Source organism: Humulus lupulus, chromosome 9 (genome assembly GCF_963169125.1).
Source record: "Humulus lupulus chromosome 9, drHumLupu1.1, whole genome shotgun sequence".
Taxonomy (NCBI): domain Eukaryota; kingdom Viridiplantae; phylum Streptophyta; class Magnoliopsida; order Rosales; family Cannabaceae; genus Humulus; species Humulus lupulus.
In genome coordinates this window covers 163870157-163942245 of record NC_084801.1, presented here as the reverse complement: position 1 = coordinate 163942245, position 72089 = coordinate 163870157, and the positions used below count along the sequence as shown (strand labels likewise).

General features: G+C 40.2%; 3 protein-coding genes across 3 annotated transcripts; 2 read left to right on the top strand and 1 right to left on the bottom strand.

Annotated features, from left to right (window-relative positions):
- Positions 1–38065: 38065 nt before the first annotated feature.
- Positions 38066–43203, top strand: LOC133800909 (protein trichome birefringence-like 34). The gene is made up of 5 exons (XM_062239020.1): positions 38066–38569; positions 38865–39036; positions 41323–41519; positions 41682–41843; positions 42660–43203. The coding sequence occupies exons 1-5, from the start codon at positions 38133–38135 to the stop codon at positions 43006–43008; spliced, it is 1317 nt and encodes a 438-aa protein (XP_062095004.1). The 5' UTR covers positions 38066–38132; the 3' UTR covers positions 43009–43203.
- A 2113-nt stretch (positions 43204–45316) lies between these two features.
- LOC133800908 (protein trichome birefringence-like 35) lies at positions 45317–48281 on the top strand. Its single transcript, XM_062239019.1, has 6 exons — positions 45317–45642; positions 45784–46060; positions 46379–46550; positions 46833–47029; positions 47115–47267; positions 47862–48281. Exons 1-6 carry the CDS (start codon positions 45432–45434, stop codon positions 48190–48192), a joined length of 1341 nt encoding a protein of 446 aa, XP_062095003.1. The 5' UTR covers positions 45317–45431; the 3' UTR covers positions 48193–48281.
- A 3811-nt stretch (positions 48282–52092) lies between these two features.
- Positions 52093–59710, bottom strand: LOC133800907 (protein BREAST CANCER SUSCEPTIBILITY 2 homolog B). Its single transcript, XM_062239018.1, has 20 exons — positions 59420–59710; positions 59192–59338; positions 57858–58904; positions 57650–57771; positions 57404–57558; positions 56989–57111; positions 56718–56918; positions 56544–56625; positions 56393–56443; positions 56230–56305; positions 56009–56120; positions 55848–55919; positions 55361–55559; positions 55102–55284; positions 54762–54901; positions 54622–54684; positions 54311–54521; positions 53703–53870; positions 53544–53620; positions 52093–53281 (listed from the first exon to the last, which is right to left on the bottom strand). The coding sequence occupies exons 1-19, from the start codon at positions 59598–59600 to the stop codon at positions 53564–53566; spliced, it is 3390 nt and encodes a 1129-aa protein (XP_062095002.1). The 5' UTR covers positions 59601–59710; the 3' UTR covers positions 52093–53281; positions 53544–53563.
- Positions 59711–72089: the final 12379 nt, after the last annotated feature.

Sequence of the window (72089 nt, the reverse complement as noted above, 5' to 3'; positions counted from 1 at the left end):
CATCCACTACCAGCCACGTGTTTCCATAAAAGGTCAAGCTCTCGCGGACTTTATTGTGGAATGCTCAGGAATGAATGACCTCCCGGAAGATCCTGTCCCGGAACTTCCCACATGGAAGGTCTATGTAGACGGAGCCTCAAATGAAAAAGGAGCTGGAGCAGGGGTTATCCTAATTTCTCCCCAAGGACATCAGCTCCAGAGCGCCATCCGTTTCACGTTCCCAGCATCCAACAACGAGGCAGAACACGAAGCCATGCTAGCTGGATTACAACTGGCCAGGGAAGTCGGAGCCCAAAAAATCGAAGTATACAGCGACTCCCTACTTGTGGTAAACCAAATATCCGGAGAATACCAGACGAAAGGCGAAAAAATGGCTGCCTACGTGTCTCTCTCCCGCGGCCTCCTGCAGCATTTCAAAGGCTACCAAATCCGCCAGGTCCCCCGGGCCCAGAATTCACTCGCGGACACACTAGCCAAGCTTGCAACAGACCCGGAGATTGAACAATATGGCCTAGTGCCCATCGGGCACTTAGAAGCACCTAGTACTGAGACACAGAGGGTAAATGCCATCATCGACCATTCCCATTCCTGGATAGGACCCATCCTCAGATTTCTCACCACCGGAGAGCTCCCCACTGATAAAGCTGACGCAAGAAAGCTCCAATATCAAGCTCCCCGATACGTGGTTATGGATGGAAAGCTTTACCGCAGGGGGTTGTCCATACCCTTCCTTAGGTGTGTTGCCGGAACCGAAATCAGCACCATCATCCATGAGATTCACGGAGGCTTCTGTGGCGACCATACCTCCGGGCTGAGCCTCTCCAAGAAGATCCTTCGTCAAGGATACTTCTGGCCCACCATGAAGTAGGATTGTGTGGATTATGTCAGAAAATGTGAGCAGTGCCAGAGGTATGCCAAGGTTCCGCGAGCGCCGCCTACAGAAATTACCTTAATGACCAGCCCCTGGCCGTTCGCCGTTTGGGGCATTGACCTTGTAGGTTCCCTTCCAACTGGAAGGGGTGGAGTGAAGTATGCCATAGTCGCGGTAGACTACTTCACCAAATGGGCTGAAGCTGAACCTATGAACACGGTCACGTCTAAGAAAGCACTGGACTTTGTCATCAAGAATATAGTGTGTCGTTTCGGGCTTCCACGAAAAATTGTGTCCGACAACGGGAAGCAATTTGATAGTGAGCATTTCACGGACTTCTGTGCTTCGCATGGAATCATCAAAAGCTTTTCCGCAGTCGCCAGACCTCAAGCTAATGGGCAAGTGGAAGCAGTAAACAAAATCTTAAAGACCACGTTGAAGAAAAAACTCCAAGCATGCAAGGCTCACTGGCCAGAAGAGCTTCCGCGAGTACTTTGGGCTTATCGCACAACAGAGAGAACTTCGACGGGGCACACACCTTATTCCATGACCCGGAACCACGCCCTTCTCCAGGAGTCCCTGGACATGATTGAAGAGCTCCGGGAGCAGTCACAGGTCCAACTCAAAATGTACCAAGGCAAGATAGCCCGACACTTCAACACAAGAGTCAAGAGCCGTACATTCGAAGTTGGGGACCTTGTCCTACGGAGAGTATTTCCTGCTACGCAGGATCCGGGAGTGGGAGTCCTCGGACCCAACTGGGAAGGCCCCTATGAAGTCCAAGAAAAAGTGGGCCATGGGACGTATCACTTAAAGAGACTAGACGGATCTAAAGTCCCGCGTGCCTGGAACGCGGAGCACCTCCGCCGTTACTATCAGTAGGCCCCGGACTATCTAGTCGAAAGTCCTTGGTGGACGTAGCAAAAATATAAAATATGGAGATAATCCTCCCAGCTGTAAAACACATGCCTAACAGGCTAATTTAATAAAACACGGAGAGTTTCACTCCGCTTTTACTGCATTTTTTATCCCTTTGTTCCAAGCTGCGTTTTAACAAGTGACCACGCGGTCCGGAGACGTCCGGGCCCCACGCTCACTTGGGGGGGTATACATGGCTAAGGCATAGCCATACGCCCCTTGAACAAAACATAAAGAGAACACCACTTATGTGCTAGCATTGTGTTTGAAATTTTTAAATTGATTAAGCTTAGGTTGATTTGTTGCCATGAACATATTTGCATTACGTGTCATGTGTGCATTATGTGGTTATGTGAAAATTGCCATGAAAATATCTGTCATTATGCATCATGAAAATTATCTCCTGTGTAGCCCAGTGATGAACAGGACTGGAGGTTGGGGCACATTCAGAGAGCTACGCCGAAACACCCCCAACTTCCTGACAAGTCCTTCGCAGAATACTCCGCGACCGCTGAAAGCTTTGCTTCGCAAGCTTCAGCTCCGGGTCTCATAAAGTAATGCATGGCAAGATCCGCGACCGCTGAGAGCTTTGCCTCGCAAGCTCCAGCTCCGGGTCCCGCAAGGCGAAAGATGGCAAGATCCGCGACCGCTGTAAGCTTTGCTTCGCAGGCTTCAGCCCCGGGTCTCACAAAATAATGCATGGCGAGCTCCTCGGCCACTGCAAGCTTCGCTTCGCAAGCTTCAGCTCTGGGAGCAAATATAATCGATCCCCCAATTATAGCAGGCCTTGCTTCGCAAAGCCCCTGCTCCAGGATCGCACATGGTAGGCATGACGATTTCCTCGACCGCAACGAACTTTGCCTCGCAAGGCTTCATGCCAAGTCCCTGAAGTCGGCCACCGTGAGGTCTGCAACGACAGTTAGTTTTGCTTCGTAAAGATCTAGCCCTAAGTCTAGCGACGCTCACCAAAAGAACTCCCATTCCGGCACCATCCCGCAGAATCGTATTAAGTGTTGGCCTCGCAAGCTTTGTAAAGATCGCGATGGGAAGATGGAACGGGTCACCTTAGCCATCCCAGCGAACGGTATAACTACAAGTCCCGGGATTGGCTATTTACCTTAGGAAAGCTGGGTACGATGAAAGAGGGAGTCTGGCCGTTGGAACCAAGAACCCTCCGTAACCTAGAAACCATGTGGGAAAAGACATAAGCCGTTGGAGCTTCAAGTTAGAAATGCATAGGTTCTGGCCGTTGGAACCAAAACCTCATGCGCCCCTACAGCAGTTTCTATCGTATAAAAGTCTCTACCCTAAGCACAAAATTAAACAAGGAACTCAGCAGAAAAGGAAAGAATAAGTCTACAATTATTACAATGAAGGCCCTGCGGACCGGGCATCTGTAATGTTCCCGCAATTAAAAAAGAGTACAGGGAGCTTCGCCCCAAAGGAAAATAAAAAAAAAATAATTATATATACACAAAGGATAAGACCCCTTCAAGCACTGGGGGTGGCAGCGGCTTCCACGACCGGGGCCTCGGAGACAACGGTTTCAACTGGGGCTGGCGGAGTCGGCTCATTGGAAGGTGGAACTTCATCACTGGCAGGTTCAGAGGTCCCCGCCTCTTCGGGATCTTCTGCCTCAGGGGCTCCAGCAGGCTCGTCGATGTTATAAGTCTGGACGTACACCTCTGGGCTTTGATCCCACGCCTGTACCTTTTCCCTCATGGCGGCGGCGTCCTCTCCCAGGTAGCCTACTACCTCCGGGTTTATTTTCCAAAGTTGGTGCATGAGGACCACGTGGGATAGATTAATCGTTCTATTCAGCACCACCTCGGCATCTTCCTTCTCCTTCAAGCGCTCCGCCTCAGAGGTCTCCAGCTTTGCCTCCGCGACAGCCAATTGAGCCCTCAGTTTTTCCAGCTCGGCCTTGGATGCATCCCGCTCTCCCTTAAGGGAATCAATCTCCTTGCGCTGCACCTTATCTTGATCCAGCAAGGATCGCTTCTCGGTCACATGCCCCCTGACAGTGAATTGCAAGGCTCCAATCTGTTTATCCTTCTCAGCGAGCCCCAACTCCTGCATAGACGCGAGATCCTTGCTCCTCTTGTGATCTTGCTCCTCCTCGTGCAGCCTCTTCTGAAGAGTGGCATATTCCTCGTTCTGCTTAAGGAAGAGATTATTTTTCGATTGCAAGCGGGCATCCAGGGTATCCTTCTCCTCCCTAGTCTGGGATAGCTCTTCCTGGAGCTTGGAGTTCTTGGCCTTCAAGTCATCCAACCGCTGCTTGAACTCATCCTCCGCGCTGGCCCGGTACTCTTGATACTTGGCAAGATATTTCTTGTCTGCCTCTTCTTCAGCCTTGCGCCGGGCCTGGTTAATCTTCTCCACAGCCTCCCCCTTTATGCTCTCGACCTCCTGGGTCAGTTTCTGCTTCTCCGCCTCCAAGGCCTGGCGAGCCACCTGGCTCTCCTCCAGCTGAACCAGAACTGCACCTACCTCCCGGAACGAGCGTTCCGCGATGAGAGAGGCCTGCCAGGAAAGATAACATAATGAGTTAAGCAGAACCAAATGTACTAAGACAAATGATCCCAGAACACAACAACTGACAGCTTACCCCAGAAAGTTGCTGCTTTACGGCATGTGTCAGCAACAACGGGTCCTTACTGCTACTGATGGCCCATTTCTCAGAATTGAGCTCGCACAAGCTCAGGGCCATGTCCTCCATCATCTCCGCTCCGAACGGCACCAATGCACGTCCGAGCCTAGGCACCAGCCTCTTCTCCAAGGCTGGGCCATCCAAAACCGCTCCAGCCGGGTGAAGGGATCTCACCCCTTCTGCCAGCTCAGCTCTCTTCACGACAGACATGTTGTCTGCCCTTCCCTGAGTAATAGCCTTCTCGGCCTCCAACCGCCTCTTCCAAAAATTATCAGCCCGTCTTACACCCTCCAGGAGGGCAGCGGGGAAACGGGTTGGTTTCTGGGGGAAGTGGAACTTCAGGCCAGGCTGAGGAAGGCTTGTTTGTTGAGAAAGTGGAAGAGAAGGAGAAGAAGGAGACCCCGAAACGGTGGACTCCCTTTGGACTGGAGGAGGAGGTAGACGGGGTTTTAGGGACGGTAGCGAAGACACTACCGCCCCGGTTTGTTGTTGCTGCTGATGTTGCTGTTGTTTTTGCTGCTGCTGTGGCGGTGTTGGTTGTCTTTGTTGTTGTTGTTGTTGCTTTTGCTGTTGGGGTTGTGGTTGCCGCTGAGTGGGGGTAGTCTGGCGGGGACTGCGCGCAGCCCGGAGGTCTCCATCACCTCCGAGAGAAGAATGTCTAAGGCGTTTCTTCTTGTCGCCCTCAGCCTCTCCTCCGGGGCGCTTGCTCACCCCGGTCATCTTCGCGGGGAACACAAGACCTTCCCCCTCGCTGCTACTACTCGAGACCGCCATGGTCTCGGAAGGCCCCTTGACAAGAGGCCTCTCCACCACCGGAGACACTTGCGCCTCGCCACTTGTCTTCTTGGGTGTGGCAGCTTTACCTCCCCTACCAGCTCTGGCCTTTCGTCCTTTCCCCTTGGACAAGTCTTGGCTAGTGGCGACCTTCTTGATAAGTGAGGTAGCTCTCCCCAACATCTTTGCTTCGGGATGTTCTGCAAGAGATGTACGAAGGAAGGTTAACCAACCAGCAAGCGATGTGAAAAAAGATAAGCTGAAAACAAAACAAGCAACAACATAAAAGCACAAACAAGTCCACCAGCAGGGAACAAGAAACAAACAAGAGAAAAGTTTGAAAGGGACGACCATGCACGAGAAACGTGGATGGCCTTCCCCGAGCAAAACAAGACACCGCTTCCTGCTCTAGGAAGCTCCCGTACTCCTCGAAGTCCGGGAATAACATGCTGAGGGAAGAAGGGTCAACCATGGTGACACCTTCTGGCAGACTACCGTCACTCAAACACCCGAGGAGCTCATCTACCTTATCGCAATATCTGTCAAAGGGTATCCTACGCGGATCTAGCCTAAGGAAACGGGGATCGAACCCCATCTGAGAAGTCCGGGAACCCTCAGATAGGCTAGGGGTGTGGACTAATCGAAAGCTAGTCTTACCTTTCCCGGAGGTACCGGCTCCCGGAGTCCCTTCATTGGGGTAAGCTGCGGCGTGGCGAGCCTCGATTTCTTCTTCCTCCGACTGGGGGTCGGGGAACCTCTCCGCCCAACTGAGGGATAAATTATTCTCGTCCTGGGCCGCCTGGCAGATCACCTTGGACAGCTTCAGGGCAATCTGCTCCCGGACGTCAGCTGACACCTGACTTTGCCCCCTGCCACTCATTGGCTCAATATTTTGGAAAGAGGCGAGTAGCCCATACTCCCTCAAAGATTCAGTGGTCACAAGTCTTTCCACCTTCAGCCCTTCCTCCGAGAGCCCCTCGTAGAAGTTTGACCTCCTTATCATCTCCGCACAGCGAGGTGTCCGCGGGACGGCTTCTGCAAAATCCAAACACGAGTGTTAGAGATCCTCCCGGAAGGCAAACCAAACGTGAAGAAACAAAGTTAGAAAAGAAAGGAAGGAGCACTTACCAGGGACTTTGAAGTCCAAAGACAGAGCTGGCACCCTCTTCAATGGGAAGCCAGTCGTCAGGAACCAGTACTCCCGGAGATCTGGAACCCTCGCGGTATGACATGTGGGACACATCACGTCCGGATACCTCTCCAGCCTATAAAACCCCACCTTGTCTGCATGACCTCTCATGGGCTGAGACTTCAGCCCATAGAAGTATAGCACCTCCTCCGGGGTAGGGGCCTCCAGGTCCCGGGACTTGCAAAAGATATACCACCCCGCTAGAAGCTTGTAGCTGGGGGGAATCAACTGGAAGGGGGCAATCCCCGCCTTCACGCAGAAGTTGGCAAAATAACTTCTTAGGGGCAAGTTTTCCCCACACATTATGTGTGCCCAGCTCCAGGCACCAAAACCCTCGGGACTCTGGCTGGCAGACTCACCCAGCACCGACAGACGGTGCCACATCAGGCCTGGGATGTTCTTCAGGCCTGCCTCTGAGGAATACAGCTCCAGCATGCCGTAGTTCCTGAACAGGTTCGGCTTCTGGTCCATCTCCCAGATGGAACTGTTGATAGTCGGTGGGCTAGCCGCGGCCACCTTAGTTTTTGTTTTCTCCTTTGCGCCGGCAACAGGGGAACCTTGCTCCTGGGCAGATTCAGCCTCTACCGCAGCGATGATTTGTTCCTTTGAGGTGTTCGTCACTGAGAAAAAGAAACAAAGAAGAAAACACTCCAAGCAGTCAGCACCCTTGTCATACCCTAACGGTATTAAAGGCGTCGGGGAGACCCTCCCCGAAAACTGCTTGGAGAGGCTCCCACCGAGCTTGCCGAGGGGCTGGCACCATGCCACCCGGAGGACAGCAAGGAACCAGATTCAAACTTCGAGCCTAAGCCCGCCGAGAGAAGTGTTTTCCCAGGGGAAGACACCCTAAAGGCGTTCACGCTTATGCCCTAAAATAACAAACCAAAACAGCACAAGCAGACGAGAAACAACTTTCCAAAAGCAAATCGTCAAAGCATGCAAAGAAATGACTTATTGACTCACATCAGTCACATGCCTATCAAAGCCCTACTCACGCATGCATAAAGATGACACCGGCAGAAAACTCAACCCTAACAACTACCAACAATCTGAGGCGTAGAAGGAAAAAGCAAAGTAAAAATACTTACTGGTGTTCGGATAGTTGAAGATTGAGGGAGTAACCGGGTCACTGCACCGCACGAACACGTGAAGTAAAGGCTACAAAAACAAGCAACGATTCAAACCTAGAACTTCGGCAAGCAAACCTACTGCCAAATCGAAAGAAAAGTTTCTGGATTCCTTACCAAAAGAAGTGGCGAATTCGAAGGAAAGGAAGCTTGGAAGCTTGAGAGTTCGAAGATTTGGGAATCTGAGAATCTGAAAGCTCGAGAATTTGAAAGCGTAAAGAGGAAGAAGGGTCCGTTCCCTCGTTTTTATAACAGGAACGAAGTCATTTCGAATTCCACAAATGGACGGTCCCGATCTTCCCATACCGCATGCATCAGATCCAACGGCCGGGGTCGAAGCGCCGGTCCCATTTATGACTCCTCGGATGGGAATAAAGTATTTATTTCCCATCATTGTACCATCTCGGGCCCGGTGTACCATTAAATACCGTCAAATCACTACTCAGACGCCTGACGCACGCATACTCAGCCAGTCACCTCACGCACACGTCTTGGTCACAGAGCCATTCCCTGCATGACGCGTGGCCCTTGCCACACTTGAGTACTTGAGTTCAAACAGAAGAAATTTCCTTCTTTTTTTTCGTACTAACACTCAGACGGGAAAAAGGAACCCTTCCAGGAACACACGAGGTGACCCCACGCCTAATCTAGAAACCAGAATACCCGGAGGACTGTACAAGCTCCCGGACCTCTCAAGCTCCGTGACCTTGGGGGGTAAATGTTATCCAGATTTCCGGATAGCGTTTAGATGGATAACCTCGGGGAAGCAGAATTATCAAAATCTTTCACGAAGGGTGACCAGGGCTCGCGGATGAACAGAAAGGCTTCGCCTCTCCCGTTTAGTGTCTAGCACACTCTTTCAAGCAACCGCGACCCGGAAGCTCGTCAATTCTCCCGGACTCCCGAAGGGATATCCTTCGGGGAAGGTCATTCCAGGAGAAGCACTTCAGGTTACCTTCGCGGATACAGTTCCGTGCCTCGCACGGAAGAAGACCAAGCGGTCGAGTCACGGAGGAGGCATAGTTGAAATGATACTCACCTGACACAGGATCCCGCCTGACAGGTCGAGGCCGCACACATCCCAGCACGCCTAAAAGTGCCTTTTCGCCTGCTGTTCCGCTAACAGCCTGGAAAAGACAGCTGCCTTTTGACATTCCCCATATTTTCATGTAATTATACCTACGTAGAGCCTTGTATCCATGCTACTACGGTAATTGTATTCCCTATTTACGGCTGGTGTAATTAAGACTCATAGGGGCAGAGTAAAACCCTAATCTAAAACCCTAGCTATAAAGACCTCCTCATTTTACGATAGGAGGAGGGCCAAGAAATGACAGAGCAAGAACTCTGCCAAAAATCTCTCTAGCTTCATCTTCTTCAAGAGAACCCGAGAGAAACATTGTGAGTTTGTGAGGGTCTTATACACCACCCATTTTACTGTAATTCTCTACAAGTATAATAACATCGACTCGTGGACTAGGGCTCGTTAACGCCTGAACCACGTAAAAAACCTGTTTGTCTATTTATATTTCTGCACTTCTACAGTTCTTATCTTTTTATTATTTTGTTTGTATTCGTTTCCGAAAAACTCGGTAAACAAAGACTCATATAATGAAAATTAAGTATAAAAGGTTTGGACATCCATTAAAATTATAAAAGTGAAACCTTGGGATCCCAAATACTGTTTCAAAATATATTTACAATTCAAAAGTTAAGGTACAGTCGACCTAAGCGACAAAATTAAATGTTTATAACAAGTCCCTTAAAACAATCCCCGGCTATGGCGGCCCGATAGGTCGAACATGTACGTGCCGCTCCATGCCCACCAACTCATGCTTGGTCAGCCTTTCCTTTGCCCTTACCTGCACCATAGAGCACCCGTGAGCCAAGGCCCAACAAGAAAACTCCATACATAGCGTATGACAATTTAATCCAGTAAAATCACAACTTTAAATAGATAACAGACTATTCACATAACGACCTATGTCGACCCAGGTGCTTTACTAGGAACTGGGTTCACGGTCTTCAGCGAATGGATGAGTACAACACCCTGGATGGCCATGCCATGGTGGCCTACATTCAGCATGCTTATTGTCGTTCGGCCTGCATTCACCATGCTTATCATCGTTCCCGGCCTTCGCCGATCAATCATAACCATGCAAACATAGCATAACAACTACAAATATTTACACATAACAATAAACACAAATAATCAGGTCATGCCCTGCTCTATGGGCACAAACAATTTTCTTACCTGTGTCTCGAGCTGACTGTTTAGTGTGATCCCGAGCATTGGTGGTAAAGCCTAGTCACAACACAAGAATAATAAACATATATCAAGCCCTAAACAAATTGAGAACTTCATAATAGTATTCTAGCCTCCAGGACCTCGAATTCTACTAAACCGGATAGTAGAATCCTTCCCGAGCCCTTAAGTTTGGGTTCCTGAGCATAAAACTCTATTTTGGCTATTATTCCTTATTTAAGCTGCGGTCCAGCCTCTTAGGGTCGCGACGCCCTACAAGTCAAAGAGCCTTGGGGCTCTCTTCTGGGGGACATGGGCCGCGGCGCACCCTACTTGCACTGCAACGTCTGGGCAAAATTTTAGAGGCTCCAGCCTCTTCGCACACACAGGTTGCGGCGCCTAAAGAACAAGGTCGCGGCTCGAGCCCAAAACCCGGAAATCTTCATGCATTTCTACGAGACAAACTCTCTAAAATCCATCCAAATCAAACCTTAAACCTCGAATTCATATCAAAGCAACATAAGTGGTATAAGCACCCCCAAAACTATTCCTTAGCCTTACCAAAATCCAAAATGAGACCTAAGGTTTGAACCTAAACAAAGCCTATAAATCACAGCAGAAAAACTCAACAATTCAGCACCAAAATCCTTACCTCAATTGATGATCCGACCCTAAGCTAAACCCCAATCACTTCAAGCCTCAAGTCTTCAAATCCACAGCCAATCTCCCCAAGAATTCACCAAAATCCTCCAAGCCTAGTGAGAGAGAGAGAGAGTTGTGTTTTTTCTTCCTAAGTGTTCTGGTGGTATCTAGAGCCTACCCCATGTTTATCTCTAGTTTCCAAAATGACTAAACTACCCCTAGATAAATCCCTAGCCACTTAATGCCTCCAAGGGCAATCCTGTCATTTGCCACATTCCCGCTAATTCCTCAAATAGTCCTATAAATCCTCATTTAATCTCGACATACCCAAATAATCGCTAAATCACTACCTGTTACCTTGTAATCCCGAACACGTGCTACATTCCCAAAGTACCCTTAGGCTCACCCCGAGCAGGGTATTCGACCATGTTGTGACTATTCTGCTCCCTAGAACCATCTCGGACCACACATCTCAGATACATCTCCACAATATTGTATTCTTAAGCACAACACACACACATAATCACATTTACGCCCTCAATGGACCAAAATTACATATATGCCCTTATTAACAAGAACGGGCCCAAAAGCATATTTAATTCACCTAAACATGCATTTCTAGTAGTATAATCATTTAATCCAAGTAATCATATACTGATACACATGTATCACAATTAACCGTGTAACAACATAATTAAATCAATTATTGCCCTCCCGGCACGCTAATCAAGACACTAAGCCTTATTAGCAAATTTTGGACGTTACAATTATCCTCTCCTTACAGAAAATTTGTCCTCAAAATTTACCTGAATAGCTCGGGATATCGATCCCGCATATCAGATCAAGCTCCAAGTTTCCTCTTCTATCTTGTTGTTTCTCCACAACACTTTCACCAAGGCAATGGTCTTGTTCTGCAAGACTTTATCTTTCCGTTCTAGGATATGAACCGGCCTCTCCTCATAAGACAAATCTTGATCCAGCTCTAGGTTCTCATAACTCAACACATGTGTAGAATCTGATATGTGCTTTCGGAGTATGGACACATAAAATACGTTGCAAACCCCTAATAAAGCTAGAGCCATAGCCAATCTGTAAGCTACCTCTCCAACTCGTTCCAGAATCTCAAAGGGGTCAACAAACCTAGGACTTAACCTGCCTTTCACACCAAATCGTTTCACTCATCTCAAAGGAGAAACTCTGAGGAACACAAGATCACCAAATTGAAACTCTATACTCCTGCATTTCAAGTCTGAGTAACTCTTCTGTCGACTCTGGGAGGTAGGCATTCGAGCTCTAATCTTCTCAATTGCCTCGTTAGTCCTCTAAATGGCCTCAGGGCCTAAATATCTCCTCTCACTCATCTCATCCCAATGAATGGGCAATCGATACTTCCTCCCATATAACATTTCATATGGAGCCACTCCGATAATTGCCTGATAGTTGTTATTATAAGAAAATTCAATCAAAGGGAGATACTTACTCCAAGATCCCCCAAAGTCCAGCACACAGGCCCGTAACATATCCTCCAGTATCTGAATCATCCTCTCAAACTATCCATCCGTCTGGGGATGATAGGCGGTACAGAACCGCAATTGCGTGCCCATAGCCTTCTGCAAGCTCTCCCAAAACATAGAGGTGAAGGTGGGGTCCTTGTCAGATACTATCGACCTCGAAGCCCCATGAAGTCGCACAATCTCCTTCACATACAATTTAGCATACTGCTCCAACATATAATTCGTCGTAACAGGCAAAAAGTGGGCTAATTTGGTGCACCTATCTACAATCACCCACACCGAATCATGTTGCCCCGCTGTCTTTGGAAACTTAACCACAAAGTCCATTATGATATCCTCCCACTTCCATTCTAGAATCCCTAAAGGCTAAAGCAACCCTACTGGCCTTTGATGTTCAGCCTTCACCTGCTGACAGGTTAAACACTTGGCCACATAATCCATTACATCTCTTTTCATTCTTGGCCACCAATACAGAGTTCTCAAGTCTTGGTACATCTTCGTCATACCTAGATGTACAGAATAGGGAGCGGTATGAGACTTATCCAAAATATCTTGCCTAATACCAAAATCTATCAGGACACAAATCTGACATTTATACCTCAGCACATCAATCTCAGAAATAGAAAAGTCTCTAGTCAATCCAGCCAAGACATCCTCCCTTTGTTTCCTTAACTGGTAATCCTCCTTCTATGCGCCTCTGATCCTCTCAAGAAGCATGGATTGAAGAGTGATATTGGCTAGCTGACCGAATACCAACTCAATTCTCGCTCTCGTCATCTCTTCAGCTAACTTTTCTGATATTTGTATCGGACTGAATAACTGCCCTGGCCCCTTCCAACTCAATGCGTCGGCCACCACATTGGCCTTCCCTGGATGGTACAAGATATCACAGTCTTAGTCCTTCACCAACTCTAGCCAACGCCTTTGGTGCATATTTAGATCCTTCTGAGTAAAGAAATACTTTAAGCTTTTATGGTCAGTGTATATTTCGCACTTCTCTCCATACAGATAATGCTTCCAAACCTTTAGTTCGAATACCACCGCTCCCAGTTCCAGATTGTGAGTGGGATACCTCTACTCATACTTCTTAATTTGTCTAGACACGTAGGCTATTACCTTCCCAGCTTGCATCAATACACACCCCGAACCCTGCTGCAAGGTATCACAGTAGACCACAAACTTTTCATGTCTGATGGAAGACTCAGTACCGTAGCGGTGATTAGTCGTCGCTTCAGCTCCTTGAAACTGTTCTCACATCTATTTGTCCAGACATACTTGGTCTTCTTACGCATCAGCTCAGTCAACAGTGTGGCTATTCTAGAAAATCCCTCAACGAACCGCCGATAGTACCCTGCTAATTCCAAGAAGCTCCTAATGTAACGCCCTGGGTAGCCAATACCGTTACACTGTGTATTTATAAAGGTGCAGGACTTACTAATCAAGTCATTTAGTTGAAAACATGTCACTAAACCAAATAATGAACTAGGGTTAAAATATTTTGGTCATGAAGGATACATTTTATATAGATAAACGTTGTGTACATGGGATCCCAAAAGAAATAACATTTAAGGGTTAGTTTACAAAATTTCCAGAGTACAAACAACCACTAGCCACTCTAAGGGCAAACACAGACATTTATGGTCTTCCTATTCCTGTCCCACCCTCAACTGTGGCGGTTGAGCAGCTAGTCATGTACATTCTGCCTCTAGAGTTCTCCAAGTCAGGGCTGATCAAGTTTACCATTGCCTTTACCTGCACCACGCAACACCCGTGAGCCAAGGCCCAGTAAGAAAACATAACATCATAGCACAAACAATGATAATAATCGAATAACTCTTTAAGCATGTTCATACACTTAGCAATCCATACTAATCACATAATCCACAGATACAAACAGGAAATTCACAAGCTAATACTCAACTACTCAGCATGCCAAATTCATCAATAAACAATCTTAACCAAATCACATGATAATCAGGGTCGACGCCCTTAGGTCGCACCCTTTTTTTACCCCCACTGACTCTGGTTCGCTTAAACTGAACTCAGTGAATATTAAGCTGTCCTCGGCTACCAGTGGCTGAGCCACTCCTGTGTGCCAATGTAAACTCCAACACTCTTAGGCCGTTTGTTCACTATTCACATGGCATAATACCATCCTTCATAAAGCATACAAAAATAGGGAGCCCTTAGTCCCATTATAAAATCACAACTGGGTGCAGTTTTCTTACCTTTAATTCTAAGTGTTCTGGTTACGAGAGATGACCCTTTAGCACGATCCGTTTTCCGAGCCCTAGCTTACACCTAGTCACAACCAAGATAAAGGGATACCATCAATAACTGAATAAAGGTTTCTGGACTAAGTTCTAGCCTCTGGGACATCAAATTCCACCAAACACGGTAGTGGAATCAATCCTGAGCACCCTAGGTTAGGTTCCCACGCCTAAAATCTCCATAAGGCCAAAAATGACCTTAAGATCCGCGGCCCAAGCCTTCTATGCCACGGCCCGCCTCCTTCCAGAGGCCCAGCCTCGCCCAAAAACAGACACGGGCCGCGGCCCAGCATTCCCCATGCCGCGACCCGCCCTTCATTCCCAGCTACCATCTGTTCTAGAGGGTCGCGGCACACCAAGAACTGAGCTGCGGCCCGACCCCTTCGAACCCAGAAAATCCACCATTTTTAACACTCAAACCTCACTCAAATCTACCCAAAACCATCCTAATAACACAATTCAACCATCACAACCATCCTAACATGTTTCCAACAACAAAACCCAACAAACAACTAGCTTAGAAACTCATCAAAATCCCACTTTAATCTTTGAAACCCATAAACTCAAGAACACCAAAACCAGCCCAGAAAACACAGAATTCAGACACTAAATTGTCATTACAAGCTTACCTTTACTGAAGAACAAGTCCACCAAACAATTGTTGAGCTAACTCCCAAGTCTTCTGCCTTAATTCAACCTTTAATGTCAAAAACCCATAAACACTAAGAACCCAGCATAACTACTGAATTGAATAACCAAAGATGTAACTCATAATTTACCTTAATCCTTGATTAGATCCTCTTGCTAACCCTGAGCCTCCAAGGTCGCAGCTCAAATTCTTGAATCTCTAGCTAAGTCCTCCTTTGATTTCCAATGGCTGCCTTGAAAGAAAATGAAGAATGAGCTGAGAGAAGAGGAAAGGGTCAGTTCTAGGTGTTTCTGTTGCCTTCCCTTGGTTTTGTTTTATCTTATTTAGTTTACTTAAGTTAATCCCAAAGCTCGGGGTGCCAAAAACGTCCCTGAGGGCAAAATGGTAAATTTCCCCAGTATTCCCTCCTAGGCTTCCTAACCTTAAATATATCTCCAATTATTTATTTCCATAACCTGATAACCCAAATAACCATCTAATACCCAAAATACCCCTTGACTCGCCCCGAGCCAAGTATTGTGTAACGCCCTGGTTACCCCAAGATAGTTACGGTGAACTTTGAACCGTAAATTTAACTCGCTAACCGAGTTATTTGGTTAAAAATGTGCTTCTAGGTGTTATTAATAGGTTAAGGTGGAAAACCAATCAAAAGGAAAGGATACATTTTATTTAAGACATAAAATTGTTCATGTGTCCATAAAAACGTTTACAAGTTATTTACAATGCAAAATTGTCATTACAGTATAAAATTTTCAACCCGCCGATCTAAGTGGCAAAAATAGGGTAAACCCCTTAGTTCCCCTGAGAACTCCTTGGTCGTGGTGGTCAAGCGGCCGCATATGTACACATCACCACCTAAGCTCTCCACTCAAGGCTGGGTGAGTTTTCTTTCCCTTTACCTGCACCACATAACACCCATGAGCCAAAGCCCAGCAAGAAAACACAATAATTCATATAATATTATCAAATGATTATCATTATAATCATACAGAGCTTATAGCCCTAAACAGATGAGTGAATAGCACATTGTGGTTACGTTAACCATGAAGGAGCTTATAGCTCTAATCAGATGAGTGTTTTAACACTTGAGGTTCTGGTAAACCATAATGAGTGACTAACGAGCAAGTCACTAGCTTAAACAAATGAGTGACTGATGGGTAGTCACTATGGGGCTCAGCACGCATAGCCATATGACTAAACAGTCACCGGGGCTCGCTGGCCCTAGCTCTAAATGACTAGCCTTTGGCTAGACAAGCGCTTTTAGTTTTCATCGAACTTGAGGTCGGTCCGGCATTAATGCTCATTTCAGTCATTCAATGTAGATGTCGATTAGATCTAATCTTTATCGGCTTGCGTTAAACACGCTAAGACCATTCTTGACTTATGAGTCAATACCATGTGACCAGTGCTCAGTACTACTATCGAACTTGACTAATGAGTCACAGCTTCACAGTTAATAGTGACACCATTGCCAATTCTGATTATTTAGTCAGTGCCATGCACAATTGAGCCAGATTTGCTAAGCATTCAATATGCGATCAATGTCCACATTTAAACATTCAACATGCCTCATGAATAACTATGCATGTCACATATGGGGTGTAGTTTTCTTACCTCTGGTTCAAGCGAGAATTAATAAAAGAACGACCCTTGAGAACGATCAGTCTTTTAGTCCCTTAGCAGTCACCTAGTCATAACCAAATATAGGATTCCATCAATAAAATGGATAATAAAAAGTTCCCGAACCAAGATCTAGCCTCCGGGACGTCGAATCCTACTAAACAGGGTAGTAGGAACATCTTGAGGCCTAAGGTTTGAGTTCTCATGACAAAAACACATTTTTTGCCAAAAAATCTCTTAAGGGCCGCAGCCCTACTTCCACCATGCCGCGACCCGCCTCCCAGACAGAGGCGCCAGCCTCAAGCTCCTGCACCCAATGCCGCGGCATTGCCTCCCAAGCGTCGCGGCATTGCCTCCCAGCAGCCAAAATCCCCTGTTTTCTCCAATCAAAACCTCATTTTTTTTTTCCCTCTTTCAATCCTTCCAAAAACTTACTCAAACATCTCCAAATCCAAAACCAAGTATTACCACAACACGATCAACATACCAACAACAAAACCCAAGCAAATTTTCTCAAAACCTTCCATGAATTCTCAACTAATTAGAAAAACAGAGTTTAATCAAAGTTCATGGCTGAATTCTTACCTCAAACTGGATTCGAGTCCTCTTCAATGGATGAACTAAAGTCCTAAGCTCCAAACTTTGATTTCCTAGCTTGGTTCTTCAAATTGGGGTCAAAAATTCCAAAGGAAAAAGAAGAGAAAATAAGGTACGGGAGAAATTTTTCTATGATCTATTTTCTTTAAGTTTCTACAGCCTTCAATGGCTTATATAAATCTTAAGGTGAAATGACATTTTTGCCCCTAGGTCATTTAAAGGTTTCTAAAGACTCCCAAGGGTAAAATTGTCATTTTCCACCTATTTCGTTAATCATAATTAACACCCTCCAATTCCCGTTATTCTCGATATTCTCAAGTACCAAAAATCCATATCCCGTTACCCTTTATTTCCCGGCAACACTCTAATCACCAAATTACCCCGAGACTCACCCCGAGCCTCGAACTCAAACCTGTTATGACCAAACCGATAATTTATATTCAAAGATCGTCTCATGCCGAATGGCTCGAAAAAATCCACATTATGATGTGGCCTCAACAATATATCACTGACATGCATACAAATATACAATTATGCCCTCAACAGGCCAAATTACCAAAATACCCCTGTGATGAAATGAGGACCCACATGCATGCATTTAACATCATATTATAATATAAGTCACATAAACATGCATATAATAGTTTAATGGCGTAATAAATCAATTATGGTTCTCCTGGCCTAATAATCCAACCATTAAACCGCATTAGGGATTTCAGGGCATTAAATATTGGGTCCCGTTGTGACTTCCCCGCTAACTGGCTCCCTAGGATCGCCTCAAGTCGCATGCTGCAGATATATCCACATAATAATGTGGTCCTCACAATTATAACATATAATCACATTTATGCCATCAACGGGCTAAAATTACAAATATACCCCTTTAAGCTAAACAGGACCTACATGCATGCTAATACTCATAGACATGCATTTCATATATTCATATAATCATATGTAATGCCCTAATTTCTCATAGATTACCGAGAACACAGCATTGGGTCATAATCGTAAATATTCCTCTTTTATTTAATAAAAACTTTAAAAAAAAAAAATACATGGATCCATGGTTTTACAAAAAACAAAATAATTGTCTTTAACATAAAAATATGAGCAACATTTAAATAAAAATTTAAAATAATCATTCTTTAATAAAAAAAAATAGGCCCGCTTGATCTGGCTCGACTATATGGTCCCCAATGAATACATCACGAAGCTCTTAGGTCCCACTCGCCACCGACCTTTCTATCTTTAATTTCCTGAAATAACAACATCATAAGGAGTGAGCTTCTAAGCCCAGTAAGGAAAATACAAACAAGGGTTAGTCATATAATCAAACATAGCATATATTCACCAAAAACATCTAGATCATATCATATCTTAAGTCATAATTCTAAATCATACTCTATAAATCATAGGTCATACTCTAAGTCATAAGTCATAGGTCATAGATCATACATCATAGGTCATAGGTCATAACTCATAATCATAACTAAAAATAACAAATCAGATATAATAAAAAGATAAGTGCTTATACATGGGTGGCAATTAAGCCCCGGACAAAAGTCCGTCATACACCGGACATAGGTCCATCATAAAGTTTTGGCAACCGAGCCTACCGGACATAGTCCGTCATACATCATTGGACACCTTAGGTCCAGACACACTTACCCCTTTATTGTACCTGAAATGTTAGGTCATACACACATAAACTATATCATACATTACATAAACTAGATCATAATACTAAACTATCTAATTTTCCTTACCTCAAAATTAAAGAACGAGTGTGAGAGATTGCAAGCACAGACCCCTAGAAAAAAAAATGATTACTTCAGCTATTGACCACTATCACTTGAATCTAGCATTAATAAGATCTCATTAGTGTCTTTCTAATAAAATTATTTAAAACATAAAAGATACAAGAATAGTCTTACTTTAATTATCCTATGACGAGTCCTCCACAATACATTAATGAGAAGATTGAATTTTTAAACCACCTTCCTTTCCCTTCTTCCTTCTAGACTTTGAACTCTTATTGCCACTCTAAAATGCTTCTAAGTATCTCGGCCACTAGGCCATTTTATAGGCTAATAGCCTAACAACTTTCTTATGAATTCAAATTCACATTTCAAATTCCTAAAATATCTTAACTTCTTTGATAGCAATAAATATATCTCTACCAGATTATTGCTAAACTTATAATATAAAATCATAATATAAACATTTAAATAATATTTTTTTTCTTTTATATAAAATCATTCTTTAACAACTTCTACTCACCGAACTCTCTCTCTATAATAACAACAAATATCTTTTTTTAATCTATCAATATACTAACCTCAAACAAAAGCCTTCACATACGGAAATTATTAACTACTTATATCCCAATTACTTAGTTATCATTATCATTTTAGTTGCCACATTTGACTAAGTCAAATACTTAAATATCTTAATAACCATATCATACTATCATCTATTCAAAATAAAGTTCTATTTTTCAATTTCAAAATATATATAACTTTGAACTAACGTAGTCACTACATGACTAACATTATATAATTGGAAAATTACTAACAACTAAATAAAACTTAAAATTTATTCTCCATAATTTATTCAACCATTTTTTTTAACTAGACATAACTTGATACCAATTTATCTAACAAGCTAGAATTTTATGCAATCATCTCACTTTTCTAAAATTAATTAAAATAATACCACAACTAAAAGTATTATTTTAAATCAACACTATTAATGAACATGTCATAACTAAATAGCAAACAATTAAATAACCGAGCTACTTGGATATTACATCATACAAGCATGCTTATCACGGAATCATGCATTAAATTACTTAATTCACACATAAACCAATTATGCCCTCCTGACATACTAATCAAGGCATTTAAGCCTTATTAGTGATTTTTGGGTCGTTACACACCTAACCTCTGGTACACTGCTCGGCCTGGGCCAATCCCTCAGTACCTCAATCTTGTTTGGGTCCACCAGAATCCCTTCCTTACTCACAATGTGGCCCATAAATGTTACTTGGGGTAACCAGAACTCACATTTACTAAATTTAGCATATAGCCTATGCTCTCTCAGCCGTTGTAGCACCGAACGAAGATGTTGCTTGTGCTCTGTCTCTTATTGAAAGTACACTAGTATATCATCAATGAATACGATCACAAACTTATCCAAGTAATCCTTGAAGACCATATTCATCAAGTCCATGAAGGTTGTTGGGGCAATGGTTAATCCAAAGGACATGACCAGGAATTCATAATGTCCATACCTCGTACGAAATGCAGTCTTTGGTATGTCCTCCTCCTTAATCCTCAACTGATGGTAGCTAGACCGAAGGTCAATCTTAGAGAACATTGTCTTCCCCTGTAGCTGGTCAAACAAGTCGTTGATCCTGGGCAATGGATATTTATTCTTAATAGTTAACTTATTCAGTTCTCTGTAGTCGATGCACATTCTTAATGATCCATCCTTCTTCTTGACAAACAACACTGGAGCACCTCATGGTGAAAAACTGAGTCTGATGAATCCTAGATCCAGTAATTCTTGCAACTAAATCTTCAGTTCCTTAAATTCTGCTGAAGCCATCCTATAAGGTGTCCTTGATACTATCACCTCTGGCGCCAACTCTATAACAAACTCGATCTCTCAGTGTGGTGGCAACCCTGACAGGTCAGCTGGGAATACATCAGGGAACTCACACACTAGTCTGGCCTCATCTGGTCCAACTAAAACGATCCTAGAGGTATCCACTAGGTTTGCTAGGAATCCTATGAAATCTTCTTGCAACAGGTCTCTAGCCTTCAATGCAGAGATCATAGGTACTTGTGGCCCACTCACTGTCCTCACAAATACAAAGGGTTCCTCCTCTTCCGGTTCAAAGGTCACCATTCTTCGCTTGCAGTCTATCGTCGCCCTGTACTTTGATAACCAATCCATCCCCATAATCATATCAAAGTCATCCATCACCAATTCAATCAGATCCACCCACAAATCTCTACCGTCTATCTCCACTGGTAATGCTCTAACCTATCTCCTAGAACCATCTCGGACCACACATCCCAGATACATCTCCATGATATTGTGGTCTTAAGCACAACACACACACATAATCACATTTACGCCCTCAACGAGCCAAAATTACAAATATGCCATTATTAACAAGAACGGACCCACGTGCATATTTAATTCACTTAAACATGCATTTCTAGTAGTATAATCATTTAATCCAAGAAATCACATATTGATACATATGTATCACATTTAACCGCATAACAACATAATTAAATTAATTATTGCCCTCCCGTCACGCTAATCATGGCACTAAGTCTTATTAGCAAATTTGGGACGTTACAAAGAAGGTAAATAAAGTTACAGCTTTATGTGGTTCAACTATTATTGAAGTCTAGTCCACGAGTTATTATATTAACTAAGAACTTGCAAAGACTCGAGTTCTTTTTTATTTTACAAATAGACAACTTTTTGGGTTGCTTCAAATGAATGTGTGCTAACAAATGACCCCACTGCCCTATTTACAATATTAAATCAAGGTTTTATGCCCGGATCCTAAATTAAGGAGGATTCGACAATATTACATCAGCTAAATAAGTTTACAAAGAGGTTCAAGAAATCTCACAAAGGGTTTGGTCGTTGTCTTACGTTACCTTTTGGGTGGTGAAAAAGTGTTGCCATGCATGCATCGGTGAAACTACTCTTTGTTTAGGGGGGGGGGGGGGGGGGGGGGGGGCAAGGCATGACAAAAGGTAGTGGAAGTGTCACATTACTCTCTGAAGGTGATTTGGTTTAACATTTCAGATTGTCGTCGAGCACCTTCCTGCTACAGGTCGCATTTGGTGTAACGGGTTGGTGGGCACACGCACTACATTGTCAGTAGGGGTGCTAAGAATCCAAACTAATTCAATTACCCTGAACCAATCCAATTACAAAAAATTGAATTGGGTTGGATTTATAAAGTTGGATATTAATTGAATTGAATTGGATGACAAATGAGACTATGAAAATCTAATTAGGAACCGATCCAATCCAATTACAATTAATAAAATATATATTCTTTATATATATCATATCAATTATAAATATATTTAATTTTCTTATGTTTTTTCATAGTGTTGACACGGTTCTTCGCCAACAGGTAATTAAGAGAAGAGGAGAAAGGGATTCGTGCTGAAAGTAGAACCGTCACAGATATGAAATCTTAGAGAATGAACTATGTGACTCAAGATACGTTTTTAAGTGGTTCAAAGGTTAAAATCCTTCTACTCCACTAGTTAATATTATTGATGTATTCTGGGTATTTGGTTTACAAAGTATATGGCTCTTCAGAGACTATTTTTTCCAACCCCTATCAACTCCCAGGGTCCCCATATTTATAGGAGAAGGCACCTGGAAGTTGGTAGGGAGGTCATCACGTGACCTTACCATTGGTCATATCAACTCTGTAACATTTATGATTAATTCCTAAACCTGACACATAAGTGTGGTCTAATCAGTATGTAAGGAGATAATGGGCCGCACGGCCCAACCCAGTCGTGGGTGTCTGAATGCACACGTTCCTGATGCGTGCCTGGAAATTCAGGGAGATATCGGACACGTGATGTCAGATATAGGCACGTTTATCTTGCGTGTGTTGACTTTATAAAGGATCAGAGATCCACGAGCAGAAGCTCGCACAACGAGCTGCTTCACTGACCCAACCTTCGGCCTTAAGGACTCCTTCCCCCAGTCTTAGGCAGCATTGGCGAGTTCTTGAGGATACCTCGAGCTAAGTGGGTACGACCTGGAAAACCAGATCTCTGACCTGGGGAAGTTTACGGACTAACCTTGATTAGTCCGAGGCTCGACCTGCTAACCAGCCCGTGGGAAAACCAGGGCGTACATCTGCCCCCCAAGCTCCTGCTCGTGGTATATGACGTCATAAATAGAAGACCACAGTAGGGGCTTTTAGACTTCCCTACAACCCTTCACATTCCACTTTTTGTGCAGGTGTCTGATACGTGGAACACCGTGGGTGGTGACGGTACGTTTTACGAGAACCGCATTTAATGGCCTAGCCTGTTGCCCAGCCGTCGTTTCATATTTCGAGTGGAAGGCCTCGGATCCCTCACTAGGGCCATCCAAGAGCCTTCTTCACGTGATCCTTCCCTTATATAAAAAGGGGGTGGCCATCCTACGCACGGAACACCCCTTCATTCAGAAATTTCCCCAAATCTCTTTCCTTCTTCCTTCGCTGACTTTCAGAAGAACGAAACCCTCGACTCTACTGCCACCATTTTCCTTGTTCTCGAAGCTTAGGCGCACGAGTTTCTCCAAAGCTTTGGAAGCTACTGCATCGACGAGGCTCCTACCAACGCAACACTCACGTTTTCCATCCAGCCATATACTGTAAGTTTTCTGACCCTGTTCATTTTGAAAACATGCCACTGTAGCCTAGGTGAAATTTTTTACTGTAGCCGCATGCAAGGGTTCTCGGGGTTGCGTGGGTAGGAAGGTGACAGCCCCTTTTAGGCTAGGGCACACTTGTTGTAGGAAATCGCCTTAGAGTATGGGTTTCAAGATGCTTCTTTAGGAACAATTTCTGGTTAGAATTTTTAGGAACTTTGGGTGCAAAACCGGGTAGCTTAGGGGATACGCTTCAAAAGTGGTTTTTCAACATTCTGCCTGCTGAAACTTCCCCCCCAAGGCAAATTTTTACTCTGAGCCCCTTGACAAACGAATTCCGAGTAACCTGGGATCTGTTGGGAGCATATGCGCGTGTTCATTGAACCGCGTGGTTCCACTCTCCACGGGCTGGGCTTACCTCAGCTCGTGTAAATAATAATTGCTTCGTCCTTCTGCTTGGGTTGCCTTTTCTAAAGTGTTTTCTTTTGTTCGATAGGCGACCAGATGGCTCCAAAAAGGGACCTGCCTCAGAAGAACGTGGGAAGCTCGATCTCCCATCAAGAGAAAGGAAAGGCGGTGATGCCAAGCTCGCCGATCCCCCACTTCGGGCCGGCCGTGGAGAAGCAGGTCGAGGTGGCCCCCGACGCATTCTTTGAGGCGGAGAGAATCGTCTCAAAGATAACCGACCAGGCGAAGATCAATAAACTCTTCCTCATCCACAACATCCCACTGGGGAAAGCCTCAGTGATTGCCCGGCCTGCTGCGGAGGGCGAGCAGAGCTGCACGCCACTCGACGAATCGTACGCGGCCTGGAGCGATGAGCACTTCAAGGCAGGGGCCTTCCTTCCCCTGGATCAGTACTTCGCTGACTTCCTGAACTACGTGGGGTTGGCCCCTTTTCAGCTCCCCCCCAACTCCTATCGTCTGCTGGCGGGGTTGAGGTACTTGTTCAAGAAGCAGGAGTGGAGGTCCCTACTCCTACTGATATTTTATATTTCTTTTGCCTCAAAGCCAGCCCGGATCAGCGAGGGCGAGGTGACGGGTTTTACTATTTAACATGTTTTCCTAATACGGTGGCGGTCATCGAGCTGCCAAGTCATCCAAATGATTTCAAGGACCAGTTTTTCATGTCAACTGGGTTCCGGAACTGTGAGCACCACTACTTCAATCGTCCTCGTAAGTGAACCCCGACCCTAACTCTCCTTTTGAGTTTTGTTTAATTTTAGCTCCCCCGTACTCCATTCTGATTCCAGCCCAATCTTGCAGCCATCTACGCGAGGACCGAGAAGTCTGCGACCCTCGGGGGTCAATATGAAACACTGGCGGGCTTGCCCCTCAGTGAAAAGGACTACCTCGCACTCGTGACGGACGAGACGATGGTGTTCTGCAAACTGATTTTTCCAAATCAGACTCTGAACCTGAAGAGGCTCCGGGGGCCGCCCCCAGCTCACGCAAACAGACCTATCACCGTGGAGGAGGTCGCGGAAGAGGAGGACGAGGAGGACAAAACAGCTGAAGTTCCGCTCGTGAGGAATAGAAAGAGGACCTTGGAGGTCGCTCAGGGGATGGATGAGGAGAGGATCCAAACCGGAGCAGCCGCGGGTCCTTCCGGTCAAGGTAACCCTTATTTGTTTAAGAATGTAGATAGGGCCACTGCAGACCCCCGGCTGGTTAGGTTCAACCCTAGGCAGATCGTCCATCGTCACGGGAGGGACCTGGACCTGAATACACTCCTGCTCCATTGTGTTGACCGGCTCGTGCTGGATCACCAAGAGAGCCGGCCTAGGGGTACCATAGTAGTAGATAACACCCTAGCTTTTAGGTCGATCCTTTTTTAGGAGTATGGGACCAACTTACGCACATGGCCATCACTTCAGAGGGGTACCTATGCCCCGGGGCTTAGACAATATGTAGAAGAGTCAAGCCCCGAGTCAGAACCGGACCTAGAATCCGCGCCAGTTCGTGAGATAATTGTCCTAGGCTCTTCCAGCTCGGGGGGTAGGGCTCCCTTAATATTCGTATACTTTTTTGCTTTTAACCTATGCATGTTTGCTAACTTGTAATAACCATGTTTTTGTCTTTGGCAGAAGAGATGTCTCAGCTCGGGGGTAATCTGCGGGGTGTAGTCTTTGGCGGGAATCCCCCAGCAGGGCCAAGGTTGAAAAGGCTCCGAGAGTCCAAGAGCGCGGCCGGGGCCTCCACCAAATCCCTGGCTAAGGAGAAGGAAAAGACCCCGCCATCCCAGGTCGAGGGGGCGATCCTCCCTGTTGCCCGAGCAGGACACATGCCCCCGCTGCCCCAGCGGTCTCCACCAGCCACCCAGAACATGGTACTGGAGGTCGGGACTCCGGGCGTACGCATCCCGGTCGACCCCAGGATCTGGGAAAGATCCTAGAAGCATTCCGGGGGACAGTGTATGAGTCGGCGAGTTATGCCGTCGGCCGCTTCTACAAGCTCAAAGAGAAGGATCTCCGGGCTATCGAAGCAACGAGCCCGGTCCGAGTCATAGAGTCTTCGTTGGACATGACCCTAACGGTAATCTGCCCCACTCTTTTAAAGCTGTAACACTTACACAATGCCTTGTTTTTCCACTTAGCCAACTTATCCTTCCTTTCTTGCAGGGCATTGCTGCCGCTCATCGAGGTATCGCTAGGACCAAGGCTCAGCTCGAGGAGATGGAGGCTGAGCGCCAGGCCGCCCTTCAGGAAGCTCAGGCGGCGAAAGATGCGTTGGCGGCTTCGAAGGCCGAGCTAGAGAGGAGCCGCTCTGAGAACCAAGAACTTAAAACCTCCCTTGCCACTTCGCGAGCAGATCTCGAGGCAGCGAAGACCGAGGCCCAGACTGCCCTGGAGGCCGCCTTGGAAGCCGAGCGGGCCATCTCGGAGCAGTCAATGCAGGACCTGTTCTATCACTGCTGGGCCCATAACCTGGATGCTGACTTCTCTTTTATGCCGCCGGACCTCTGGGCTTTTTTGCTGCCGAAGCTCCAAGCCCGCCTAAACAAAGAGGCACCGCCCTTGGAGACTGGGGAGGCCTATGGCGCGGTGGAGCAGGACGAGACCGCGACCTCCAAAGGACCAGCTGATGGGGCTTAGGGCACTTCTCTTTGAGCAATTTTAATTATTTTTATTTTCTTTGTAACCTTTTCATGAGGTGTTTTCACCTCGAGACGATTTACTTGGCAATCTTAACTTATATATATATATTTTTTTTATATATATAAGCTTAGTTCATGCTAACCGTTATTTATATCCCGAGCTCTTTAAGAAAGAGCCACGACCAATAAACTTAAGTTAACTTCCAAGTCTTATGACCCGGTTAAAACCAGGACCTTATTTTGAAATCTTAGTTCGTGTTAACTTTTTATCCATATCCCGAGCTCTTTAAGAAGAACCACGATCAATAAATTTAAGTTAACTTCTAAGTTTTATAACCCGGTTAAAACCAGGACCTTATTTTCAAAACTTAGTTCGTGTTAACTTTTATCCATATCCCGAGCTCTTTAAGAAGAACCACGATCAATAAATTTAAGTTAACTTCTAAGTTTTATGACCCGGTTAAAACCAGGAACTTATTTTGAAAACTTAGTTCGTGTTAACTTTTATCCATATCCCGAGCTCTTTAAGAAGAACCACGATCAATAAATTTAAGTTAACTTCTAAGTTTTATGACCCGGTTAAAACCAGGAACTTATTTTGAAAACTTAGTTCGTGTTAACTTTTATCCATATCCCGAGCTCTTTAAGAAGAACCACGATCAATAAATTTAAGTTAACTTCTAAGTTTTATGACCCGGTTAAAACCAGGATAGGACTTAGTTCGCGCTAACCCTTACCCATAGATAAGAGTCAACACCTAAGTCGTTAAGGAGACCTGGTTATGTCCAGGTACCATATGCCCCCCAAGTAACTGGGAAAGGGTCTTTCGTGGTTACTTTTAAAATCACACTTGAAAATAAAAAGAAACATTCGATTCTTATTTATACATAGAAAGTGGCCCTCCAGGCCTTACAAGTGGATCATTGATAGTATTTCTTTAAGAAGATGGCATTCCAAGTCCGCGGGATCGCCCCTCCATCAAGTCGAGCTAACTTATAAGTTCCCTCCTTGATGACTTCGATGACCTGGTATGGTCCTTCCCAGTTTGGTCCCAAAACCCCATCTTTGGGATCCTTTCCGGCCAGGAAAACTCTCCTTAGGACCAAATCGCCAACGCTAAAGACGCGTTTTTTGACCTTGGTGTTGAAGTAGCGAGTGATCTTTTGCTGATAATGGGCGAGTTGGAGTTGCGAATCCTCCCGCTTTTCATCAATCAGGTCTAGGGAATGGCACAGGAGTTCGTGGTTCCGGTCTTGGTCGTAGGATTGGACTCTATGCGACAGAACTTTAACCTCCACGGGGAGGACTGCTTCACTCCCGAAGGCTAGGGAGAAAGGAGTGTGACTCGTGGGAGTTCAATGCGAGGTCCGGTACGCCCACAGGACTTGGGGGAGCTGGTCTGGCCAGACCCCTTTTGCCTCGTCTAGCCTCTTCTTGAGGCTTGTCTTTAGAGTTTTGTTCACAGCCTCGACCTGGCCGTTCGCCTGGGGATAGGCCACGGACGAGAAACTTTTCACAATTCCGTGCCTTTCACAAAATTCGATGAACAGATCGCTGTCAAATTGGGTGCCGTTGTCGGAGACGATCTTCTTAGGAAGGCCAAATCGACAAATGATGCTTTTCACCACAAAGTCGAGTACTTTCTTCGATGTTATTGTCGCCAATGGCTCTGCTTCGGCCCACTTGGTGAAGTAGTCAATGGCTACCACGGCGTAACGGACCCCGCCCTTTCCGGTGGGCAGGGCGCCCACTAGATCTATTCCCTAAACGGAAAATGGTCAAGGAGCCGAGATCATTTTTAGCTCGACCGGAGGAGCTCGGGAAACCACAGCGAATCGCTGACACTTGTCGCACCTTTTCACATACAAGATTGAGTCTTTGGACAAAGTCGACCAATAATAACCTTGTCTGAGAACCTTTAAGGCCAGGCTTTGCCCCCCAGTGTGGTCTCCGCAGAATCCTTCGTGAACTTCCTACAGGATGGCCTTCGCTTCACTTGGAAGAACGCACCGAAGGAGAGGTAGGGAGTGCCCACGTCGGTACAACACTCCTTCGACTAGCGTATATCTAGGAGCTTGATAAAGGACTCATCGTGCGTCGTTACGCTCTTCGGGTAACCTGCCTTCGACGAGATACTCAAGAATGGGAGTCATCCAGGTCGGCCTAATATCAATCATCTCGATCTCTGCCCGATCTCCCTCTATACTTGGCTTTTCCAAAAATTCTATTGGCACCAACCCCAGGGTTTCTGCCTCTCCCGAGGTGGCAAGTTTGGCGAGAGCATCTGCGTTGGCGTTCTGCTCCCGAGGTATCTGTTCGATCGACCCTCGCCCGAATGTGGCCAGCTCGTCTTTTACTTTTGCCAAATAGGCAGCCATCTTGGGTCCTCGCGCCTGATACTCTCCCAGGACCTGGTTCACCACGAGCTGGGAGTCACTGAAGCACTGGATGGAGCTCGCCTTTAGCTCACTAGCTACCCTCAGCCCAGCCAATAAAGCCTCGTTGTTAGACGCCTTGAACCCGAACCTTAGCGCCGAGTGGAATCTATGTCCCTCGGGGGATATCAGGATGATTCCGGCCCCGGAGCCGTTCTCGGTAGATGAACCATCAACGAAGATCTTCCACGGCGAATGTGGGGAAGCGACCTGAGGCAAGCCTTCTGATGGATTCTCATGGAATCCCGTGCACTCCGCCACGAAGTCGGCCAAGGCCTGACTTTTTATGGAAGTTCGTGGAGTATAGAAAATCTCGAACTGACTGAGTTCGATCGCCCACTTTAGCAAACGTCCCGATGCTTCAGGCTTTTGCAACACCTGCCTTAGAGGCTGATCGGTCATGACGTGCACCGAGTGGGACTGGAAATATGGTATAAGCTTCCGTGAGGCTGTGATTAGGCAAAACGCCAATTTTTCCATCAGTGGGTATCGCGACTCTGCTCCGAGGAGTCTCTTGCTGATGTAGTAGACTGGCTTTTGAACTTGGTCCTCTTCTCGTACTAGCATGGCACTAACTGCATCCTCAGTGACGGCCATGTAGAGGAAAAGAGGTTCTCCTGCCCTGGGCTTGGACAGCACGGGCGGTTCAGCCAGATGCGCCTTCAAGTCAAGGAATGCGCTTTCGCATTCTACTGTCCACTCAAATTTCTTGTTTCCTCGGAGCAGGTTGTAGAAGGGCAAACATTTGTCGGTTGATTTGGAAATGAACCGGTTGAGTGCTGCCACCCTTCCTGTGAGGCCTTGGACGTCTTTCCGCGACCTGGGGGAAGGAAGCTCGAGCAGTGACCTGATTTTGTCGGGGTTTGCCTCGATTTCTCGGGTATTGACTATGAACCCCAGGAATTTCCCTAATGCGACACCGAACGTGCATTTCTGAGGATTGAGCCTCATGCCATACTTTCGTAGTATTTTAAAACATTCTTCCAGGTCGGGAACATGGTTGTCGGAAGTCTTTGATTTGACAAGCATATCATCAACATACACCTCCATGTTCTTTCCGATCTGGTCCGCGAACATTCTGTTTACTAGCCTCTGATAGGTAGCTCCGGCATTCTTCAGACCAAATGGCATGACCTTATAGCAATATACATTCGTTGGGGTCATGAAGCTGGTATGCTCCTGGTCCGCCGGGTTCATCGCGATCTGATTGTAGCCTGAGTACGCGTCCATGAAGGACATGAGCTCGTGCCCCGCCGTGGCATCCACCAGCTGATCGATCCTTGGCAATGGAAAGCAATCCTTGGGGCAGGCTTTATTCAGGTAGGAGAAGTCAATACAGGTCCGCCACTTCTGGTTGGGCTTTGGAACCAGCACGGGATTAGCGACCCAAATTGGGAATTTGGCTTCGCGGATAAAGCCACACTTTTTGAGCCAAGCCACTTCTTCTTCAAGGGCTTCGGCTCGGGTCGTTCCTAAATGCCTCTGATTTTGGGATTTGGCCGGAACACTTTTATCCAGGTGGAGTGTATGCATGATGACACTCGGACTAATCCCCACCATGTCCTCGTGCGACCATGCGAACACGTCCTGGTTTTTCTATAGAAAAGTAGTCAGCTCCGCTTTTCTTTGGTCACAGAGGTTCTTCCCAAGCTTAACCGTCCGTGATGGGTTTTGTTTATCAATGTTCACCTCCTCGAGCTCTTCAATAGCCTGGAGCTCGGATCTGTCCTCGCCTACACGGGGGTCAATATCCTCACTCAAGGCGATCTTTTCTTCTTCGGTCTTCTGAGGTTTTTCAATCTCAGGAGCCGCCAAGGGTCCCTGAGATTCCTCCTCGCCCTGAATGGCCATTTCCAGCTGCCCGGGTTTAGACTTTCCCTTCATGGAAATGCTGTAGCATTCCCTGGCAGCGAGCTGATCGCCCTTGATGGTACAGACTCCTGTTGAAGTAGGGAACTTCATGGCGAGGTGTCGAACGAAAGTGATGGCCTCGAAAGCTATGAGCGCAGGTCGGCCCAAAATGGCGTTGTAGGGAGCGGAGCAGTCAATGACCACGAATCAAGTAGCTTGGAGACTGTCCGAGACTCTTCTCCTAGGGTGATCACCAGCTCGATCGTCCCTATCGCTGCTGATCCTTCTCCCAAAAAGCCATACAGCATCATCGAGGTTGGCTTTAGCTCGGCGACAGTCAGACCCATCTTTTCTAAGGTGGATCGGAATAGGAGGTTCACCGAGCTCCCATTGTCCACCAACACTCTCCATACTTTCCGGTTGGCGAGCTGGACTGCTACGACCAAGGGATCATTATGAGGGAATTGGACATGGCCTACGTCTTCCTCCGTGAAATTTATCGGTTGTTTCTCTAACCGTTGATGTTTGGACTGACGTTGTTCCGGGACGAACTCCGCTCCGTTATGAGTGTTTAACTCATTCACATACCTCTTCTGTGCGCCTCTGCTCGTGCCAGCCATATGCGGCCCTCCAGAGATGGTGGATATCTCTCCCTCGATCACGGGAGGAGGGACGTCCTGATCTACCCGAGGCCCGGGCTGATTGGCTGGGACTTCTGGAGTTGGTCGACCCGCTGGGAACCTGTTTCGTGAATATTGCGCCAAGGGGCCTGCTCGGATGAGAGTCTCGATTTCATCTTTTAGATGTTTGCAATCGTTGGTATTGTGGCCGATGTCGTTATGGAAACGGCAGAACTTCGAAGTATCTCTCTTTCCCTTGTGGTGCTTCAATGGCTCCGGCCTCTTCCAGGGGACCCGAGCAGCGTTGGCCAAGAAAATATTTTCCCTGGACTGGGTGAGCTCGGTATATGTTGTGAACACGGGCTTGAATTTGTCCACAGACTTATTCTTCTTTTGACCGTGCTGGCTGTTTTCACCGTTTCCCTTTCTTTTGCCACCGCCGGACTGGTTGTTCTGCGCGTCGCCGGGGATTGCCACCGCGATCTCCATCCCTGCCCCAACGGGCTTCTCGGGAACCTGGCTGGTCCCCGCGGCTGAAGCTTCAGCTTCTTCTAAGTTTATCCATTCTTGGGCTCTGTTAAGGAATTCATTAACCGAGCCGACCCCCTTCCTCTGAATATCTTTCCACAGGTCTCCTTCGACAAGGATTTCGATTCTCATGGCCATGAGCTTAGAGCTATCGTCAGCGTCCCGGGCTCGAGCAGCGACATTCGCGAATCTGCTCAAGTAGGCTTTTAGCGTCTCACCGGGCTGCTGTCTTACGTTAGCTAGGGAGTCTGCCTGGATTCGAGCGGCCTGGGAGGCGCGGAATGCCCTTTTGAAGTCAGCTGAAAAAGTCTTCCAGGAACTGATTGACTGTCTTTTACTTTGCTTGAACCACTGCCTGGCAGGTCCGATCAGTGTGGAAGGAAAGATCAAGCAACGCAGCTCCGGGCCAATGTTATGAGCCATCATTAGGGTGTTGAACATCCCCAAATGATCCGACGGGTCCCCGTCCCCGTTGAACTTTGACAAATGGGGCATACGGAAACTAGATGGGTAGGCCGTCGCTGCTATATTGGGGGCGAAGAGTTCCATTTCGTCGCCAGAGTCATACTCGTCTTTTTCTTTTTCTATTAGGAGCTTTCTCATCAGCTCCTCCATCTGAGTTAGGTGCTCAAGGGTTTTGTCCTGAGATCCTGGGTTATTCCGGGGCTGTTCCACAGCTCTGGACCCATTGTACACATTAGGTGGGTTGTTGCCCCTCCTATCTTGAGATAGGTTATTTGGGGCATTCCCTCCGTTACGTACTTCGGATCGGACTCCTGCCGAGCGGGCCTGCCTACCATCTTTGGTTCGATCGTCTCTGTGAGAGTTGAGGTGATCTCGGAGGTCGCCTCCCTGCGTAGTCTGGTGACTTTGTGCCGAACTCAGTCACTGACGCAGGTCTCCTCTCGAGAGATCACTCCGGCGACTACCGGTCCAGTGGCTCCTGCTGGATAGGCTTGGAGTGCGTCTTTGGCGGTTACGATCTGATATTTCCCCTGGCACCCTGCTGCGCCAGGAAGGCCCAGCCGACGGCGGGTCTCTCCTACTACTCCCGTAGGCTGGGATGTCCCGAAAGGGCTGAGGAGATGGGTATCTAATTGGAGAAGGAGGATGCCTGACTGGGGAGGCGATCCTAGTTCCGTCCGGACGGATCAAATTTGGCGGGGGCCTTTCGGCCCTGCCAGCTTGCTGGTCCTGCGCAGGGCGAGCTGGACGAGGCGCAGGACGGTCTTCTGGGACGGGCTGGCGCTGTTGGCCCGCCCCGGATCTCCTTCGGGAGTTTCCTCAAGCTCTCTTGGGCGCCCTCGAGGAAGGTTGAGAGCTAGGGGTTGACGTCCTCACCGAACGGCTGTATTCCTGTTGTCTGACCCCAGGCATTTCCCTGAAGTTTGCCTCTTGATGGTGTGATGAAGGGGAAGAGTTGGCTGCATGAGGCCTATCTGAACGGCTATGTCTGGACCAATTACTCCGGCGAGACTTAGGAGCCTCACCTTGCCTCTCTCCAACGTTAACGTTGGTTGTGAGAGGGGGTAGTCGGGCCAGAATATCCTGGATTTGCCGACCGGCTGTTGCTAACTGGCTCCTCAGTTGAGCATTCTCCATCTCCACCGCAGTATAATAACACGGGTTCAGATTAGGTGGCCGGGTGTTGAGCTACCAGTGTCGTCCTGGCCCGCCGGCTGCTTTCCTGGCCTCTGCTGGACTTCAGGAATTTGCTCATCAGGGATGGCAACATGGTGGGCCTCCTGCCCATCATGTTGTTCTATTTCGTTGCCATGCCTGGATCGAGTGGTCACCATAGTTGGATGTTTATGGTAGCACTAATCGAACTTGCTCTCAATGAAAGCACCAAACTGTTGACGCGGTTCTTCACCAACAGGTAATTAAGAGAAGAAGAGAAAGGGATTCGTGCTGAAAGTAGAACCGTCACAGATATGAAATCTTAGAGAATGAACTATGTGACTCAAGATACGTTTTTAAGTGGTTCAAAGGTTAAAATCCTTCTACTCCACTAGTCAATATTATTGATGTATTCTGGGTATTTGGTTTACAAAGTATATGGCTCTTCAGAGACTATTTTTTCCAACCCCTATCAACTCCCAGGGTCCCCATATTTATAGGAGAAGGCACCTGGAAGTTGGTAGGGAGGTCATCACGTGACCTTACCATTGGTCATATCAACTCTGTAACATTTATGATTAATTCCTAAACCTGACACATAAGTGTGGTCTAATCAGTATGTAAGGAGATAATGGGTCGCACGGCCCAACCCAGCCGTGGGTGTCTGAATGCGCATGTTCCTGATGCGTGCCCGGAAATTCAGGGAGATATCGGACACGTGATGTCAGATATAGGCACGTTTATCTTGCGTGTGTTGACTTTACAAAGGATCAAAGATCCACGAGCAGAAGCTCGCACAACGAGCTGCTTCACTGACCCAACCTTCGGCCTTAAGGACTCCTTCCCCCAGTCTTAGGCAGCATTGGCGAGTTCTTGAGGATACCTCGAGCTAAGTGGGTACGATCTGGAAAACCAGATCTCTGACCTGGGGAAGTTTACGGACTAACCTTGATTAGTCCGAGGCTCGACCTACTAACCAGCCCGTGGGAAAACCAAGGCGTACACATAGTTTTTAGCACTTTACAAATATTATTGTTGTTGTTTTCATGTTATGTTACTATAGCACTTTAGTTGTTAGTTTTGAGACATTAGTAATAAAAATTTAATAGATTTAATGTTGTAAACTTTAAATTTTAAAGACTTAATATGGTAATTGTAAATACTTCATTTAGTATTATTACTACATAGGTAGTTTTTTGTATGCTTTTTTTACTTACTAATTTGTTTAATATTAAAATTTTGCTTCAAAAATAAAATAACTGATCAGATCCAATTCAACTTGGATTTTTAGACCAAATCAAATTAGATCGGATAATAAGTTATAACATTCAACATTTAATTGGATTGATTATGAGTAAAAATGTTGGATCGAATAAACATCCCTAATTGTCAGATAGCATAGCCATCTTCCGGCTAGAGGTTGCATTTGGTGTCAGGAGTTGGTGGGCACGCACAGTGCATTGTCAGGTGGCGGCACCCACTCGTTCGTGATTTGTGCTCGGTATCTCTTGCTCGAGCAACTGGTTTGTGATGGAGCCATATGCTCCCGATGTATAGGGTAGGAACATCAGGCGCGAGAAAGCTTCTCATGGATTAAGGTTCCGAGCATGCTGCTCATGACACATGTCTTCAAGCACGTGTGTACTGTCTAACTGCTCACGTAACTCGGCTTTGAAAAAATAAGGATAATGGATAAGTACTACTCTGGCTATCACCTTTTATGTTTCTATCAAATGAAATGATCCATCCATTACATTTTTTGAAATATATATATATATATAAACTTTAAACATATTATATATATACATATTTTGAAATATATATATATATAAAACTTTTAACATTAAAAAAATATCACACGCATATTATATATATATATATATATATATTATATTGCTTGTAGTATAAGGAGGGAGGAAAGTGGTGGGAACAAGAAGAGATGGGATAACAGGAGAAAGGTCATGTTGGCAAACAGATAAAACGAATAGCATATATATATATATATAAATATATATTGCTTGGATATACTACTCTTTCTCTTTATGTGTATATTTATATATAATATAGTAGTAGAGTCCTGAGTGGATGCCATGGTGTACTACTTCCACTCCAGCCTCTCAAAATGTAAAATCTTGAGTTTCCTTCACGACAACGAATCAGGATGTAGAGATGTCAACCACCATAACCGACATATATATCAAGTACTTAAAATCCTTTTCTCTTTTTTTTTATGACGATAGTTTTTTATTATTAGAATTATTCTGGTTGAGTAAAAGATACTTCTTCGATATGTTTCAAGTTACTAATCTAATAACCCAAACTTTTTTTTTTGTTAATCATCTTTTGAAATTAGAATGATACAATCGATCTCTCTCAATATATATTTTTTATTTATTTATTAATTATAAAATAAATCCACTAATATTGGACATGTACAGAAAACAAATAATAAATCCACCAAGTTTTGGATTGTTTAATATTTAGAATTTGGCAGAAGATAATATTAAATGTTATATCTGAGTTTATGGATGCTTAACTTTTTCATTATTATTTAGAATCTATTGCTTAACCGATATATAAATTATTGAAGAAAAAAAAAACACTCTTTTTTTTCGACACATGCTATATACTAATTATTAGCTGTGTCGAACTACATGATATATTATTTCTGGTATGTAGTTTTGATATATGATACGTTCAATACAACATATAATAATCAAGCAAGATATGAATTATATATATATATATTAATATATATATCACTTGAATAATAATAATAAAAGAATTGAGTCGTTTTATCTAGAATTCTGTAGCTCTATATATAATATGTTATAGTTTCTTCTAGCTAAGAACTAAATTTTATTATTACTATTAAGCAACTTAAATTAAATTATATTGTAACACTTAGGTACTCAAGTTATTTTTTTGTCGGTGAAAGTACATTTTGTCCATATTTTGTTGCAATTGTCAGTTAACTGAAATAGCATTAAGTGTATTTGTGACATGTTAGTAAAAGTACTAAAGTAAATGAATATTTCTGATGAAAGTACTTACTTTAATAGATATGTGCAGTAAAAGTACCTAACTTATGAGATATTTGCAGCAAAAGAACTTAGGTTATAAATAAATTTGACATCACGTGGTGGACTTAGCGGCAAAATAAACAACTGCGACAAAATATAAACGGAATGTACTTTCGTCGGCAAAAAAATAACCTGAGTACTTAAGTGTTACAAACATAATAATTTGAGTACTTTCACCGCAAATATCTATTTTTCATAATACAATAAGCTACTCTCCCCAATCTTGAATATTACGAGTTTCGATAAATTCTAACTCATCATGATATACTATACTATAAGTTGAGAGATTAATTTTTTTACTATATTTGACTCAACTCAACAAGTAAGACACTACTCAAATAACACAAAATGAGTTGTGCTACAATTAATAAATGTAGAAGTTAAATCACATAATTCTAAATAAAAAGTGAGAACCACAAGCTCGATTAACATATATTCAGAAACTTATTTATATTACAATTTTTCTTCAGCTCGTGTAATATATTCTTCTTTTTAAAAAAAAGTCATGTATGTAAAGTTAGATTTATGAATCTACAAGAGTACATATAGTATAATTAAATATTGAGTGGTTTTAAATGATTACTAAATGTAAGAGAGTAGTTAAAAATTTAGCTCAACTGCTAATTAAACAATATAAGTTAATTATAAAATAAATATTCCGGAAGAAGGAAAAGGATATATAACATAACTGATATAAATGTGTGAGACTAGCTAGCTAGCTACATGATAATTTAACATCATAAAACTTATATATAATTAGTCTAAGTGGTCAACACAAAAAATTCATAATTTCACAAAGAATGATGTTAAACTTTTTTTAAAAAAAAAATTGAACCATGATGAAGGCTAGGCATATTTATGATCCAATAATATATTATTATATACCTGATAATAGTGCATAATTAATAATCTAAGCCTAATATCCTATTGATAATACACTTTGCTGCAAAAACAATTCAAGAAGAGTCGTTATAGAGGTCCCACATGAAAGGATGATATAGTCAATTCACAAACTGAATTTACAGAAACTTATATATTCATATAAGTCGTTAATATATATATATAGGTTAATAATATGTACAGCCTAAACCTCCAAAGCCATGTCTCCATCTTTAATTTGTTGCTTTCAGTAAACCACTCCCAATATATAAATATATATATATATATATATATCCAAATCAATAACTTCTAAATAATCCAGCCAAACCAACCATAGAAAAAGACACTCACCCAACCAATCACAAAGCTTCAAAGATGGAGAACAAAACCCCTTTTCTATATACTTTTTTAAAATAAATAAATAAATAAATAACAAAATCCCATCATTCTCCACCGTCTTATTATAAACTTGGGTTTACACAAAGCCAGAGTACTAGATAGCTAGCTAAAACTAGAAACCAAATATTCCAATGGCAACTAAGAAAAACCAAAGCCAAACAGTACTCTCTCCTCCTCTTCCTCTTCCTCTTCCTCTTCCTCTTCCTCTTCCAACATTGGGAATCAGAAACAGCTTTCATTCCCTCCTTGCTATTCTGATCACAGTCTTAGTCATCTCTGTTGTTTACCTCACCCAAAATGGTGACCAAGTCTTGGAAGATTGTGCCAAAAGCAACAAGTCCAAACTTATTAAACCTTTATTATCCATTGGTGTTCAACCCGAATCCGATTCGAATATGGGTTGTAATCTGTTCTCGGGTAAGTGGGTTATGGACAATGAATCTTACCCTCTGTACAACGAAAAACAATGCACTTTCATGTCTGATCAGCTGGCCTGTGAGAAGTTTGGTAGACAAGACTTGAGCTTTCGGAATTGGAGGTGGCAGCCTCACCATTGCGACCTTCCCAGGTTGTTAATATTATATGTAACGTTTTGTTGTTTGATATGTTATTATAATTTTGTAATTTCGATCATTTTTTCTTTTTTGTAAAATAGTCTTCCAGACACATTTGGTTAAACTTCTCGACACCCTGTTGAAAATTCTCCATATTTATCACTTCCAATTACTCTGCGTTGTATGTGTGCGTAAGTAGAGAGCTCCTAGGGTTTGGAGTAATGATGGTTGATTGTATGCATGTAATTTTTTTTTTAAAAATTTTAAGTATTTTTGGGACGTGTGTTTTTCTATGTTAATATAAGCTAGGTTCAATGCCACAGTACTACTTGAGAGATTAAGGAACAAGAGGCTTGTGTTTGTTGGGGACTCATTGAATAGAGGCATGTGGGTTTCGATGGTTTGCCTACTCGACTCAGCTATTCTTCCATCTTTCAAAACCATGCACGCAAATGGCTCCTTGAACATCTTTAAGGCCACTGTGAGTATAGTCTTGTTTTTCTTCCATCTTTTTTGGGCTTCTTTTTATTTTTCTTTGGAGTTTTATGATATAAAAACTGAGCTCTGTACGTACAAGTGTAGATATCTTATGTCACACCAATGAATTTGTATCATATTCCCAACATTAATTTCACATTTTCATACACAGCACAAATGAGTTTTCAAACACAAGGGCTCTACTTTTAAAAATTACAAGAATGCATAACTTAATAAAGTGTTAAAAATATATTGTTTAATTTCTAAAATATCAATTGGCAAATAAAAAATCTTGTTAAAAATATTACAACATCGATCCAACAACACTTAGCAGGTGTCTATGATCCAAATGTTAAGAATTTTTTTTACACAACTTTATGATAGACATTCCATTACTGAAAATAATGTCCATTTTCTTACCCATTTTTGAGTTTATGTTTTGCTATAGTCTTTGCTATTATTATTTGCAAGAATTTCTTTATAAAGTAATGGCCAGGCTAACCATAACAAGAAAGTACTAGTTAGTTTTAATTTAAAAAGGGTGATAAGATTCAATAATTAGGAAAACTAATTGGTATTTTGAAGCTAAACTGATTTTTCTTGGAGTTTTGGATTTGGGCTTTTCTTAAAATGGTTCTAGATAAGCTCTGGGGGCATATCCAAAAGGGGAAGTCCCTTGGGCTGAGCATGTTGGGAACTTTTTTTTTTAGGAAAATACACTATACTCAGTTTAAGAAGGCCCATTGAGTTTTTACCCAAATTTTTAAAACTTTATACTACCATGGTATCCTTTGTCATTCTAGTCAAACTTAAATATTTTAGATCATTACACTCAAGACAAGACTAGAAGAACAGACAGACGGGAAGCCATATGGGACATGAGAGAGAGTGTTCATCAGTGTGTTTGAAGAAAGTTGTATATATTAGAGTCTTGGCACAAATCTATTATAAAATTGGGTAAAAAGTAACAAAATAACTTTTCTAGTTATTTATGGGTAATTAATAATAAAAGTGGGCAATTATCAATTGATCCAAAATAGTTCAATTTTTTTATATATAAATATATATGTTTTATACTATTTTTTAATTGAAATAAAAAAAACTTAAAAATTTTACTATTAAGATAAATGAATTTTTCTTTTTTAAATCCCTAAATTAGATAAATATGTATGTAATTATAAAATGGTTTTGATGTGATGGACGTTCAAAAATTCTCTCAAAATTTCATTTAAAAGATATTTAGGTTATATTTTGTATCATATCGAAACAAATCTTATGTTTTTCAAAATAAAATAAAAAATAAAGTACTTGAAATGAAATATTATATATGGCATCTTGATTTGGAAAAGTATTGGTTTCATTTCATCCATCATTAAAAATGTAAACAAACTAAAACATTCTTTTCTGTTATTTTTATTACATCAACTTCAGAAAAACAACTTGTCAAACACTATTTTTGACTTCTAACCACCTTTTCTTTGTAATCAATATTTTAAGGACCATTCATTTTTTTAACAAACGAAAATTAAAGTACTCACTAAAAATTTATGTAGGTCAAAAAATGTTCGTTAAGAAAATAAAATATTAACTAGAATCTTAATACTACCCAACTCGAGATCCCTGATTTGTTTTTATTGTCTTTAATAATATGTCACCTATTAGATATGAAGTGTCTTTTTTCTTTTTTCTTTTTTCTTTTTCTTTTTTTATTATGAATTCTCATTGTTTCTATTCTCTATATTACCCTGATTGAAATTGAAAATATATTCTATCTTCCCACTGTTTTGTTAAACGCAAATAATCTAAATTTCTAACCAAATTGGCAATTAAGTGTCCAAAGTAATTTTTTTTCAATTATGGAATGCATAATCATTTTACATGATAATTTCTTTTATATATATATATATATTTTTTTTGTAAAATAAAATTTCATATACATTTGACCTCTTATTAAAAATAGTAGAAATTCTGTCTAAACTATTTTACAAAAAATTATAAAACACCATATTTTTTATAGGAAAATTAGGTGGTCAAAGTTTGGGCCCTTAATTTCTTATATCTTCTCTATATAGTCATCTTACACCATAATTTTTTTTTAATATGATTTTTTACATGATAATCTTTCAGATAAAACAGTATTTTGATCCATTACTATCTCTCTCTTTTTTTTTTAAGGAAGAATAGGTGGTCAAAGTTGTGACCCTTAATTTCACATAAATATATATATTAATAAATAAATAAATATAAAAAGCAAAGTAATGGTTGATATTTTTGATATATGGAAATGAAGGAATACAACGCCACAGTAGAGTTTTACTGGGCACCATTGTTGGTGGAATCGAACTCGGATGACCCAGTGAGTCACCGCGTGGCAGATAGAATAGTTAGAGTCCAAGCCATAGAAGAGCATGCTAAATTTTGGACCAATGCAGACATTCTTGTTTTTAATTCATATCTTTGGTGGAGAAGACCCAAAATGAAAGTTTTGTAAGTACTATTAATCAATCATTCCTTCATTTCTTTCATTAATACTACTTTTGGAATCTAATTACAAAATTCTTAGTTATAAGTTGCTGTACTACCTACCTACCAATTTTGACTTTGCCCTTTATTAATATATATATATTTTTTTAATTTGCAATAATTAAGGTGGGGATCTTTTGAGAGATCATCAGATGGTGTTTATAAAGAGGTTAAGATGTTAAGAGTGTATGAGATGGCTTTGAAGACATGGTCTGATTGGTTGGAAGTTCATGTTAATCCAAACAACACCCAAATGTTTTTTGTTAGCATGTCACCAATCCATGAAAGGTATATTAATCTTACACTTAACCCAATAATACTTTTGTCAATTAACCTATATATGAAGTTCAATCTTATTATGATTACCCTTTAAATTTTTGGGGAGTTTGTAAATTGATGTTTTCATTATTATTTTAGTAGTTAAGTCATTAAATTTAATTTATAATTAGTGATTGACTTCAATTTATATATAAAAAAAGGGCAATTATAGAATTTTTATTTTTGGATATATTTATTAATTGTACAAATTTGATATATAAAAGGAAAATTTTTAAAAATTTAATAATGTGGAATAAGCAAAAAGTTGAAGAACTATTTTTTTTTAATACTAATCGTGATAAATTAAAGGGACAACCATGCTCTAAGCTCTTAGTGAATCTATAAAGAACAAAAGAAGAAAGAAAAAGGGAAAAAAACTTGATTTTTCATTAATGCAAGTAATTTATGAATTCGTATTTAAATCACCATACATTGACATGTTATATGTATGTATAATGGGGCTTCAATAGTCCTCCAAGACAAAATAATTGAATAATACATTCTTGTTGGTAAAATGCATTAGTCTTGTCTATTTTTTTATGTTTGTGAATCTGTATTCATGCATTTAAATATTTTAGCAAAAAAATAATAATGGAATTTATGATGTTCCACATTCTCAATTATACATTATTTAATACCCAAGGCTCTTGTGTATGTATTAAATTTAAAGATTTTTTTTTTTTGCAAAAAATAGCCTTATTTATTATGTCAAAACTTAAAATGAACATGTTAAAGTTTGTGAATTTAATTTAATTTAATATACTATCCATTTAATCTAAATTGCAGGGCTGAAGAATGGGGTGGAGATAAAGGTAAAAATTGCTATGGAGAAACAGAGCAAATTTTTGAAGAGGGATATAGGGGAAGTGGGACAGATCCCAAAATGATGAGAGTGGTAGAGAACACACTAGATAACTTAAAAACAAGAGGCTTAAATGTTCAAATGCTTAACATTACTCAACTCTCAGACTATAGAAAAGAAGCTCATCCCTCTATTTATAGAAAACAATGGGAGCCTTTAACTGAGAAGCTCAAAGCCAACCCTAGCAGCTATGCTGATTGTGATCATTGGTGCCTTCCTGGTGTTCCTGATGTTTGGAATGAGCTTCTCTATGCTTATATTTTTCGCCAATGACCACAAACTCTAAGTTTGATGATCGAATTTCGACTGGGATAAGTGATTTTCTTTAAACTATTTCTTATTTTTATAAATTGATAGGAAATCTTAAATTCGATAATCGAATTTCGATTAAGATCTATCATTTTTATGTATGTACAAATGAAAAAGAAAAAGTGAAATGAAAGAAAATAGTTGTTGTATTTTTTATTTTATCTTTGTATTCGTAAAAAAAATGGGAGGGTTTTAGAAAGAGTGACCAAATTAACAAAAAAACAAATATTCTTGAGTAGGTAATACTAAAAGGGTTGGCGTAATTTGAAGTTAACATACTCTTAGAAAAGTGGCAATTTAATACAAAAACGGGTCTTAATTTATATAAAATATGTTGTCACATAATGCAGTTTTTGTTTGTATTTGTTTAAAATATTTATTTTCAACCACATGACAACTATGCCAACATGTAAAATAGGAAGATAGTCAAACATACATAATATGATTCTAGAAAAAATAAATAAATTATTAATATGATATGGAATCTCACCCTACAAAATTATTAGCCTCCACCAAAGTACTGCCTTGTTAATTTCAAGAAAGATGATTCTTAAAAGAATAAAAATTGAAAATTCTCTTATTAATTTAGGAATCTTGTGAGGACCAATTTGCTTAAGATTTTGTAACCATGTGCCACATCATATTATATAATTGTCTGTGGTGGTTAGTTATAGTACTCATCTCTTAGAGATAAAGCTGATGATGTTGATTAAAAAAGTGATAATAAGCTCTAATGACCCAAAATGTCAAGTTTCAAAATCAACACTCTGAGCAAATATTTCAAACTATCAAAATGGAAAGAGACAAATATTTCAAACTGTGGAGATGGAAAGGGAGAGAAAAAGAGATAAAAGATAAGTCTTTCATATTGGGATGGCATGGGTAGGAAAAAAATATTGCAATCTCTTTCTTACACTACTCTCATTGTTTTTTTTTTTAGAGAGAAGGATTTTAAAGTTGGAATTTCTACATAACCTGATAGTATTATATTTTTTTCCTCGTAAATAAAAGGTTATGAGTTTAAATCTCTACTTCCCCAATATAAAAAAATTAAAACTTCTTCTTTATACTAGAAAGTGTATTCCCATTAGGAGAGACACTATTTTTTTATTGTCATGAATTTTTTATATATATCTATATATAATTACTCAACCGTCTAAAAAATATTCTCATGCATAGGAAAAAACAAACAGTCTTTCCCATATTAAAATACTCTTGTCTTTTCTCCACAAATACTCATACACCAAATTACCTGAATTAGTCTCGGGTGGTGAGACAATGAGATGCATCTAATATTAGACATTGACATATAAGTTTATAATATTAAATATTAAAATCAAATGTGAATCTTATATAGATTTATTAATGCCTCTTATGCTTTTTATTTTTGTAATTTTAAATACAAATATCATTGTTGTATAATCACCAACACCAATAATACAACATTGCTTATAATTAATCCCTTAACCAACTAGGCATTTCATTATCAAATTGAAATTAGAATTAGAATTAGAATTCAAAAACTCACATATTTATATTATATTCTCAATCTCAGGTGAAAAATATGGCGTAAATTTGACTTTTATACGGACAATTTGTATGTAAAAAAATAATAATTAAATGAAAGACACAAATTTATAAATCAAAAGCTGATTTCACAGTCAAATAATCTCTATAATATGAATATTTTTAATCAGAAAATGCTAAACATTAAGAAGAGAAATTATTTAAAATCTAAGTGCTTAAGATTATTCAAGTGACTCTTAACAAGCAAAAGATAATGATATATACATTAAAAAATGAATATATAAATAAGTTCTTATTAAGATAGATTAAGATATGTAATTTTGGTCCTTTAATAAATAGTTAAGTGTTTCTTTGTGAATCAAATTAAGAAAAAAAGACTCAATTAGTAACAAAACGAAAAATATTTTCTGTATATTTTTTATGAGCAAATTTTGGTCAAGATTTATTTATAAATGATTTAATTAAAATACAGAACATAATTATTAAAAAAAGAGAGAGAGAAAGAGAGAAAATAAAAAAAAATTGACAAAAGAAAATAAAATATATTTTTTTATGAAAAATAAAATAAATTTTGATCATAGTTGTTATTAGTATTAAAAAAATAAAAACATGTTACAATAACTTCAATATTATAAATTTTAAAAAAAATATATCCAAAACAAGTGCACTGGTTTTATCATAGTTCCGGCCGCAGCAGAACAAACGTGTAGCTAACATTAAAACAAATACCTGCACTTTCCAAAATTCTCCATTTCCAGATTCTACTCATTCAATGATTCAGTCAAAAACATCTCTTTGAGAAGTTTCGACTCATCAGAGAAGAAGAAAATCCCATTCAAGCTTTCTTTTTTTTATTTTTCATGATGCATAAGTGGACCAAGAAGAAGACCCAATTCCCTTTACTGGCATTGCTCTTCATTGCCTTCATCGTTTTGTCGATTCTTCACTACGAACGCAGCATTCTGCAAATTCAAGAAGACCAAGATCATATTCACCATGATCGTCATCATCATCAATCTCCTTTCACCTTCGTGAAACCCAATCTCGCCAGACTTCAGAGTCGAACTCCAGGTAAAGTAGTGTCCTTTTTCTCTTTCTATTTTTGTTCAGCTTAATTGTGCTTCTGGGTTTTGCTTTACTCTTCTTCTCGAACCTTTTTCTTTATGGATTTTATTCCTTACTGGGTTTGTTGTGTTTTCTTTCTATTTTCAGAGGTTCTTGATCGATTCAGTAAATGTAACTCTACCCGTGAGTACAGTCGCCGGAAAATTGAGTGGGCGGGTGCGACGAAGACCAGTCGCCGGAGAAAGACTACGGAGAGCTGTGACGTGTTTTCGGGTAAATGGGTATACGACAACGCTTCGTATCCGCTGTATCAGGAGTCGGAATGTCCATACATGTCTGACCAGTTGGCTTGTCACAAGCATGGGAGGAATGATTTGGACTATCAGTACTGGAGATGGCAACCACATGGATGCAATTTGAAGAGGTTCTTGACTTTCTTGTAACTATTATTCTTGGCAATCTCGTTGTTGAATCTTCTTTTAATGCTAGTGGAGTTGGTATAGATTGAGACATTTCACCTTAGCTGAAAATGTAATTTGAAGTACATTGATGATAGAAATGAATCTTCTTGATTGGATTCATCAGTGTTACTTGTTGTAGGGACTAGATTAATTGTTGTCTATGATCAATAATGGTATATATTTATATCTATATATAGTCAATATAGATATATAAATTATGTGACAATGGAGCTTTTCTAATCTTTGTTTTACGTTTTTTGATGATCCTTTAACACTTTTAGGTTAAATGCAACTGAAATTTGGGAGAAGTTAAGGGGGAAAAGGCTTATGTTTGTAGGGGACTCATTAAACAGAGGACAGTGGATATCAATGGTGTGTTTGTTACAGTCAGTAATACCTGTAGATAAAAAATCCATGTCACCAAATGCCCCTCTTACCATTTTCAGAGCAGAGGTATGTAAATTTTCTGTCTGAGACTAAGATGTCGTTGTTATATGACAATTAGATTCGGCTTCACTTGAGAGAGCTTGAATTTCATTAGATCTTTAGGCCTCAGTTGCAGTGTAAATTTCAACATACAAAACAAGTTATAATATTTTGTTTACAAGTTCATTCCAAAGAGAACAATATTGGGAGAGATTACATAGGATGTGTAACCTATAACCTATAAACCTGAAACAGACTCTTCAAATTTCGACTACCCTTGTTCTTCATTTTCTCATTTTTCATTTGCAGAATTATAATGCAACTATTGAATTTCTCTGGGCTCCGCTGCTTGCGGAATCAAATTCTGACGACCCAGTGAATCACAGACTTGATGAAAGGATAATTCGTCCAGATACAGTTCTCAAGCATTCATCACAGTGGGAGCATGCTGATATATTAATTTTTAACACATACCTGTGGTGGAGACAAGGTCCAGTTAAGCTGTTGTAAGTAAAATGATAATAATAACATCTAGAGTTGAGTTTCAGAATATGATGCATGAACACTTTACTCAGCTACCAATTTATGCAGATGGAGTGCTGAAGAAAGTGGAATTTGTGAAGAGTTAGATGGCGTCGGTGCCATGGAGTTGGCTATGGAAGCTTGGGCAGATTGGGTAGCCACTAAAGTGGATCCTCGCAAGAAGCGGCTTTTTTTTGTTACAATGTCTCCTACACATCTTTGGTATAGTTCTATAACTCTCTATCCTACAACATTCTCTTTGTATCTCTTTGATCTTGAAATTTTTTAATGCTGTGATTGTGATCACAATACAGGAATCCTATACTGTTGCAAATCTTAAAATATAGAGAATATATCTCCATCCTGGAGTTTGCATATAAGTGATTCTGAGTAGTGTGATTGCTTGAATTTATAGCTAGATTTTAGTAGTGGATTTGTAAATCAATATGGAAATTGCATTGTTTTGTAGTTGATCAAGACTATTAGGGGGCGTGAATGTTTACTGTGATTGTAATAGCAAATTCTGCGAAATGGTTGGTGGCCACCATCATCAATCTAATAAGTTTTCTTCAAAATGTCACCATTCTGCCAAATTTTGGCAAACTTTCCATGCTGTACAGATGGGACCTTTGTAAATATATATTATGAAAACAAATGATTACCTTTTAAGCAATAGGGGTTAATTTTTGTTGCAACTTGTCACCATTGTCCAAACATAAAATTGAGGAAGCAGCCTCTTCTTGGCTCTTGGTTTTGTCCTCTGTAGTATCCTATCATCACATTTGTATCATATTAGAGCTTCTCTTTCATTTTCAGGAATAGAGAATGGAGTTTAGAGGGTGAAGGTAACTGCTACAACGAAAAAACTCCTATCGATTTGGAGGGCTACTGGGGAAGTGGTTCTGACCTGCCTACCATGCGCATGGTGGACAGGATCCTTGACAAGCTAAGCTCAAAGGTATCAGTTCTCAACATAACTCAACTCTCGGAGTATCGAAAAGATGGTCACCCCTCGATCTTCCGGAAGTTCTGGGAGCCTTTGAAACCTGAGCAATTGGCAAACCCTGCTAGTTACTCTGATTGTATACACTGGTGCTTGCCTGGTGTACCTGATGTGTGGAATGAGTTGCTCTTCCATTCTTTGTAAAAATATATACATTTTGTAAAACATTCTTTGAAGGCTATAATTCTTTTTATGTTTTCACATATCAATGGGAAAAAGGATCTTTTTGCATATGATTCAACTCTCTACTTCTGAGCTATTGGTAATTAATTCCATTTTTTTAAAACTAAAACATGTTCCAAATTGACCATATATGATATAACAGTGTTTATTTTATTATATAGTAATAAAGAAAGGTGTTGATCAAATAATAAGAAAGTGTTTGTTTGTTTTGGTTGGAATAGAATAAGTTTCAAACATCAGTTTATCTATTTCCTAATCGTCTTCATCATCATCCATGTGGGCAAAAATCTTGTCAGACCATCTAAATATTATTATTGTATGTATGAGCATTGTTAAGGTTAAGGATATAATGACAGAAATTATTACATATAGTTAAATTTTTTGTTTTTTTAAGCAAACGTGTGTTCCACTCATAATAATAACTTTAAATATTACTTTGTTCCTCATGTCGTTTTTTTAAATAAATAAAAGATTTAATCCTGACCAAACCACCAATATAACTGATTATTTTAATGATATTGTTGGCTGACAAGTAAATAAAAAGGTCATTAATTTTTCTAACCAATGTCTCTTGACAAAACAAAACCATCAAAAATTTCTGACAACTTTCTTCTTACAAGATTTTGTGATGAAATTTTGAATATAAACGTGTCTTTTTATTTTTATTTTTGACAATAACGGTTAATATTGAAGTAGATATAATAAATCAAAATTATTAGATTGCATTCAAACAAAATATTGACAAAGTGCTTCAGCAGGTATTCATCAAAGTTCCCCTCTTTGAACGGGCCTACAAAGCCCATCTAGCGATACACACAAAGACCCTTTTCACAACGCACCGTTTTGTCCATCCTCATTCTTCTATTGGCTGGTATCTTCGTCGCCCTCTACTAAATCTAGCGAAGCACACGGGACAGAATTGGCAGGGAGTACTACTCCGTTCACGTTACCGCCTCCATCTCTGTTTATTTTTACGTCCACGAATCCCACTGTGATTCCATTTGTTTAAAAAAAAGAAAAATTAAAACTTTAGAATAGAAATAATAAATTATATAAAAATTAATATATTATACAATATTTATGATTTAAAATATTAAATATTATTTCAAATGAAAGAAGGTGGCCGAGTATAATTTTTAATCTCGAATGGTAAATGTAACAGTGTCAGATATCACACTCCCTGCACCATTTAAATACAGTAAAGATTTCCGTAGAGCTATTATAATAGCTGTTAGAGCACTTTTTAATATGTGATCTAAAATAATTAAATAGTAAAATTATATAAAAATGTACTAAAATGAGTCTCCAACCATATTTTATAACACACAAATTTTGAAGTAAACATATAATATTAATTTTTTATATTCTCTCTTTTACATTATTCACACACAAAAATATATATATATATTAGATACAAATAACGTGTAATATGTATGTTTGTTTTATTTTATTTATAAAATTTATTAATTATTTTTATTAAATTTATATTAATGTCATATAAATTTCAAATAAATATCTTATTTTAATCAAATAATTTATTTATTTTTATTTAAATTTATATGTGTTCTAATTTTTTAATTTAAGAGTGATGACAAGATTATATAGTATATGTTTATTGTAATATTAAATATTATACGTGGATTTTAAATTTAAGTTTCTTGCTAGTTTTTTTTTAAAAAAATAAATTGTTGCTAATTAAAAGTAGATTATATTATATGTTTAATATGATATTATTCTAAAAAATGAGTTTAAATTTAATTCATTTTTATTTAAGTTATAAAACGTATGATTTTATTATTTTTAAATAATTATTATTGTAAAATATCTAAAAAATATCATATTTTAATTTTTTTTAATTATTTATTATTTAAAAATAATTATCCTTGTAAAATATCTCAAAAATATTATATTTTGATTTGTTTAATTATTTATTATTTTTAAATAATCATCATTGTAAAATATCTCAAAAATATCTTATTTTAATTTTTTTGAATTATTTATTTTATTTTATTTAAGTTTAAGTGTTTACAAATAACCGTTAAATATAAGATTATTCTGTTAAATATAAGAATATTCCATTAAGTTAATATTAAAAAAACAAAAAACTGTTAAAACCAATAATTTCTGTTATCTACATACTTATTATATAGAAGAGATATATATGCTTTTCTCTTTTTTTTTTCTCTTTTGATATATTTATATATATATATAGTTATATATCTAGTAAATGAGTTTTATTTATATTTTATAATATTATTATATTTCATTTTTTAATAAATTTTTATTGTTATGTTTATTTTATTTTAGCATAGTATTATATATACATTATATGTATATCTTTTTTATATAAAAAGTGTGTAGATAATAGAAAATTTTTGTTTTAATAAATTCAAATATTATAAAATATCATTATTATAATAATACTTACTATAAGATTACATAAATAATATTTATATTAATATAAATTCAAATGTTATAATATATCATTATTATAATAATATATAATATAATACTAGATATTTTATATTTATATTAAAATAAATTTAAATATTATAAAATATTATCATAATAATATATAACATAATCTGAATTTTTATTAAGAAATTATCATTTATGTTTGAAAATGTTATAAAGAGATGATGTGACACTTTAAAAACTATTTAAACCACTTTATCTATTTTCTCATTTAATCTAATTTTTTTATTGATTTTATAGATTATAATAATAATAAATTTAATTTTTTAAATTTAAATGAGATATTTATAACATATTATTATTTAAATATTAATAAATATCTATGTGTGAATCTATATATATTTTAAACATTCTCTATTAATTTCACATTTTTCTTTACTCTAACTTCTTCTTTTTATATGTTCTTCTCTCTACACTCTTTCAATTTCAATTTTTAATGAATTCCAATTTATATCTCTAATATTTTGGTTTAACTTTTCATTTAATATATTTATGTCGTTCTTTTATATATAATATTTTTTATTTATTTGAAATTTATATGACAATGATATAAATTTAATAAAATAATTAATAAATTATATAAATAAAATTAAGCAAACATGCTTTGTATGTTGCTTGTATCTAGTATTATAATATAATTATGTGATATGATATACGGGTAGATTTTATAAATATTAAAAGATATTATGATATTATTGATAGTTAAAGAAAATATTTAAAAAATATAGTATTTAAATGAAATAGAGAAGCAATGGTGTAATGTAAAAATTAGAAGTAAAATAGAAAAATATGTGTTTTTTAGAGGTATTTTAAAAGATGTAAGAGTATCTACAATGCTAGTATTCTGTAACGTTGCCAAAAAATTAAAATATTAATATTTTTATAATATCTTTCCTCCACCTAATAAAAAATAATTATATTAAAATTAAAAGCAAAATGGCAACGTTGACAATTTTTGGCAACCTTTCTCAGCAATAATCTAATATAAGAACCCACATTATGACACAAATAGTTATGGCAACCCTCTCAGCATTAGCATTGGAGTTGCTCTAAGGGAGCATTTACTGGGAGTGCACTTAGAACTGATCCACCGTATTACTGTGATATGCATCTGAGTATGGTGATACTCAGTGGTCTCATCTTACTTTTTGTTTATAGGATTTTGCCTCTGATGTGTTATGTAACTTACTGCTGAGAGTAAGAATCTTGCTAAAGACAATAACTATGATATGAGTATGTTCACCTACGAAAGTCTCTCCGTTCCCCATAAGGCTAGCTCGCTCTTTAGGGATATGATTTGTCAATATGACTTATTGCAGAGCTGCTATTGTATTGGACTTATGTCCGGATTTCTTGTTGAATGATTCAGAGACTTTCCTTTTATAAAAATAAAATAAAAGCGTCAACATCTCTACCTAATTCATTGGGTCCGAGGGGCCCGCATAACCTTCCTGATCTCTAGTTTGAGGCAAAGATTCATTCGATGGTATGTCTTTTATTTATGTTTCTTTCGTCCTTGCTTGGTTTTTCATTGAGTTTTGGGTCTTCTTTTTCTTTGTCGTTATAGTGATTGTTTTATGTTATGAGTCTTGAGGGTTTTGCTCTTGGTTATCATTATTGTCGTTCAAATTCTGACAGTTACTCCTAGAAGCAGTTCTCATTATATGATTTTTTTCTATGAAGATATTGAGTTCTTTGAAAAGTTTTAGTTTCCTTGTTCGGCTATGGAAATATATTGAATGGTCTTTTCTTTTTCGAGATTTCTGATTAACTTTCTCCATGGTATGAGCGTTTATATAAATATATCTTTTCAATCTCGTAAGGATTAGTATGTTCAACCATTTCATTCCATTTTTTTTCCTCATTCCTATATTTTCTTTGACGAATTTCTATGAGTACTCTCATATGATTTGAATAATTGTTATATCCAGTTATTTGTGTTATTCAGAATATGGTTTGTTTCTTTGAATTTCATAGTATTAAAATATAACCAGTTTTATGCAAGTTCAAAGGCTACAGACAGTAGCAGATGCAGGCAAGCATTCCCCTCCCATCATTTTAATTTCACACACATTCAGACAAGAACATTATATTCTGTGGGGTGGACTCTATTAGAGCAATGAGGAAATTGCACAAAACCCTATACAGTATACACTTATACTTTTGAATTTACATTAACATATTTGTTTAAATAAAAAAAACTAATATGAACAATTGCTCCTTTACTAACAGCTTACTTTGCAAAATTGATCAGTGTAACCGGACCTAGAGAGCACTTCCCCCAGTCCTTTCTTCCTGCACCAGGAAGTGTAATTTACAAAAGCAACTATTTTTTGCTTCCACAAATTACTTTCCACTAGAATTTTAAGTTTCCTTTGAAAGAACAATTGCCAGTTCAGTATAGGGAAGCAGACCTGTTGCTCGATATCGTTGATGTGAAAAGGAGTGGCTTTGATCAAGAAGGAACCAGCTTCATGTTATGAAAATTGAAAGATCTTCTTATCATTCCTGATCACGAAACTCTTGAGGTCCATTGATTTGCATGATATACCCATTTGGTCAGTGCATGCAAATTCTGTATTAAGGTCAAGAAAAGTACTTGCATTTCAGAAATTGCACTAGTTAATAATCTACAAAATTGCACAAATAAGTTCCATTGTCAAAAAGAGTAACAATTTCAATAAGTACAGACATAAATATGAAAGTAATGATTAGAAAGGACAAACAAAATTTACATAAAGTGAAGCTATATTTAACCATTAATAATTTAAGATGGGAAGCTACCACTACCTTTGAATTGAGCTCAAAAAAATAGAAGTATAAAGAGAGACACTTACTGCTGTCAGCTGAGGTCGAACTAGCCTGTACGATCACCAACAGCATATAAAACCTTCTCTCTAAGCTTACCAATGGTCTGCAAAAGTTAATCCCCTAAAATATATTAAGAGCTATGCATAAATGGTTAAGAACTAATTTTAAAGTTTTACAATTCAGACCAGCTCAGAGGTTCTTCCCCATCTTTCAGCAGAGATAGCCGCATCTTTTAGGTGAGAATAATGTGGAGAGTCAAAACTCAAGAAATAGGTCGAATTTTCTGAAGCTTCAGCTACCCAGAGATGATTCACTTGGTCCTTTGCTCTCTTGACGAGATTACAGAAGCCAACCTGCAAAGAAACCTAGGACATTTTAATGAAAAGGCTTAACAAGACAAAAGAAATGGTTACTCGCCATTTTTAATAGAAACGAAGGCGTGTTTTGGTTACATATTTTTATAAAACTGCATTGTTTTATAACATAGTATATAACTGTTTATATTATATGGGAATCATGAAAACAATATCTTATTTTATTTGACTGCGAAATGAGACAGATAACTATCTTGCTATCAAATTGGATTCATGGATGCGTCCAAAAATAACTAACTCCTGCAGAAGAGAATATGCATGATTCCTCAAACAGCCAGAATGAAACCAATATTAACGCTGGAACTTTTTATGAGACCCTCAAATGACAATCTCTCTAGTTTCAACCAAATTATTTTGACAATTAAAAGATAGTCACTCTGGTTGACAGTAAGAAGAATTCAGGTATTAACGTAACTAACCGTTGATCCTACAAGGTTACGGTTGAAAGGTACAGAAGAATCATCATCAATGTTTGGTGAGCAGAAACAGATGGCAAGCAAACAATCAGAATATTCTTCCGACTGTAACTCAGAGATGGAACTATCTGTCACAAACACCCATTGTTTCATCTGCTGCCCACCTTTGTAAACCTCCCCGACAAAGACGACAAACGCAGCAATATCAAATTCACTAAACATTTGAAGAAGAAAAAAAGGCATTAAGTACGATAACATCGTTTAAGAACAATCAATCAGAAGCACCAGTATACGCATGAAGTTCTAAGATTCACCTGGAAAGAGGAACTTCTCCCATATTTGACAGTGATACTGATTTGCGAGGTGTGAAGAATGGTCTGTGGAGGACAATAACGACGTGAATTATTGAATATGGACATTCCTTCTCTAACAGGAATAGAAAGTAAGTACTTACTTGAAATGTTCCACTGCATGCAGTGATAAAGGCTGCCAGGAAGTAGATCCTCTTGTTTGCAAATAAAGAATATTAGCATCAGCGTTTGTTGGTTGAAGCCCTGCAACTTTATATGCCTTCCCCTCAACCAGCTCAGTTTGCTGCCATATTAGTAAGAAAGAATTTAGCATATTCAAATGGGTATTCTATAATATTTATAACCAGCATGAAGAGAATGCGCTGGAATAAAAGGGAAAAAGATCACCATAACTATCCTGACAGTGTCATAATTCGAGTATAGGAGTTGTAAGGAGAAGGATGAACTATAGTATAGACATAACACAAGGACACTTTAGTTTACCTGCTTTTCTGTTGGATTCCAGATAGTGATCAAACCTTCTTTGAGAATGTCCTTCCCTTGATACGTTTTACTTGTTAGACCAACCACCCTCACCCTCATAAATGGGATGACTTCTCTCTTACCTAAGCCGGCATTTTCCAAAGCTTTTTCAATTGACCTCTCCATGTCTGACTGCTTGATTGCCTAATATCAGACTTGCGATGATTAATGATCTTTTTCTACTTATACATTTTCAGTCAGGCAAAGCATGTAAACTGACCTCCATTTTTGCTTGATATTTTGCAAAGGAACTTAGTTGGTCTGGACTCATCTCTGCCAATAGAACTTCAGGTTCTGAAGCTGTCTCTAGCATCTTCAAGATTTTTTCCCCCTCTTCACTTTCACTATCATTATAGGTATGTGAATGTTTTATGCCCCTCTGAAAATCAGAAACAATGCTCTCGACAATAGCAGAGCGTCTGTACCAAGCAAAAAAAAACAACCATGAGTTGAAGAGTTCACATGCAAGATCAAGATCGAATCAACATTAAAGAGAAAAGTCAATGCATGCGTATGCATCAAAGAGCCACAAAAAATACCAGAACTGCCAAAAGAGAGAGAGGGTGAGGGTGGGATAGGATAGGATAGGATAGGAAATACTGAAATTTGATTGTGAAGTGACTTAACAAAACAGAACAAATGAAGATCATTTGGGTTGATAAACTTAAAAATGTGTTGTTATGAGCCTATATCAGTACTACAGTCACCTCTGGTTGTGTGATTGCAAAACTTTATTCTCCATCCTCTCTGATCTCACAACTGAACTTCCATTGCCCAACCTAGATAGATGACATTGACAATTTTTATCACAAAGGAAGAAAGATATGTTTCTCAAACAAAAGTAAGAAGAAATCACTTTACAAATTACCTTTCCTTGTAGAGCACAGGGTATGTTCGTGTGATTCCAAACAAAGTCAGTGGGACGGGACCCCCATTACTTTTTATGCATTTAAATGCTAAAGGTAGACCAACACCCTTACCTATTAAAATAAATATCAGGTGTAAAAATAAGAAAGCAAGATCAAATTTCAAATACTCTAGTCTCATCAAAAATTAGAAATAAAGAAAAGTATTTAAAATGGTGCTTACAGAATCCAAGTTTATCAGCCCACTGAGCTCTATATGTGCCATTTATGTGCAACACTAGATTAGCTGCTCTTGGCACCTAAAAGGTAGCAAAAACCTGAGAAATCCCTCAACTAACAGGAAGTTCATATTTCAAATTTGACTTCAGTAAAAAAAAAACAATAACCTCAAGGGGTGAAACAGGCCCAACCCAGCCGCATATTCCTGCTCCCCATATCTACAGATGAGAATTATATTGTAAGCAGATGGAGTTTTAATTTAATGCCCAAGCAACTAACCAAGGAATGCAAATTGGAAACCACAGAAGAACATGTTACCCGAATTTTCTGGCCAATGAACAACTTTCCTGAAGCAAGCTGCTTTAACAGCATTACATCCAACAGAGCATCCATTGAATACCTGTACAACAAAATATTCTTACTCTCTATGCCAAACATCTTCAGAAGTGAATTGAGAATATTGGTTGGTATGTAATGTAAGCATTTTCTTACCAACCATCAGTTAGTTCCACTTTTGCAGCAGCAGTATGATTTTCAGCATCACCTTGTCCCGAAGAGTTAACCTCAATATTTGGGTCAAAATTTGAATTAATTGCCGAAACACAGAGAACCATCATTGAAGTAGGCGAAGCATCCCCTTCAAGAATTCTTTTAATCGCAGAGCGGTGGCCATGGTTCACTTCTCTTTCATACCTGCACAAATATATATATGGGATGTTCATCTAACCAAAGAGGAATACACAAATGAATTACTAGGTTATACCTATACTTCAATTCCTCAATTACATTGCCGACTGTGAGAATTTTCCCAGAACATTTAGTTGGATAGCATCTTTCATAGCATCCCAGCTTCCAGATGATCCACTTGTAGTGATTTTTTACCCACCTAAGATGCATTGTTTAAAAGGTAAAACACAAAACTATATAAACAAGGACAGAGCACTGACAAATATACTGCTAAAAATTGAATATAGAGCTCTAACATGCAAAGATTACAAGAGCTATGAGGCCCAACTATACGCTGTATCGTTTATATATATACATACACAAGGCATAAATAGCAGTCAGCCTAAATGTTTAACTGAGCATAAGCTAATTTTGTCAACAAATCTTGCACCTTTCGAGATAGATTACGTAATCTAAGCACTATAAGAAAGAAATATGATGGGAGAATTTACTCCTTCGAAAGATATTGCTCAGAAGCTCCAGACTGGATCAACATGTGGAAGAAAGCTTCTGCTCCGACGCAATTTACACCAGAGGCATCGGGGAATGTGAAATTTTCTGCATTATATGATCTAATCTTTCTGAATTGGTCCGGCACTGATGTCAACTGCAGACATATATTGAATATATAAATCAACTTCAGTACTAAGAGCAAAGGTAATCTCTTAACAGCAATCAAAGAATCATTAGCCAATTACCATGTGTTCAGATGGAGGCCCTCCAAAATATTTACTGACATATATTCTTGATTTCTGAAAAGGATATCGACTGGAAACCCTTCCTTTGGAACAAGAATGTTCAGAGTAAAATGTAGATAAACCTGATAGAATGTATAGCTTAATAAGGATGATAAAATTTTATCATTAATTGAAAAATAATTCCTTTAAATGCATCAATGAATTTTACCATTGGAAGCAAAAGAAGCATTGCTTTTCATAGGGGTGGAGAACTTGGAACTACGGGGCCTCTTGAATGAAGATTTAGAAATTCTTAGAATTTTCCTCTTTTCGTTAATTGCCTGTCTATCGTTTGCAGAAACTGTACCAACGGTATTTGATATATCAACCAAATGCCTGCCTGTTGATCTAACAACCTCATTCTTTCTTAAACCGATAGTACTTTCCGAGGACTTGTCTGCCACTGTATTGAGTGAACATAATCCGCTACTCGAGGGCTCTTGTTGACAAGTAAGGTTGCCGTTTAACTTGCAAACAGTATCATGGCTAACTGAATCAAACTGCCTGATCAAGTTAGTCCCTGAATTTATACTTTCTGAGTTGACCGACGATTGCATTTGTTTGGAAGATGATCGCAATGGTGATACAAAGCTCTTGGGCACGAAGTTCCTCTTTCCCATTCCCTGATGGGTTACATTGGTTGGGGGGTCATTTTCCCTACTTAATCCAAAATCAACCAATTTTTTATTTTTTGGAAATGAAATTTCTGTCTCATCTGCATCCCTTGTGTCCAAGAAATTTCCCAACTCTGGGTCACCAAGAAGACTCCTTGCACGCTGCAGTGCGTCACTGGAAACAGATATAGATTTTCCACCTGCTGTTTGAAATTTTACAGGAGGTGTTTTGGTTGCTGAACTATACATCCTTGATGGTGTCAAGTATGGCTTTGCTTCACTGAGTTTATCTTGACCTGTATCAATCTTACAAAATAATGAAGATCTTGGAACCGTATTATCATCCGTACTTCCATGGTTGTTAACACCCTCTCTTATTACCAATTGAGAAACGCTTTGACACCCAAAAGTCGAATTGGTATTAGATAACTTTCTTGTCTCTTGGAAGCCTTGAAAATTGCCAGGATCATTGTCTTCAACCAATCCCAACAATGTCTTTGCTCTGGCTAGACCTTCTGGAGATATATTAACCACTTTCCCAGAGCCAGTCTGGAAAAGGGAATTAGAGAAATCACATTTCTTATCTCTAGCTTGCAATTGATCTGCAAAGAACAATAAGGTTCAATAAATTATTACGGTATGCAAGCCCAATTTGACAGCCCCATAATACTAAGAAATATATGGTAATAATTTCCATTGATTGCAAGTTTGCAACATTATCTTTTCATTTCTTTCAGAACCATTTCAATAATTGAAGCTTATGTTTCCATTGCTACCTTAATTTTCTACATATAATGAAACCAATAGAATGGTACAAAAATCTGAGGAATTTTCGCAAAAACATTATATACTTATTGATAACTTATAAACAAATAAAATTAAGATGAACCTGTATCATTTGAATCAACTTGGCCAAGAACAGCTAGTGCTTTGGCAATCGAAGCTTGTTTCACCGGAACAGATCTCCCCGATCCAGTCTTGAACATCGAACCTCTGTCAAAACCTTCGACATTATCCTCCAGAAGCTTCGAACATTCTGAGCCAAGTAAATTAGAATCGCCACTCTACATTGACAAAGACGCACAGAACAATTCTGAGCCAGAGAAAAAGAATTTACCTTGAAACAAAAGGTCTGTCATGGAAGGAAGACGTGAGCTTGGGTTGTGTCTTTCCACAGAAGATGGGGCATCAATACCCCTCACTCCGTCACTGCCAACGGGTCGAGGTTCGATGTATCGGCCGGTGATCTCCCACCGGAAATTGTTTCCGGCACCGGCGAATATCTTCCACGTCGACATTTTCCGGCGCAATTAGGGTTATTTGTCAGAAAATCGATGAAAGAGTGCTCCCAAAGTCGATGAAACCTCTCTAATCAGCTGTGGAATACTTTTTCATTTTTTTTAAAATGGCGGGAAATTGAAAACGAGCTTATTTTCATGATCTTTCTTGACACGTGTGTTTGTGTAATTGGTTCATTGAATCAAAAAAAATATTGGGTTGGGCTCCACGATGGACAAGACTGATAATGGTGGACTTTTGGAACAAGTAAGTTGGGCAGGGCTAAAAATTTGGGCACTTCACAAAAAGAGATTTTTTTATATTTATGTGTTTTTTTTTAAGGTTGTTTTAGAAAAATATAGAAAATTAACCTTTCTATTTTTTATATAGCTTTTTTATTTAGAAGTTTATGTTTATTGGATTTTATTTCCTATAAATTTAAATATATATAATTATGTTATATTTTTTATCATAGTTGTATTTTTTTATAATTTTTTTTTCATTTTTTTTATTATTTTTTAGTTTTTTTATTTATTTTTTTACTTACTTATTTTTCCTTCTATTTTTTTCTTTTTCTTTTTTTCTTTTTTTTCTGCTAATTTTTTTCCTTCATTTTTTTTCTTTACATTTTTCTTTTTTTTTCTTTTTCTTTTCATTTTTATTCATTTATCTATTTTTTTTCATTAGTATTATTTTGCTTATTTTGTTCATATTTTTTTGTTTTTTTCCTTATTTTTTTCATTTTTTCCCTTCCATTTTTTCTTCAATTTTGTATTTATTCTTTCTCCTTCTATTTTTTTCACACATATGAGCTTTTTATTTCTTCTTCCATATTTTTTTTTCTACCAATTTTTTCCATCATCTTTTTTTTCTTTCTATTTTTCCATTATTTTTTTCCATCTTCTTTTCATTTTTATTCATTCATCTATTTTTTTTTCCTTCATCATTTATTTTGTTTTATTTTGTTTTTTTCATATTTTTTTAGTTTTCTTTCCTTTGTTTTTTTTTTTTCTTCTTTTTTTCCTTTTTTTCACACATATATTTTAACATTACATTACATAATTATTTTACTATTTTTTATTTTTTATTATTGCAGTTGTTTTTTATAGTTTTTCCACTATATGTAAAAAAATTCAAATTAATTTCTTTAGAATTTTCTTTTTACTGTAACCCTTATAGAAACAATGAAAACGTGAATGTGTAACCCGTTACCTTGATGGGAACATTCAAATCTAGAAGAAAAAAATATATATAAAAATGTGAATGGGTAATTAGTTATTCTAGTGTGAACATCCAAATTTGGGAAAAAAAAATATAAAAACTTGAATGGGTAACTAGTAACCCTAATAGGAACATCCGAATTCGAAAAGAAAAAAAAAATAGATATGAAAATATTAATGGGTAATGTTGACATTGTTTTTCGTCAATTTAATTATGTAGAGAAATAAACAATTGATCAGGAATAATAGAAAAGAAAAAGATTTTTACGTGATTCAACAATTAAAATCTACCTACGTCCACGAGTCACTTTTATTATGAACTATGCATGAAAGCTTCAAGCGAGGGCAATTCTATAGAGTCTTTCTCAATACAAGATTATGCGTCCATACAAATGACCAGATCCAGGCTATTTATAGACCTGGTTATCAAAATATCTTCCCCCCAATTTAAGGAAGTTACAACACGTATTTAAATTCAAATGAATATTTGAATAATAATAATATAACTTAAATACATTATTTAAATAAAAGTTCCCATTGAGATAGGAATTTAACACACGGTCTTAACTAATCCCAAAGAAATAGGAATTTCCTAACAGCTTTTTCGTGTGTGTTTAATGCGTCACCGAGCTTGAACACTGCTTCAACGCGCTTTCGAGATCATTTGTAACCTCGAGCTCACCATTCTAGTTGTCGCCTCCTCCTCATTTGATTAGTCTGTCGAGCTCATCCCTCGGAGAAGGTTAATGCCTTCGAGCCTACAACTCATGCTCGGGCGGCAGATCTGGAACCCTATGACAATTTGTACAAGTATAATGCTAACACTTGGTAATCCCAAGCTTACTCTTTACGAGCCTATATTTCGAGGCTACTCATTTATTCTCAAAATTTGGGTGTAACATTTTGCCCCCTCAAAAGTGTTGGTTCGAATCCTATGAGAATGAAACTTTTGAACTCCACTTTCGAGAAACGTGCCTACCTACCACTCTCGAGTGTGGACACGTGTCCTTAGGGGATATTGAGAGTACTCAAGTACTATTTTCTCTTCACATGTCCTTTCTTATTCCCCTTCTTGCTACCAACTTTCGAAATTAAACACAGTCCATTGGATCACGATTCAATCCGCTTCAAGGGCTTAGATTAATTCCCAACACCACCTTTTCACCTATTTGAACTTTCATTCATCTCCTTCATTCTTACTTTGCAATCTCAACTCTCAGATAGAAAAACTCGAACCAAAACTGTAGCATCCCAAATTTGCTAATAAGGCTTAGGGCCTTGATTAGCGTGTCTGGAGGGCAATAAGTTATTTATTATATTAATATGTGAATTTGATGAGTATGTGATTAGAAATGGATGTTTAGGTGAATTAAATATGCATGTGGGCCCCATTTTGTTATTAGGGGAATGTTTGTAATTTTAGCCCGTTGAGGGCATAAATGCAATATTTGTGTATATTGTGATCTTTACCACGTGTGAGTGGTGATATATTTGTGATGCACGATCCGAGACAGTCCTAGGGAGCGATTTAGCTAGGAAGTCACAACGGGACCCGATACCCGACTCGGGGTGAGTTAAGGGGTATTTTGAGTGATAGACATTTAAATTGAGTTATCGGGTTATTGAAAAAAAAAATATTTGGAGATATATTTGGAGTTAGAGAGTTTAGGAAGGAATATCGGAGAAATTTACCATTTTGCCCTCGGGGACGTTTTTGGTACCCCGAGCCTTGGAAATAACTTAAGTGACTTAATTTAGGTAAGACAAAATATAGAAACACTTAGAATTTTCCCAAAACTGACCCATTCCTCTCTCTCTCACTCTTGTTTTCTCTATACCTTTCCAAGGGAACCATTGAAGCTAAACACAAGGAATTGGAGCTATAGACTTGAGGATTAGCTCAGTATTAGCTTGTGGGTTCAAACAAAGATTGAGGTATGCTTTGAATTATGATTTTAGCCATTAAATTATGTAGTTCTTGGCTGAGTTTTAGTGTTTTTGGGTCTTTGAAGTTAGAGATTGAATTGGGGATTTGATGAGGTTTTAAGCTAGTTTTTTGTTGGGTTTTGTTGCTGGGACCATTCTAGAACTACTGTGATAGTTAAATTGTGTTGTTGGATTGATTTTGAGTTAATTGGCTGAGTTTTGGTTGCTGAAATGAGGGATTGTTCTGGGTTCGAAGGGGTTGGGTCATGGCTCTGTTCTTGGTGAGTCGCGGCGCCCCTTTGGTTGGGCCGCAACGAGTGTCTGAGATTTGGGGAGGCTGAGCCTCTGGTTGAGGCGGGCCACGGTACAAAGCCATGGGGCTACGACTCTTAGGGGGTTTTTGGACCCCGAGAAGGTTTTTGGCTCGGGAACCCAAAAGTTAAGGCTCGGGATGGATTTTATCACCCGGATTGATAGAATTCAAAGTCCCGGAGACTAGAATTATATCCCAAAGATATTTAATGGATTGGAGCTTGATGGGTGGATGTTGTTGATATGTTGTGACTAGGTTTTCAGCGAGGCTCGGACTAGGGGACTGTGCTCAGGATATCGGTGTGGGAAGCTTGGGACACAGGTAAGAAAACTATTGTACCCACAGAGCAGGGCGTGGCCCTATAGTTTGTATTGCGGGGCACGACCCTATGTGATTGTGTTGCAGGGCGTAGCCCTATTTTTTATGTTTGTATTTGTTGATTATATGCCATGTATTGCATATTTTTGAATGAATAGTGAAGGCTGGGAAAGGCAAAGGCCGAGAACGGCGCTAAGCATGTGGAGTGCAAGGCCGAGTACGGCAAGGGCCAGGAGTGGCGTTGAGCACGGGGAGTGCAAGCTGCTAGGGTGAGACCCTTCTTGGATGCTTGGGTCATCCTCACGATATAGACCGCGAACCCAGGGCTTGGCAAAGCACCTGGGACGGCATGTATAACGCCCTGGATAGCCAAGACCATTGCACTGTGTGATTATAAAGGTGCAATGTAATGCCCTGGATAGCCAAGACCATTACACTGTGTGTTTATAAAGTGCAAGACTTGCTAATCAAGTCATTTAATTAAAAATGTGTTATCGAAACTATAAAGGAACTAGGGTTAAAACGTTTTGCTCTCAAAAGTCACATTCTTATAAAGAGACGTTTCCTGTTTACACGAGATCCCAAAAATATTAAGATTAAAGACCATTTACAAAAGTCATAAGGTTTAAATACATTATTAAGCCATATTAAGGCAAAACAGACAGATAGGCAATCCCTGTCCTGTTCAACTCCTCGACCATGGTGATCGAACAACTGGCTATGTACATTCAACCCCGCAACTCTCCATCTTAGGATTGGTCCAGCTTGCCTTTGCCTTTACCTACACCACGTAGCACCCGTGAGCCAAGGCCCAGCAAGAAAGCACAACAACAAAACAAAAGCAATCAACAGACAAATCAATATCTCATATTGCATCACATGTTCTCAACCATATAATCATTCAGTATAATCAAGTATTCAACATACTAAACATATCAACTCATATCATATATCAGTTCACAAATGATAACTAGGGCTAGCACCCTCAGGCTGCTCCCTCCGTTATCCCACTGACTTCAGCCCGCTTAAACCGAGCTCAGTGAATATTAAGCTGTCCTCGGCTACCAGTCGCCAAGCCGCGCCCTGTGCGCAATTATTGTGTACGGCACTCTTAGGCTGCTATCACATGTCCCATGGCATGATACCATCATTGACATAATACAAATATCGGGAGCACTTAGTCCCATCACAAACATATAACCGGGCGCAGTTTTCTTACTTTTCGATTTGCTAGCCTTGATCACTCAACTCCTTGAGCACGATCCCTCTCGAGCCCTAGCGCTCACCTAAACACAACCATAGGCCAAAGTCATAATCAAACCTCAAGTCCAAAACCTAGCCTCGGGACCAATCCCGAGCCCCCAGGAAGTCCTAGTTCCACCAAACAAGGTGGTGGAATCAAACCCCAAACCCTTGGTCAAAAACCCTTTCAAATAACCCTAAAATCCCTTTTTGAGAGCAGGGCAGCGCTACAGCACTCATTGGAGGGCGCTACAGCGCTACAAACAGAAGCAAAATCCCCTCAGCATGCATGGCCTAGCGCTACAGCGCCCAAAGGCTAGCGCTGTAGCGCTAGTCACAGACAGACACCACCTCAGTTTTCCTTCCTGCGATTTCCTCAAACCAAACTCAACCAAAACTTCTCCAAACCTTCACCAAACTCAAAAACAACCTTATGAACATACTCCACTCATCCCAAGCACCCCAAATACTCAAAACCCAAACACATGCATCCCCAATCTCAAAATTCACCATAGCTGACCCTAAGTTTAGAAACTCAACTGAAACCAGTCAAAACATCAGAGTTAGAAGCTCAGAATTCATACCTTTAATGGGATTTCAATTTCAATACAACCTCCACACCTCCTTAGCTTGCTCTTCCTCAACCTTTGCCCTGAATTCCCCAAAGTTCCCATCAAACTCAACTTACACACCATAGTTCAGAAACCAAAACCAGAAACTGAAGAAATTACAAAACCTTACCTCAAGTGTTAGGGTGTTTTTGCTAAACCTCTGCCAATTCTCTAAGCCTAGCTTAGGATTCTTGGTGCTCAACCTAACTTAGCTCCTCCCTGAGCTTTGCCTCAAAAATACTCAAGAAACTGATGAAGAAAGCATAAACCGACCTTAGGAACTCTCTGTTTTCTCCCTTTCCTTTTTCTTTCTTTTCAAACTTCTATACCTTTCTACAACTTCCACTAACATAAAGCCTTAGTAACACTTAACTCCTGTAAGCCAAATAACTATTATGCCCTCCCTTTTAATTCTAACCCTTTAATCCTCTTAGGGCATTTTAGTCATTTCACCCCGATTCCCGCTAACTCCTCGAGTGTCTCTAATATTTACCGCTTGATTCCCGATACCTAATTAATCACCAATAATATTCCTCAATGTCAAAATAGACCCCAATATACTCACTAAATTCCCATTTATACCCCTAGGCTCACCCCGAGCCAGGTATAAATCCCTGCCATGACTTTTTCGCTACTTTGCTCACTAGGATCATCTCGAGTCACAAATCACAGATACATCCACATAATAATGTGGTCTCGACTATTATCACATATATCAATACAGTTATGCCCATAACGACCAAAATTACGATTATGCCCTTCTAACCTAATCAGGGCCTACATGCATACTAATACACATAGTCATGCATCTCAAATATTCAAATAGTCATATAACATGCTTTAAATCATAATCATGCATTTACTCATTAAAGTCACACTTAATTCCCATTATACCCTCTAGGCACACTAATCAAGGTCCTTAAACCTTATTAGCGAATTTGGGTCGTTACATGCAAGACTTGTTAATCAAGTCATTTAATTCAAAACGTGTTACTGAAACTACAGCTGAACTAGGGTTAAAAGATTTTGGTCTCAAAAGTTGTATTTCTTATAAATAAACATTTTCTTTTTACACGGGATCCCAAAAGCAATAAGTTAAAGACTGTTCACAAAATATTCAAGACTTAAATACAGTGATTAGCTACTCTAAGGCAAAACAGACAGTTAAGCATTTCTTGTCTTGTTCCACTCCTCGGCCGTGGCGGGCGAACAACTGACCATGTACATTCAGCCCCGCAGCTCTCCATCTTAGGATTGGTCCAACTTGCCTTTGCCTTTACCTGCACCACGTAGCACCCGTGAGCCAAGGCCCAGCAAGAAAACACAACAACAGAGCACAATCATTCAACAGACAATCAGATATCTCATACCGCATAAGCATGTGTTGACCCAGATTTTGGCCAACTGACACGGAGTCAAAATACGCTTGACATGGATGAATACGTTGAAAAGAATGTGATGACGAAAATAATAAGAACACAAGATTTTATAGTGGTTCGGCCCCAGGATCTGGTAATAACCTACGTCCACTTTAATTGTTATTGAAATAAGATTCAAAGGGGTGATCAAAGAACTGGGGTTCAATGAGTTTCACTAACCTCTGAAGAAGAAAATACAATTATTCTCGTGTAATCTCTCTCTGATCTCAAATGATCTTTTTTGCTCAAAAGAAAAGGATCCCCTTTCCCTGAGCCCTCTTCCTCTATTTATAAGCTCAGGGAAGATTTACATTGATTTGTTACAGATATTCTTTCCTAAATAATCGGATACTCAGGAAATCATGGGAGATAATTTCAGATTCCATCATAACTGCCTAAGATTTCCTCCACGTATAATGTGCGTACGACCAGGCTGGTCGTATGAAGAAATCGATCGCATGATACTGGATGTCTTCCTGGTCGATAGTCGAACACAGATTCTGTCAGGTGTCAGCCACGTGTAATTAATGCCTGCCATGTCATTCACTTCTGATTTTAGGGATAACATTTGCCCCCCAAGTTTGTTTAGTGCGACCAGCAGTAAAGAAACTTAAAGGAACAACCGTTCACATCCCCATGATGCCTGTCAGAATCCCCGTGCATTTTCGAAAACTGTGACATAATTATGTCTAATCAAGCCTTTTCAGTTTCCAAAAAGGCAATTTGACGGCTTACACACTTCCCCACGTTTCGAAAGTGGGAAGTGATGATTACTGCCTTTTGGCTATCCCTTCGATCCCTATAAGTAGGCTTTTCTTTCCCTTTAAGAAATTTTTATTAACCATCTTTGCCAATATTTTCAAGAACTTGCACCAGAGTTCAGAGCTTCGAAAACCAGTCTGACGTCTAGCCGAAGGTCTTCCGGTTCGAGTTTTCATCTTCTTCCGAATCTCTATCTTCGCCCAGGTAAGAACTCCATTCTTTGAGCTCTCTATTACGCCATGCATGCCGTTTTTATGCTCTGCGACTTATGTGTTCTTGAGTAGGGTTTTAAGGGTTTTTTGGTATAAACCGCCTATTGCTTGGTAAAAATGCGTTTTTATGCTTTGTATAGGTTAAGACTATAGTTTTATAGGTAGGATCTCTGGTTTGGGACGTTAGGTTGACGAAAGATTCAACCTTTAAGGAAGGTGAAAAAACTGAAATTTTTTCCCGCCCCTCAGGAGTCGAAAAAGTTCTCTTTTCAGAAAACAGTTTACTTTCCTTTTTGTTTTTATCCGTCTTTCAAACTACCCACGTTGAAGTTAGCGTAGGATTAGGATGTTGCTGGTTATTTAGGCACGAGCATTGTTATCCCAATCTTCCACACTACTTCGCGGATTGTGTCTTATCTCCTCCATTGTCTGTTTGCAGTTCATATGCAAGACCCTTGGAGGGGAGAAAGACCTATTGAAGACGAACTCTTGGCCCAACTGCTCGAAGGCAAAGAGAATCCATACACACTGATTCCAAAAATCCCCTTTTCACGTCCTAACCCAAATCCTCCACCAATTCCCAATCAGAAAATGGCCTGAACAAAAACCAAAGCTAGAAAAAGACGCAACCTTAACTCTCAAAGTCAGCCTTCTGCTGATGCCCCCTCAACCAGTGGTCGAGGTGAATTCCCCCCTGAAACCGAATTTCAGAGGCGTGTCCGTCCTCGTCATGCCGACCAACCGGCTGTCGAGTGGCACGTCGTTTCCCCAAGTTCGGTGACACTTCGCATGATCACCAACTATTTAAACAAATACAATCTGACGGGGGTGACCCTGGTCAGACCTTCCATCGACCAGCGAACCAATCTGCCAGGGGGGCTTATAGCGCCTGGTCGAGGTACCATATCGAGGCGGGTGCCACCCTGCCTCTTCATTCATTCTTTCAAGGGGTGGCAAACTACTTTGGGGTGGCCCCTTTTCAAATCACCCCAAATGGGTATAGGATGCTGGCCGCGCTCTATATCCTCTACAAGCTCAAGAAATGGCCAGCCCCTTCTCCTCATGAGGTCAATTTTTTGTTCGACCTTAAGTCCAACCCCAACCAGGATGGTACGGGGTTCTTTCATTTCTGCCACCAGGAGACCGGACGCACCTTTCTGTCCAACACCACTCATATCTCCAACGTGGGGAAGTACCATCAAGAGTACTTCCTTACGCCCGACATTGACGCGGATAATTTGGCCTTCACTCGAGGATGTAAAGAAAATAATAATCCTTGAACCAGTAGTTTCTGTACTTTAATTCTTTCTTGTCGTAATACTTCGCTGTTCCATTGTGTTCTAGGTCCATGGTTACGCCCGACCCCCACTCCAGGAATGGAGTCGAGGGCAGCACTCTTAGCCAGTATGTCAAATGCTGCTAAGAGTGTAAAGAACTTAATTAATGAGGCTAACCTTAGGTTGGCTGGCCTTTGGGGCTCCCAACCTGCGACTAACGAACCCGCGACGGGTGGTGTCCATGCTGATGTGGAACCTGAGCGGAGACCTGAGCAGCAACCTCAGGCACCCCCCCTTGGAGGAGGTCAACTGGGGTTACAATCAGGGAACCTGCTGTTCCCCCCCGAGCAGCGGAATCATCGGTCCCCAAGGGCAAGGGGAAACAAAAGGCTGCTGAGCCTACCGAACCATCTGACGACTCGTCGGATGTAAACGGTACATCATTCTCATTTTTGAATAATCTGCCAATTCCTTCTCATCTATTTGATGGGGATGGCAACTTTAGGAACGCCCCTTCTTTAAATTCAGATTTCTTCCAGGAACTAGGTAGTTCAGTAGATAATGTTACGACCAGTAGGTGTAGCTCGGGTACCTTACTTTTGTTATCCTTCTACTCTAATCTGTCTTCCCGCGACCCTTTTATCTCATCGTTTGAATTGTTTCTCTTTGTGCAGGTATGGACTCCGGGGACTTCTTTGACCATTACTAAGCTGTCGCTGACTCTTCCGTCCCGAAGAAGGACAGTAAAAGGGCTCGAGGGGAAAGTAGCAAGACCCCTTCGAAGAAGGCCCGGACAGAAGATGCTCCCATCGACGCCCCTTCCAAGGAGGACTTACCACATCCATCTGCCCCCGAGCAGACGACTCCCACGCCCGTCAATCCTCAGCCTTCCTCAAAGGCTGCAGACAAAGAGACTTTGGACCACTTGTCTGAAGGCTCCCTGTCCAGCCACATAGTTGGCATGGCCAGGGAGAGAATATATCGGCTCTCGAAGCATAGACGCAGCCAGACTGCCATCAATGACACTGCCACTATGGACGTTGACCAAATCATCAACAGAGGGTTGAATGAGATAGCCAGCGTAAGTCATCTTTTGCTACTTCATGGTTTATATTATACTTCTTTCCTTAACCTTCTCATTTTTTCTTCAGGGGCTGCTGTCTTTGACTGCTAGCTGGCGTCGTGCTGGGGCGCTGGTCTCCCGAGAGAAGAACTACGACTCCAGGCTGGCCCAGGCCAAGCAAGCGCTTGAGGCTGATAACACTAAGCTGCTCGAGGATAACAATAAGCTGCTTGTGGAGAACAAGGAGCTGTCCAAGCTGAACGAGCAACTGTGCGAGGACCAAGCCACTCTCACCCAGGAGCTTCAGCAGAGTCAAGGGGCCTTGAAGAAAGCCAATGAGGAGCGGAATAAATGGAGGGAAAGTGCTTACTCAACACCCAAGAGTGTAAATAGCTCAAAATCGATCTGATCGCCAGTAGGGACGAGGCGAAGAGGCGAAGAGGGACGGGTGCAGGAACTTGAGGGGCGTGTTCAGGAGCTTGAAGGGCCCATTCAGGAGTTCGAGGAGGACGGGGCCAGAAATCTGAAGAAGTACAAGGAAGCCACCTTCCTCAGTACACAACCGGGGGGCCAAAATTAACTTCCTCTCCGAGAAGTTGCAAAGGACGCTGATGGCGCAGTGCACTGCTCGGTTGGAGGCAGAGGAGAGAGCTAAGGCCAAGACCCTTGCTGCTGATGCTAAGGCTGATCCTCCGGCTGAAAAGAGCGCTCCTAATCCAGAAGACCCTCCTGCTCCCCAGTAATTCTCTTTTTATCTCAGTTTTTATGGCCCACGGGCCTACTTGTAAAGTCAATTTATTTTTTATTGCTGCGAGGGCAGCTTTTTACTTACACTTGAACGATTGCATCCGAGCAATACTGCTTGCGGTGTAAAAGGTTTTTCCTTTTAATCACATCTTTACATCCGAGCACTAATGCTCGCGGTGTAAACGATTGCCTTACTGATATTATAATACCTGTTCGCATGACCGAATTTAGCATAGTACTTTGGTTTGATTTTACAAAACATAAATTTTGAAAAATGCTCTAAGTACCGTAGCATGCTTTCACTCATTTTGTTCATGTGTTTACATACCTTATGGTACGCTTTGCTATCGATGTACCTTATATGCCCCCCAAGTGATCGAGGAGCTTTAGGTCCTTGGTCACTTGCCCTGACCACGACCTGTTCGAACATTACTGCTCGTTATAAAATTCAACACTTGTAATACAGCAAAACAACACATGTAATGAACAAATACTTGTAAAAATAAATTTACAAAGGTTGGCAAGAATGACTGGCTGCGCATAGTCCCTTATAATCTCGTATTAAAATGGACTAAACATGTCTGTACGAGGGATCTTAAAAAAGATCTTACACTTATAAGTGATTAGCCATACAATGTGGCTAACCCTTTTTCGAAACTTGTAAAAAGTAAGAATTAATACAAGCCAGTCCTTTAAGAAGGACTGTTCATTGGTAGTACTTGCGCAGGTGTTCTCCATTCCAGTAGCGTGGAATTAGATCTCCATTTAAGCGTGCAAGTTTGTAGGTGCCCGGGTGAAGGACTTCTTCGATCTGGTACGGTCCTTCCCAGTTTGGTCCGAGTACTCCAGCAGCGGGGTCGCGGGTATTCAAGAAAACTCGTCGTAGCACTAGATCTCCGACGTTGAATTTTCTTTCTTTTACTTTTGAATTAAAGTACCGGGCGACTTTTTGCTGGTACGCAGCTACTCGGAGTTGGGCTTTTTCTCGTTTTTCTTCTATTGAGTCTAGGGACTCCATCATCAATTGGCTGTTCTGATCCTGATCGTATGTAATTCGTCGATGCGAGGGCGGATCTAACTCGACTGGAAACATGGCTTCATATCCGTATGTTAAGGAAAACGGAGTATGACCTGTCACTGTTCGGTGAGAAGTTCTATACGACCATAGGACTTTAGGTAGCTATTCTGGCCACGCTCCTTTAGTGTCTTCAAGTCTTTTCTTCAGGGTGTCCTTAAGCGTTTTATTCACTGCTTTGACCTGCCCATTCGCTTGTGGATGAGCAACTGAAGAAAAGCTTTTGATAATCCCGTGTCTTTCGCAGAAGTCGGTGAACAGATCACTGTCAAATTGGGTGCCCTTGTTTGAGACGATTTTTCGAGGCAAACCATATCAGCAAACA

Coding starts and splice junctions, on each gene's coding strand:
- LOC133800908 (XM_062239019.1), top strand. CDS start 45,432: ATGATGCATAAGTGGACCAAGAAGAAGACCCAATTCCCTTTACTGGCA. Junction 45,643..45,783: donor ACTTCAGAGTCGAACTCCAG/GTAAAGTAGTGT, acceptor TTCTATTTTCAG/AGGTTCTTGATCGATTCAGT. Junction 47,268..47,861: donor ATGTCTCCTACACATCTTTG/GTATAGTTCTAT, acceptor TTTCATTTTCAG/GAATAGAGAATGGAGTTTAG.
- LOC133800907 (XM_062239018.1), bottom strand. CDS start 59,600: ATGTCGACGTGGAAGATATTCGCCGGTGCCGGAAACAATTTCCGGTGG. Junction 57,112..57,403: donor GAGCAATATCTTTCGAAGGA/GTAAATTCTCCC, acceptor AATGCATCTTAG/GTGGGTAAAAAATCACTACA. Junction 54,902..55,101: donor GGAATCCAACAGAAAAGCAG/GTAAACTAAAGT, acceptor CTAATATGGCAG/CAAACTGAGCTGGTTGAGGG.
- LOC133800909 (XM_062239020.1), top strand. CDS start 38,133: ATGGCAACTAAGAAAAACCAAAGCCAAACAGTACTCTCTCCTCCTCTT. Junction 39,037..41,322: donor TGAACATCTTTAAGGCCACT/GTGAGTATAGTC, acceptor ATGGAAATGAAG/GAATACAACGCCACAGTAGA. Junction 41,520..41,681: donor AGACCCAAAATGAAAGTTTT/GTAAGTACTATT, acceptor GCAATAATTAAG/GTGGGGATCTTTTGAGAGAT.